The 72,089-nt window shown below is 42.5% G+C and overlaps 1 protein-coding gene across 7 annotated transcripts; it reads right to left on the reverse strand.

The window, feature by feature from the left end:
- Positions 1–21,230: 21,230 nt before the first annotated feature.
- On the reverse strand, positions 21,231–57,649 carry GCLC (glutamate-cysteine ligase catalytic subunit). Of its 7 annotated transcripts, XM_058801136.1 has the most exons (17): positions 57,424–57,612; positions 53,966–54,156; positions 43,294–43,406; positions 42,405–42,587; positions 39,711–39,851; positions 38,916–38,974; positions 38,688–38,824; positions 33,059–33,133; positions 32,084–32,200; positions 31,115–31,253; positions 30,464–30,576; positions 29,706–29,798; positions 28,884–28,988; positions 26,738–26,819; positions 26,538–26,641; positions 26,325–26,445; positions 21,231–22,618 (listed from the first exon to the last, which is right to left on the reverse strand). In XM_058801136.1, exons 3-17 carry the CDS (start codon positions 43,395–43,397, stop codon positions 22,413–22,415), a joined length of 1,779 nt encoding a protein of 592 aa, XP_058657119.1. In that variant the 5' UTR covers positions 43,398–43,406; positions 53,966–54,156; positions 57,424–57,612; the 3' UTR covers positions 21,231–22,412. The 7 variants fall into 7 exon arrangements, with proteins under 7 accessions (XP_058657119.1, XP_058657117.1, XP_058657116.1 ...); XM_058801134.1 differs by lacking the exon at positions 53,966–54,156 and having other exon boundaries at positions 39,711–39,824; positions 57,424–57,649; XM_058801133.1 differs by lacking the exon at positions 53,966–54,156 and having other exon boundaries at positions 57,424–57,649.
- Positions 57,650–72,089: the final 14,440 nt, after the last annotated feature.

The following is a 72,089-nucleotide window of genomic DNA, read 5'->3' on the forward strand; positions in this document are numbered from 1 at the left end:
CTCACCTTTCACTTGAATGAAGCTTTTTGCACAGACTTAACACACATGGATCGTCTTTATAAACAGCTCTTCTTGTCTTTTTATTGTACACCAGTAAAGCATTAGAGGCTCAATGGAGTGTACTTTTTTACATAATTCCTTTATGCCACCTACCAGCCAGGGAGTTGTTATTTTATTACAGTAGTTTCTCATTAACTATGTGCATTTTCTGTGTAGGGGGCTGCATAAAACATCCTCTGAAACTTGGAAGAATAATCAGTTCACTCCTTTATTCTGTGTGAGGTGTCCATGCTCCTTGTTTCTTACCTCTTGCAGATAGTGGGTGTGAGCCCTGCAAAGTATGGACAAGACATTCTAGCTTTCAACTGCTGCCAAATTCAATGAACTGTCAGCTTTGATGTATCCTGGTTTTTTCAACCTACTTTTATGAGGGAAAAAAAGCATCACTGAGTCTATTTGCTTTTTTGCTATAGCCGCTCCTCATATCATTTTGACAAGGTAGTTGCCTTGTTATATCCCTTGTATGGATCATTGATCGTGTCACTTTTTATAATCATTGCAGTTTTGTTCCAGCCCTGCAGTGAGAGCACTGTCAGCAGAGAAAAGGTAGTGCAGAGCTCAGACTACTGCCCTGTTCTCACAAATGCAGTAGCAGGAGATTCATCATCAGAGGCTCTTATCAGAAACCCCCATTCTTCACATAGTTTTGGAGCTCTTGGCAGACTTTCTGCTTCAACCCACATTGTAAAGACTTGTCTAATAATGCCAACAGCGTGAAGCCCATTAAAATCAGAATGGCAGAATAACTGAGTCCAGCTTTGCCTTTTAATAGTGGAGAGTTGTCTTTTTTAAAGGAAGGCAGATAAGTGTGTTTCAGCTCATAAAGCTGGCAGATTTCTGACACAGAAGCAGTGCTGTATGTTTGCCCCATGAGTGCCTGGATGCCAGGGTGGGTTGAGGCAGCAGATCTCTTCCTCAACTGTGTTTGTATTGTGCCTGCTTTAGAGAGGTCCTGCCCCATCCACAAGGAGCTCCATGGGATGTGACCTGTGGGCAAGACTACTTACCACCCCTCCTGCTTCCAACACATAGCTTTGTTATACTTGGATCCTGTGTTTTATTTCAAGGTGCTTGCTGTTCCCTTGCCCTTTCCTCAACCCCAGCCTCTGCCAGACTGACTTTAAAAGCTGCAGTCATCTGATTTGTTCTGGAACATTGCTCTGACAAAGAGGCTTAGCGTTCCCAGCGCTGCAGCTTTAAAGGATGACTGTCCCCAGGGGTGGCAGGATGGGCCACACAGGCACTGAGGGGCTTTGAACTCCACTCTGTGTATTGGCACCATAGACTAGTGCCTCTGTTTAATACAGTTATCAGTGTTTCTTACTGCACCATTGTACTCTACAGTATGTAGAATTGATTTGACATGAATCAGCAGGGGAAGCTTGCAAATCCCAAATGAATGATGTGCAATGTTGGCTTTATAAAATACTCTTCCCTCGTTGGTGCTTGCAGCACAATTGCCCACATGTAGAACTGTGTCAGCAACCTGCCTGGGTAGGATGCAGTTAACTAACATAGCTAAGGTGTGATGGGTTTCTTTTTTTAAAAAGATCATGGCAAAGAGGGAAAGATCTGGTTTACATTTTTACAGAAGCAGGATCCATCTTCTTAAACTCAAATTACCATTGATTCTAACAGTAGAAAGAATGAGCCTCATATTGATTTTAGACAACAACTAAAGATTGGATTTTGTGTGGAAAACTGTTCTTCGATTATGACTAATTACATCACTTTGGGTAAAAGCTATTTTAAACCCCCATAGTTATCATATTTCCTTTTAAATGCTGTTTTATCTGAAAAAAAAAAAAATCCCCATGTCTTGTGAAGGGGAAAAACCCCAAATTCTGTACTCAGTTCAGTTTTATCTACCAGACAACATTCTGCATTCTGTAAAAACTGTAACCGGAGGAGTGCACTTGCAGATTCTAGGGGGGAGGGCTGGGAGCAGGGTGACCCGGTTCTGTGGGGAGCAGCGCTCCCATGGCGGGGAGCAGAGTGCCCTGGCTCTGTGGGGAGCAGGGTGCCCATGGCAGGGAGCAGGGTGCCCCCGGTTCTGTGGGGAGCAGAGCTCTCATGGCTGGGAGCAGAGTGCCCATGGTGAGGAGCAGGGTGCCCCAGCTCTGTGGGAAGCAGCGCTCCCATGGCAGGGAGCAGGGTGTCCCCGGATCTGTGGGCAGCAGTGCTCCCATGGCTGGGAGCAGATGCGCATGGCGGGGAGCAGGGTGCCCATGGCTGGGAGCAGGGTGCCCATGGTGGGGAGAAGGGTGCCCCCGGTTCTGTGGGGAGCAGTGCTCCCATGGCTGGGAGCAGGGTGCCCCGGCTCTGTGAGGAGCAGGGTGCCTATGGCGGGGAGCAGGGTGCCCTGGCTCTGTGGGGAGCAGCGCTCCCATGGCGGGGGGCAGAGTCCCCCCCGGCTCTGTGGGGAGCAGCGCTCCCATGGCGGGGGGCAGAGTCCCCCCCGGCTCTGTGGGGAGCAGCGCTCCCATGGCGGGGGGCAGAGTCCCCCCCGGCTCTGTGGGGAGCAGCGCCCCCATGGCGGGGGGCAGAGTCCCCCCCGGCTCTGTGGCTTCCCGTGCTGAGGGGAGCAAGCGCTCCCATGGCGGCACCCCAGGGCAGCCGCGGTGACTCAGGTGCCGGCAGTGGCCCAGCCCTTGCCGGGAAGCTCGTGTTTTATTTTCCACAGTCAGTGCTGCCTCAGGATGTGCTGCTGCGGGCCACTCCCTGAGGTACTTCAAGGCGTGGGGGTTTTTTGTTGCTGGCAAGGCCAAGGAGCTTTGGCTGAAGGCATGAACAGGTTGTGCTGGGCTTGATTCATGCTCGCTCCTCTTCTGGGAGTGCCTGGGGAGGTGCCCGAGGGGCAGCTTGAGGTGCTGATAACATCCCAGAAGATATGTAGGGACTAATTATTTATGCCATGCCCTCTTCACATTGCTTTAGCCTTAGCTGAAGTGCAAATGTGCCCTGCCCTGGCCAGGGGCAAGGGGCCTAGGCTGCAGCAAAGTATCTCTGGTGTGCATGAGACGGGAAAGGAGCACAGGGCTCCCAGAACCGACAGGAGGGGTGAAGTCCTGAGCATGGCCTTGAAAAGGAAAATAAGGACTGTAGAGGAGGTGTCCTGTGTCTTAGGAGACTTCTTCAGCAGATCTGCTGGACCTTAAGGGAGAAAGTCAGTTGGCAGTATTTGGAGCCCTCTTTCTGGGCATGGTATTTGTACAGTAGCTTTGCTTGGTGAGACACCTACAAGTATCTTTTATGTTTAGATGGTTCAGATTTTTGTTAAAATTTGAATTTAATTATTTAAATTCTAGCAAGCAGTGAGAGATGTGGCTGTCATGCTGCCAACCACAGCATCTCAGCTTGTACCACTGTGGAGACTTGTGCTTACCTGGCAGGAAGGGTAGTGGCTGGGGCTGAATGGACATGAGCTGAACAGAAGTTTGGGACCCAAATTGCTTCCAGCCTCATTCAGTACCTTTATCTGTTGGTCTTGTCCATTTGCAGGTCAGTTTTGTGTTAGCAACATGAACCTCTGCTTGGCATTTTCTCCCCCCACTGACTGTCCACTGGCTGTTGAAATTATCTTCTCTTCCAGTCTGTCAGTCTGTGCTCTTCTAACCCTGAATATTGAGTGCCCCCTGACAGCCCAGCATGGGGATGTTTGGGCCTTGTTCACCAGAGGAACACAGACGTCTCTTTCTTCACACTATATTTGCATGGTCACGTTGTCATCTTAAATTCTGTGGTTAGGACCAAAGTTCCTCCATCAGACCATGTTTCATCCCTCAGATAAATTCAGATCAGAAAAACATTCACCCATTGCATATGCTATTTTTTTTCAATATTGGCATTGCTGGCATCTATCTTCAGGTACTTTCAGAATATCCTCCTTTTCTTCTAAAAATATATACTTCCTTCCTGTACCTCACTCCTTTTTACATGATATAGCATCACCAAAGTCACAAATATTTATGGGGTTGGTTATTCAGTTTAGTTAGCTGAGAAAAAGAATCAAAAGAGAAGGTCATAAAGTAAAACTGAAAGCTAGTAGAACACTGGTGAGAAAACAAAAGGAAGTTATCCTAAGGGCAGAGCTGAGGAGCACAGAGAAATCATATGAAGTCTGAAGAGATGGTAATGAGGAAATGCTGCCTGGAAAAAAGATGGCAATTTGAGCAGCGTAAATAAACTGTAGAACTATAAAGAATACATCCATTCATATAAAATCTGTTGTAACATTCTCTTTTTTGAAATACCAGTGGCAAAACCCAGAACCATATCTTATTTTAAAATGGCAAAGAAGCTGTAAACTTCACTTTCTTGGAAATATTTGCTAGCACCAGCAGTCCAGCCAGCCGAAGGTAAACCATCTCTCTGGCTTTGCCAAGTACCTGAACCTTCCCCCTGCTAAAGAAAGGCAGAATACCAGAAGGGAAGGATGCCAGGGGCTGCCAGCACTTGTGCTCAGCTCTCCAGCTGGTCATTGTGCAAAGGGCAAATGGCAGGAGAACTGCTCAGCACGGTGAGAAATGCAGCACCCTGTGCTCCCAGGCCAGCAGCAGCTCATCAGATAGCCCTCATCATTACTGATCCCTGGTGCCGTTTTCTGTCCAGTGCTAATCATCACCTTGGCTGTTTTCTGCCTTCTGCCTGTTGAAATTATCTTCAACAGTTTGAGCTAGGTTTGGAATCTCTCTGCATGTCCTAGGAGTGCTGGGAAGATGTGTCTGCACCATGTCCTTACTGCAGCTCCTGATTGAAGGCATGGAGGTGAGGCCCTCCTCTCTCTATCTCTGCCACTTTTTCATGTCTTAGAGCAAGGTGCTTAATAATTTTGCTGGGTTTCAGATCACACAACTGGAAATTACTTTCAAGGTCTAAAATATGGCCCTAGCCTTATTAACAGCTGTGTGCTTCCAGACAGGAGAGACCCTGCATATGAGTGCCATCTACTACTTAAGGACGTGTATGTCCAGGGAATTGAACAGAAGTGCCCTGTCAGCTTCCCAGGTGACAGCTGGCCTCCACTTCCTGTTTGCTGTCAGCCCACAGGATGATCATGTAAAACCTGTTGGCTGCAGGAATGAAAATAGCAAGTCTTCTTTCACAACTGCCCCAGGCTGAGAGAGGTAGAGCAGAACTCGTCAATGTTACAAGCAAGGCTGTGGCAGCAAGACAGGGGAGCTGTGGGCTGCCTACCTTGGCTGCACTTACTCCCAAAATCCTGGCACGTGGTGGCTCTGATCCCACTTTGCTCTTTCACCTCTCCCCAGAACCATAAGAAGAGTATCTTCATGCTTGAATTTTGCTTATTCTGCTGAGAAATTTGGAGCTGCTGTCATATATATACCAAATTACTGCACTTCAACTGACAAATATAAATCTTTAATCACGGTAATTTACCCTCAGCGTACCACTGAAGAAAACAGATCAAATTATTCTCCCAGCTCTGTTTGGGCAGTTGCACAATTCCCAGAAGCTTAAGTGAGGGGAGGATATGGCCCCTAATCTCCCAGGAGAGTCACAGTTGCTGCTCAGAGTACCTCCTCCCAAATCCTCTGAGCTCTTGGGCAGTTTTCCTTTCAAATTGCCTTGAAAGTATTAAAAAAAAAAAATAGACTAATCTGTTGAGTCAAGCTTGGCTGAATGTTTCATTGTTCCTTTGTTTCTCAACATGTGGAAGCTGAATTACTTCTGCTGCTATCCAGTTAGAGAGGAACAACTGCTTTATAAAAATAACACTTGGGAAATACAAGGGAAAACAATTGGAGTTTGAACATGCTTGGCCATAAGCCCAAAGAGAGTCATGTCTGACAATGAAGAAAAACTACACAATTTATTCTTTCTATATATAAAGCAAACTATGTTTTTAAATCCATAAGAACAGATGCCCTTTGTTTTCAATGCATGGTCAAAAGCAGTGCCATTGGTAGCAGGGGGAAACAGTTTTAATGCTTTGCTGGGGAAAATGGCATTGGCACTTCCCATCTTTGTCAGTGAACTATTCCCCAGCTGTGGCAAACAGCCAGCCATGGCTGGGGCACACTTGAACTCCTCCTGAAAGCCATGTTTTCCCCTTTTCCCTCCCAGCTGTAGAGTTCAGTGCCTGCTCTGAGGTCACTGAGTAAGCCTGTTAGACAAACTCAAGGTATTATTAACTTTGAAATATTCCTGAGCTGCTCTTGTGATTTTTTTGCAATACTACCACACATGCTAGTGCAATATTTATTTCCAGGCAGCAACTGAAGAAGCCAAGCATATGATGATAGGTACAGATGTATTTTTGTCATCCACAGAGGGCCTTACTGAAAGCACAAAGAATGAGCTCTAATGTCTGCACAATCCTGTTCTTGATTTCTTACTCTTTCTTCCAGGATCCACAAGAAATTTAGCTTGCAGCAAGAGGAGATTTTGGTTTTGCTATGAAAACAGGACAAAATAATACTTTTTACATAAAATCTTAAATTGTGTGGTAATCCTAGCTACCAGAAGATGAGAATAATTTGAGAAACCACTTAAAGCACTTTGCAACACTTTTGTGTCCTTTGGTAGTAGGAAGAGGCTTTAAAATGTGGATACACTGCAGGCTATTTTATCTTGCTAGAAAGATGTGTATAAGTACACGTGTCAGCAGAGCAATAAACACTTTCCTCTCTTGCAGTAATTTGAAATTTTATGCCATTTTTTACACCTCCTGCAAAAGAGACTATTAAGGACAAGACTTAAATGCAGCAGTCACCTGCTGCCTCTTCTAGATTTTGTAAAGGATGAACCTTTTATCAAAATCACCTTTTGTGTGATTTTTGTGTTGCTTTCCTTGTTCTTGTAATTGCACAGTTCAAATGCAATATTCAAAAGGGGTAAATGCTCCTCAGAAAAAGCTTTCTCTCTCTACCCATTGGATACTAATAACTGCTGTAGTGGACAGGACAGGACAACAGGCATGCTGTACTCTTGATCTGTCTTCCTCTTTTAAAAATGTTGAACAAAACTTTACCCAAAATATTAGCAAAGGACTCTAAGGGTATTGCCTTCATACATTTAAACAAACCCTGAGTGCAGATGTGGGCTATACAACATCACCAGTGAGTGGATAAGCAGACAAGAAAAATTAAAGATTATCTGTTCACCCATTCCAATTGCAAAACTCCCCTGCTGGATGGCTCTCTGCTGTCACTTACTGTCTGTGCAGTGCCAAGGGAACCTCAGTGCTGTAACTGAGGGAACCTCAGTGCTGTAACTCTGCATCCACAGCAACACAGGGGAGGGAACCCCATCTAGCAGCCTATCTCGTGTTGATTTTAAATGCTCTGGACATGCCCTTCTGCCAGACAGGGGTTTGCATGGCTCTGCATAGTCTTCATAAGTAACACATCTCTGCTCTGAGGTGCGATATCTCTTAAACAAATGCCATATGGGGATGAGGAGGGTGAAATATGAGGTCAGTAGCATTGGAAATATGGAATATTGGTCTTGCACTGGGAATCTGTGAAGAATGGCATGTGAATTTGTGCTTAGAAAATCAGGAAAGTTTCTCCAATAGTCTATGAAAAGGGCACCAAGCTAGAAGATGAAGGCAAGCATCAGCAGAGGTAAGGATATGAGGATATCATTCATCACAAAGTGGAGATATGAGGAGATGCACATGCTGTCAGCTAAAACCAAGTTCTTGATGTGACTTCCTGTGTCATCTGTTACCTGACACAGGTAATGACATCATAAAACATTTATGGATACAATCAGGCTTTGTGGTACAAATTTGAGGAAGCATAACACCCATTAAAACTCCTTTGGTGCTGTGTTTTTCCATGGATCCTGGGTATGTCCCAAAACGTGAGAGTGGATTTGGGAGTAGCAGGGAATCCTTCCTGGTGGTGTCTGCCTTCAGAACATCCTTCAGATGTAAGCACATGCTCCTTATGTCCTGCCCAAACTTCCTGATGCAGTATTTAGGGCCCAAAAAACTTCTTCTTGGAGAAGATCCCTTTCGGCTTTCAGTGTTCAACTCTCTTAGTCTGAGATATTCACAGCAGACCTATGATGCTCCATCACACACAGCAGCGTTCTGTCTGCTTAATCTTAAAAAGCAGCATCACACTCTGGACCAAACATTATACATTTTCTGATCTTTTCCTTTTCCTGTGTTTGTGTGTGTCTCTGCCACAACTCAATCATTGTCCATTGGACTACATTAGAAACCTGCCTGCAGCTGAATGGTTATTCATTTTGTACTAGTGAACACACCAACTTGGGTTATGTAGTTGTGTGTATCTTGTACAGATTACTGGATTGGAAATAAGTAATAGCTGAGGTCTTTTCCAGGCAAGTGGAAGAAGCCTTGTTTGATCAAAGTGATTTGGAATAGTCAGCATGGATTTATGAAAGGAAAATTCTACCTATCCAAACTCATGACCTTCTACGATGAGAAGAGTGGCTTGGTGGAGGAGTGAATGTTCTCTTTCTTGGCATTAGCCAAAAAACTGTTACCTGCAACATCCTCATAGACAAGCAGAGAAGTGTGTGCATGATAAGTGGACAGTGAGGTGGACTGATAACTGTGTGACTTGACAGGCTTAAAGGGTTGTGATCAGTGGCACAAAGTCCATCTGGAGGCCTGTCACTAGGAGTGTACCCAAAGGTGGATACTGAGACTGCTATTACTTAACATCGTCATTAATAACTTTGGTGATGGGAGATGGGACAAGCTCAGCAAATTTGTTGATGGTTCAAAATTGTGATGAGTAGCTGATTCCATTCAGAGGGACTTGGACAGCCTGGGGGAAGGGGCAGAGAGGAATCTCATTGAGCTCAGTAAGAACAATAGTCCTCCACCTGGGGAGGAATAGCTCCTTTCGAGGAGCCAACGAGCTGGAAAATAGCATGGGATAAAAAGGCCCTGAGTATCCTGGTGCACAAGCTGACCATAAGGCAGCAATTCTCCCTCATGGCAAAAAAGGCTAATAGTACCCTGGGCTGCATCAGGCAAAGTGTTGCCAGCATGTTGAGGGGAATGACACTGGCATGTCAGCCCTGGCATGCTATTCCAGTGCTGGGTTCTCCTGGACAAGAAAGGTATGACCTCAATGGATTGGGTCCCATGAAGTATCTGAGAGCTGGTTAAGGGACAGGAGCAACTGTCACATGAGGAAAGTCAGAGAAAGCTGGGAATATTTGGACTGGCGAAGAGAAAGCTCATGGGGAATCTTTTTATTGGATATAAGTACCTGATAGGACAATATGAAGAAAGCAGAGCCTCTTCTCAGATATCAACAGGATGAGAGGCAATGGGCACATACTCTGGCACAGGAAATTCTATCTGAAATAAGAAAACACTTTTTTTATTGTGAGGCTGGCCAAACACTGGCACAGGTTCCCCAGAGACGCTGTGGATTCTCCAGAAGAATCTCTGTGGAGATATTCAAAAGTCATGAGGACATGGTGTTGGGTGTAGTGTTCTAGCTGACCCTGCCTTAAAAAGGGTGGTAGGGAGTAGACTAAATGATCTCTAGAGCTCCCTTCCAACCTCAATTGTTATGTGCTTCTGTTCCCTAATTTCCAAATTGCTATGCACTTGAACTGCACTTTGCTTTATCAGGAAAGGATCCTGTCCACATTGCAGGTAACAGGCTCCCTCATTACAGATATTAGACCCCCTCCATGCATGAGAACCTCTCTTTCGTATTTCAGACACAAAGTGAGGATGTAGCTTTTAGATGTTTTAGAAAAAGTTGGATGCAAAGACAATGTATATAAAAAAACATTTGCTATATGAGACTCAAATGCTGCTTGATTTACACAAGGTTGAATTATAAATTTCTGAGGCTTTGCTATTGCCTGGAGCTATGGTGCTTGACCAGCCTCCTCATCTGTGAAGGGCTCCTTTGATCCTGTGTAGTACATGATATGTCATCAAGTAGTGCTGGATGTAACCCCAAAGGCATAACATTCCTCTAGTTCTGTAGAGAGTCAGGTGACAAAACAAAGAAAATATTTGGGTACATGAAATTTAAGATGTCATTGTGTGAAATTTATAGATATAACCTGGTTTTGCCAATCAAAGTTGATGGGAGGCACATAAGCTACATCTGTATTAGTAAATGAAGTAGGGGGCTGATTCACCTGCCAGCTTTACTGGTGTCCGTGTGCTGACTTTACCGTGGCTGGTATGGGCCTGTGTATTGGATTTGTGCTGAACACAGGTTTGATAATCCAGAGATGTTTTTGTTATTGCTGAGCAGGGCTTACACAGAGCCAAGGCCTTTCCTGCTGTTTGCACTGCCACACTGGCAAGGAGGCTGGAGGTGCATGGGAAGCTGGGAGGTGGCACAGGTGACCCAAACTGACCAAAGGGGTATTCCAGACCATATGGCATCATGCTCAGTATATAAACTGGGGGGAAGAAAAAGGATGGGGGGGCATTTGGAGTGATGGCATCTGTTTTCCAAAGTTACTGTCACATGCGATGGGGCCCTGCTTGCCTGAAGATGGCTGAGCATCTGCCATGGGTAGCAGTGAATTAATTCCTTGTTTTGTTTTGCTTGCATGTGTGGCTTTTGCTTTTTCCATTAAACTGTCTTTATCTCAACCCACAGATTTTCTAGCTTCTACTTTTCTGATTCTCTCCCTGATCCCACCGGTGAGGGAGTGAGTGAGCAGCTGTGTGGGGCTTGGCTGCTGGCTTGGGGTTAGACCACAACATCATAGAGCTAAATTCTACCTGCCTCTGAACAGTGTGGCTGCATCCTCCCTGGGTGACTCGTGGGCTGTGCCTGCAGAGTGCAGGGGAGCTTGAGCTAGCACCATGCAGGGAATAAACTAACCATATATTTTTGTACAAATATTTGACCAGACAGGTCGTTTATGCATTCCTTAGACTGTATCTGAGCCCCAAATATTTTCTGCCTGATGGGTAGGGCTGGGTATCCATTCCATGATTCCAACCAACAAGTAATGCCATCAAAGTGTCCAGTTAATATTAACAGGCTGTTAGAACAGTGTTGCCCAAGATGTGTCCTGTACCCATTATTCAGGTTATAAAACATTGGGAAAGTAGTCAGGGCATGAGCAAGAGGAACTAGAGGTAGATTAATATATTACTTAAGTAGTTAGGGAGATGATGTGAATCACTCCTGTTCACCTGGAACAGGAGCATGGAGCAGAACAGCTGAAAATGCTGCTGCATGGCAAAGTCAGTGGGGAACAGCAGGGCTTTCTTTACATTCTGCATAGTCAAGGTACCTGCTAGACAGGGCTGGCAGCCCTATGAGAGGCCTCAGTCATCTCAGGAGAGGCACCTGCCTGCTCTGTATGACTGCTGAGAGGGCTGGGCAGGCTCCACCCTGCTGTCAAGGAACACACCAACAGGGCTGCAGCTGGTCTGGCTGTCTCCTGTGCGATGCTCCTGTGTTTGGCGGGCCCACCCAGAGAGCTGGGGACTTTAATTCAGTTGCATGCTCAGCCACTAACTGAGCTCAGCCATCGCAAAGGAGGAGCCCCCAGGCATGGCAAGGCTCCCCCTGGAGTAGGGAATGTGCGTGCTGGTGACTGGGATTTTACCTGCTAGGGGCCCTCTTCTGAGCTCTTGTCTGCCCTACTCTTCTGATTCTCTTCTCTGCCCTACTCTACTAGTGACCGCTTGAATTCCATCCAGCTTCCAATGTCTGATAGGCTGAAGTCTGTCCTTTCTACTATGTCTGCTTCTCAATTAACATTGAATTTTGTAAGAACATAATTGAATCAGACCAGAAAGCCAATGTTCTCTCCCTGGTAGATGTGGATGCTTAGGGAAAGAGCACAAGGAGCAGCTGGTACAAAATGATCTTTCCCTGGCTTATTTACCCCATTCCAACATTCCATGAGTTTGGATTTCCTTGGCAATGGTAACCATAACACTGAATATTAAGCCAGATAATAACAGTAATAGGAATGACAATGATGATGCCATTATCAAAGTACTAGCCACATCTTTCCATTCATCTTGCTGATCACCTGGAAAACCCTTCCATATTTTCACCTCTTGCAGTGATCAGTTCCACAATTTACTTAAGTGATTCAATCATGTTTATCCCCCAGACACCTATTTTCAGGAGAAAATTTTCTAAATTATTTTGTCTGCATCATTATGATAGACCTTCTATTTTTCTGAAAATTCCCCTTTGGCCTTGGCCATCTCTTGCTCTGTTTATGTGTTTTGAGATTAGGCAGGGAGAACACTCACACCACACAATGTGTATTGCACAGAGGTTTACAAATATGCACTCTTTTGTTCTCTGTGGTAGCAAAGTCCAGTAAAAAGGCTGGAGAATTTCCATCCTTTCCTCTCTCTCCACCAGAGACTCTTTGAAAACTATGTTAAGGAATTGGTTTAGGTGTGGAGATTATGTGTATGCTAACCCTCAGAGGCAGCAGCATATCTCTGTTGGGTCTGACTGAGACAGTTCCCTTTCCCTCACTGTGCTGTGCTGGGCATTGGTAGCTGGAATGGCATTGATAACACAGCAGTGTTTTGGCTACTGCTGAGCAGCACTGTCCCTGTAACATTCCTTCCCTCCACCAAAGGACCTCAGGAGAAACCCGAGGCCATCCGTTAGGGATTTGGAGCTGGAGTTATGGAGGATCAGAGACTCGCTATACTCCAGCTGAAAGAGCAATGTTAGTGGCCTCTAGAGGGGTTTGAGCTGCTTCAGAAGTTGTTGGGACAGAAGCTTGTCACCTCTTGGCACCATGATTGCCGTTCTACACTGGATGTTTAATGGAAACATCCCCTCAACACCTCACACAACCAGTGCTACATGGAGTAAGTGGGTAGCATTGATTACACAACAAACCCCATTTCCCAGGAATCCTAGAAGAGCTTAGGACTGGCCAGAAGCCAGACATTTTGGTGCATTGCCTGAGAAAGTGACTCATGCCCAAGAAGCACCACCATATAACTTCCACTTTCTGAGAATGCCCTAACCACAAGGGTCTCATAATAGCTTTGAAGCTAAGCCCCTCTTGAAAAACAGAAAGTGCACTTGGTGAAATGCCTGTTGCTTTCATTCCAGACTGAGTCCCTCAGTCTGGAATGGGACATGAGCATCGCTGGTTTGGTCAGTGACTGGACCTACACAGGTCTCTCGGTGGTCCCCTCTCTTTGCAGAGGTGTGTGCTGAGATGCCTGGGAAACTTGGGAGGTCAAAAGTGGGAGGAGTCTGGAGGTCAGACCCTTGTAGAAGACAATAAATGAGCAAAGTTCTGATGCCTCAACCCATCTTGGAAAAAAATGTCACCATAAATGGACTTTTATCACTCCCAATCTACACAAAACATTGCTCTAAGTCTGCAGAAGCCTCAGTTCATGTTAGGATCAGTGGCACAAGCAATGTGCTACTTGCCAAAAGCTTCACCTGCTGTCCCATGGCTGACAGCCATCAGCAGAGTGAGCATTTGTTATGTTGGACCCAGCTGCTTTCCAGCCTCACCCTCTCTTCAGCACCAAGTCCTGACATTTTGACTGTTTTACCTCAGTGATGCTTCACTCTTTTTTGGTTTCTATCTGCCACACAGAAAGAAGCAGAAGGAGGACAGGACCCCCAGCTTTTCTTGGGGAAAAGTAATTGCTCGGCTTTCTTAGCCTAGCAAAGGGCTGCCAGCTGCGTGTCCAAAACTGGTTCCACGGGAGCCAGACACAGAGCAGTTCCTACCTGCCTTGCTGTGTGCCAAAGCTAACGAGGTAAGAATATTAAAGCATTCCTTGGCAATCACTTTATGGAAGGAGAGGCTCAAAATTAGAGAAGTTTTTTTAATATTTTTTTTTTAAAGATAAAATTCTAAAACACGAAAAGGTCTTCCATCCCAAATTACATGCCAGATTTATCTTGCCTGGACCATCAGGTTTCACAGACATTACTAAACTCCCCCTGCTATATAAATCTTAAATCTTCTCTGACTTTTTCCTGTTATGCCCACTCTTAGGTTGCCTCTTGACTACCACCTCACTTTATTAGGTGGGTTAACCCTTTGGTGGGGTCTTCTCAGCTTCACACCACCCCTGTATGTCCTGCTGGTGTCCATTTCAGCTGTCTATTCTCCTGTCTCTGAATAAATGCAGAATTTTCTTTGCCTGTCTCCTTGCAGACAATTTACAACTCACTCTGTACACCAGACCTGTCGTCTTGTGCCCACACTGAAATCTGAGCTGCCAGATAAACTGAACTTGGACAAACTGGAGCTCCTTAACACCTCCCTCTTTTCCCTCTTCCTTTTTTTTTCCCGTTAACCAGAGACAAAAAAAGCCAGACACAAGCTTGTAACTTGTGCACTCTGTCCTCAAGTCTAGGCTGCATAAGCCTTGCAGTCTTCCTTCACGGTGTTAAGTAATGAGGCATTTTAAGAGGACTCTCCTGTGGCTCATGCCCATGTCTGGGTTCCCAGGTTTTTTGTGTCTCTTCCACCACCTGGGTAGTGGAAGCAGGCACAGCCTCCCATTTTGCATCCCATGGGTGTGGGGCTGCTGACATGGAGCTGCAGAGGGGCAGGCAGGCAGGCTAAAATCAGGAGGCAGAACTTAGGAGCAAAAGAAGCAGTCAGTCAGACAAGAGACTCAACCAGGGAGATGTGCTATCTGGGGAAAGGAAGGGGCAGGAAGGGGATGGTCCTGAAGGAGAAGGTAGGGCTGGCAGAGAGGGAAGTAATGATGAAGCTAGCCTTTTCCCCTGGAAAACATCTTTTGCAGTTTCTCTTGACCAGGTTTGTTTCTTGGAGCAGGCAGAGCTCCTGGGAGCACTTGGACAGAGAAGCTGGGATATGCTGGGTACTTGTGATTCAGATTTTTTTTCCCTTTCCTATCTCCACAGAAAACATCAGGCAAGTTTCAAAACTGGGAACTTGGTGTTACATCAGTGCTTCCTGCACCATTGAAAGAGTTTTTGAAAGTAGCTGTTAGATCACCAGTTCCTGTTGTAGAGCCTGTCATAGCTGCTCATCTCCAACTGGAGGTGTGCCATGAAGACACAGCACTAGCGTTCAGTGATTTCTGAAGTGTCCATAACGCCCTCTTGGAGGCACATGCCACCTGCAGTGTCCCAGGACACAGCCCAGAGGTGTTTTTTCATGACAGGTATTGGAGAATCTCCAATCTGGCTCATTTTGAGCCTGTGGGCTCCACCAGTAAAAGTTGTTTACAATGAAGTAGCTAAGACAAACCAAGTTTATACATGCTCTGCGTTTGTTGATGATAAAAGATAGAAAATGCGTGGGCAAGGCTGTCACTATGTCATCTCTCTCAAACTCTAGGCACAGCCAAGGAAGAGTTGTAAAGACAATGCAGTTTGATGATAAAATTTATCATAATGCTTTACACATTAATTGCAATTAGAGCATCAGACTCACCACCTCACATGATCCAGTGGGCACTTCTAGACCTGCACTGTGCCTTTGGTTGCCATATGCCAGCTGTGGGGTGCTGTAGCGTGGCATTGTAACAGTAAGTGTGCTTGGCACCAAAGTTTTGACACACTACAAAACTCTGTTGGCTGCATCAGGACAAAAGGAGATAAACCCCTCCCTTTCAGGATGAAAGCAGAGCTGGAAACAGTTAACCATTTGGTGATGTCCTGACAACAGGTGTGCCTAACACATGATCCCCTCTGGCCAGTGTGGTCCTGGAGGAAGTGTTCCTCTTCCCAGAGAGCAGCTTGCTGTGGTATATCTTGAAAACTAACACAGAGCTTTGTACAAACATATGAGTACAGAAGGCACACAGTGAGAAACACAGCAGCCTGCTGGGATTTTCCCTGGATACTCTTGTTGTACAGTTGTAATCCTCTAAGTTTCCTTTCTGTTCTGTGGATTTTGATTTTCTGAGGCAGGATGAGAAATATTTTGTCTTAGCACTGTGCTGAGGTTCAGGGCAAGCAAGCATCACACTTTATCAATTACAAACAAGGCCAAACATGCCATGAGTCACAGCTGAAGGGACTTAAGTGGGATGCCTTCTCCCTTTCTAACTGTGCTGCCTCTTTGAGTCCCTGTGGCCTGAGTGGGAATGGCCAGATACTGATGACACCACATGTGCTGTGATGAGTGGGAAGTGGAAAGCCAGAATGAAATTCCAGGGATATGTCGGCACTCCCTTCTGGAGCTCTGCTTTTCATATTCATCTCTAAAAATGGCTGCATCCCTCCCCCACAAGAAGCTGTGGGATGTGTGCCAATTGGGCTGCACTGGAAGTAAAGAGAAAAAGACAAAAATCTGAAATATGTTGTTTTATGCCATTCTCTAAAGAGTCCCGGGCAGATTTTTTTTTAAAGACTGAGTGAAGTTTGTTGTCTAGAAATGATTATTTTAAGAGTGAGAGCATTTAAAAAGGGCATTCACCTCTTCACCTCACACGGTTGCTCAGGATGTGTCATGTCCGGAAGCACTGGAATGTTACATGTCTTAATTTGGACCATGGCAGTTTTGCTGCCAGCAATTGTGTGGGTAAATGTTGGAAAGGGACACGTTGGTCTGGATTGCTCTTTAAACACACACAGAGGTCTGCCCTGCTTATAGGGCATCTAGAAAGCAGAGCTGCCTGGAGGGCTCCCAGCTGGGCTGTCCCCAGGCAGCCCCACCACTGGCTTCATCTGTCATTTGCCCCTTCCCAGAGGGAAGGCAGCAGGGATGGAGAGGAATAACCACTGCTCTGCTGTGCGACCCCACTGGGCAGAGTGCATGGGTGAACCCATGAGTAGCATCTGGGGCACAAATCCACAGAGGATTTGGACCTGGAATTCTGCTGTGGCTCTGGCTCCTTTTCCCCTTTATTTGGCTGAGAACAGCTGTTTTCCTCCCAGCTCACTGCAGTGACTCTTACCTTAGGAGGACACCTAGGGCTGGCTCTGGCCTTAGCAATGAGCTCTGTTCAGCCTCATCCCCGTGCCTTGAGCACACCCCAGTGAGGACTCTGCCTGGTTCCTGCTCTCTGTGCCCAGGTGATTTCATTTTGCTGGCAATGGTCACGCTGCCAAAGCCCAGGGATCCCATCAGAGTTTACATTGCATTGCTCTGCTTCACCCTGCCAGGGTGAGAAGTTACAGGCAGAAGTGGTTTGTGCTCAGTGGTGCAGTTTGTGTCTGAGACAGAGTACAACAGCCCCATCTCCTGCTCTCCAGTCTGGGGGGTCTGGAGAGCTGGCTGCTAGCTTGGCCTGCCTCCACTAACATCCCATGCCATCCTCTGTCCTACTGCTCTTTAGAATCAGATGCCTGTAGCTGATGCCAGTGGGATGAATAACACACAGAAATGCTGCAGAGTGGGATGAAAGGTAGGAAATGTGGGTGATGCCAAGTCTTGTTTCCCCTCAGCAGAGGTTTTTTTTTTGCTGGAAGGCTTTCCTGTTTTTCATTAGGCAGCTGTGTGACGGTCTCTGGGCAAGGAGTCCCAGTCCCTTGTGGTGCCAAGAAAAACACTCCAAGTTCTTGGCCTCTGAATGCTCATGTGGTGAGTAAGCTGGCAAGGATTAGATGTCCAGCTCTGCCTGTGCATGCACAGATGGGAACAGACGGGAAGGAATATAGTCCAAGCTAGAAAATGGCTGAAGGGAAAGAAGAAACATAACTGAAGAATGCTGGGGAACTTGAGGTCGTCTTGGCACAGATGCTTCCCCAGCACAAATCAAAGAGTAGAGAGAAAAATGGAACCCCTCAGGATGGCAATAGGCTTCTTTCTTTCATTCTTTCCTCTTCCCTGTCCCCAGTCACCTCTTCTGAACATGATCTGCCAGAGCAACACATAGCAAGCAACTCCTCACTGCCACACAGACTGGCTGTAGTCAAGGCACTCCTTAAGATCTTTCATCAAAATCTGTACCATCACCCTGTACCATCAGATAAAAATCTGCTTACTTTTGATCTAATTGCATTTAATACGAGCTTGGACTTTTTCCAGAGTAGGAACAATTGTTGTTGCTTAAATATTTTATAAACTAGCATTTTTTTCTGGCCAGAACACAAACTCTTAGAAGTCAATGATGAGGAGCCATCATGTACCAACATTTTTTTTTTGGGCACAATGTGGCTCTGGGTATTATTTTAACTTTCCTTCACTGGGAAGTGAAGGAAAATTTACTTTTTACTTTCTCACTGTCAACATGACTTTAGTTTTCCCTTTGTGTCATGTCACAGGGATGTAACTTTGGGGTAAATTTGTGATACATAACTAAATTCAATGGCTAAATTAACATAGTTTTCGAAGACTGAGAGAAGAGTTTACAGCCATTTCTTGCTTAACATAAGCCATAGTATCTTGCCTAGTTGTTCAATTCTTAAGGCAGCATTTACAGTTACACTTTTCTTCAGGAAAGACATTGCTTTGTTCAGAGGGAGACACAATGCTGCTACACAAGCTGCAGAAGCCTGCATTTACTGCTCCCACTGCTGTAGAGTGAATCCTCATGCTTGAGAGGGAATGGGCAGAAAGTGTTGTAGCGTGCAAAGCCTTCCTGACTTTACCTGTCTAGGAGAACCTTACCAGGAGATTCCCATTTCTAAGGGAATCTTATTCCAGGGAACACTGTATTTGGTTTGCATGGCCCTATTTTGGTATTGGGTAGGCCATAGGGGTGGCTTGTGTGAGAAGCTGCTGGAAGCTTCCCCCATGTGCAACAGAGTCAATGACAGATGGCTCCAACATGGACCTGCTGCTGGCCCAGGCTGAGCCCATCAACAGTGGTGGTGCTTCTGGAATAATATTTTTAAGAAACAGGGAAAAAACTGTGTATCAGCACTCAGCTGGAAGAGGGGATGTTGGAACCCAGGACGTCCCTCTGGCTGTCCTGAGCAGCCAAGACCCCTGCCAGGGGGCTCAGAGACCCTGGCACAGAGCCCAAGATACCTGTGGTTTTGATTATGACCCGTGGAGCAAGTTACCAACCTTGGATGAAGATCTGCAAGCCACGACAGTTTAAGTTGAATGATAGTGAATTTATCACGGGGTAAAAAAGGAGATTTTGGGGTTTTTAGAATGGGGGTTCAAAGGGCAAGATAGAGGAATCCGGGTGTGTCCAGCCTTTCTCCTTCTTCTTCTTGGCCTCCATCTTCTGCTCTGATGTTGGCACTTTTAGATTGGTTTAGAGTAGAAGCTCACTGTCTAACATAGGTGATAGATATTGGAAAGTAATTGTATACGTAGTTTTTAGTATAAAGACATAACACCGCCCTGGGGGCAGGAAGAATGCCTCTGACTGTCTTGCTGAACAGACCTCAGCTGGACAGGAGAAAATATTTTATAGATAAGGAACAATAAACCTTGAGACTGAGAAATGCAGAGCTCGGACTCCTTCTCTGAGCGCCAGGCTGGGAAAAGAGACTTTCTAACTTTTCTCTGAGTTACTCTGACCAGAGAGAGATCCCGAGAAGGGGAGTGAGAATATGTGTGAGAAACAACTCTGCAGACACCAAGGTCAGAGAAGGAAAAGGGGAAGGTCGTTGGCTCTCCAGGTGACAGAGCAGAGATTCCCTGTAGCCCATGAAGGCCTGTGGTGATGCAGAGACCCACCTGCAGCTCCTAGAACCCCCAGCAAAATAGATGGATGCCCAAAGGAGGCTGTGATCCTGTGGGAAATCCACAATGGCACAGGCTCCTGGCAGGATCTGTGGCCCAGTGGAGGGAGGAACTCAGGCTGAAGCAGGCTTGCACCACTGTGAGAAAGGCAAGCTGCCTGCAGAGCTCTGTGCACACACAAAAGGACACATTTTAAGGATGCAGGCCATGATATAAGTATGGCAATAATAACCCAGAAACAAAGACACTTGAACATAAATAGTCTGATGCAAGAGAAAACTGGAATCAGATTTCATAGCATCCAGACCTCTGAAGATCACAATGGAAGCTCCTAGCTGAAAATGGAGTGTAGGCATGAAGGGTGCTACTGGGGCTGAACTGAGACCAACACAACGATCACTGAAAGTGCCATGACTGATGCATAGTCAGTCTTTGGGCAAGGAATCAATCACAATTCACCTCAAGTGCTGATACTTCTTCCCCTCCCTTTGCTCACATGACTGATGGAAAGGTCATTATTTCCACTATAGCATTTCATGACTGCAGAACCAAAAGTCCTGTATGCATAGCCCAAAGAAGCTTCTCATGCTCTCTGCAAAAGGCCAGCCAGGGCTTGAGGCTTGGAGTAGGGTTTGCTTCTCCATCTCAGAGTGGGCACAGATAGAACAGAGCCACCTCTAAGTTGTATTCAAAGACAGTGGCAAAGCTTGCCCCCTGTCCCTGCAGCAACTCTGGTTTGCGCTGACAGCCTTCAGCACACTAGAAAGAACAGGCTGGATCACATACATGAACTCTTCATCTAGTGAGTGTACAATACTTAGACATGCAAGCAAACCTTAACTTCTACAAGTTTAAGGTAACTCTGACTGCAAACATGCATGACTCAAAAAACAGAAGCAGCTCTGTGTTTGATCTCACCCATCCCTTCTGGAAACATGCACACAAGAAATCAGGAGGGAAATTTCCAGCCACAACTTTTTAGGCATCATGACAAAATGTTCTCTATCTTACAGGACACATAGTTGGCCAGAGGGATGCTTTAATGTCAACTGAAAGGGAATAAGGACATGTATTGAAGCAGTACCAGCAGAAAAGCATTCCAACTATTTTTAAGGGTTTTCCAAGCATAGTGGCTCATATTGTGTAATCAGACAGATGCTACAGTTTTAACAATAGCAAGGACTTCTTTGCTGTAGGAGTGTCAGACCATTTGTCTGAGTCCTGAGCAGCTCCACTGTGAACAAAGTAAGTCTGGTTTGTACCTGCCAGGTATGCAACTCCTCCTTTTTGAATCTAAAAATGTGGGTTCAAGTCATGCAAGTGATCAACAAATACTGCAAATTTTATTTTTATTTCCTTGTTACAGAAACTAAATTAGCATATGCCTACATCTTAATTAAAACAAATTCACCACTGCAGAGAAAAAGTATTCTTTTTATTCTCTAAAGCACACCTGTGAACACAGAATGAAGTGTAATTCAGTACATAAAAGCTTCTTGGTGTACCTCTCACTGCAGTTTCTCCATTAGTTCTTTTAAAAAAATCATTAGATCTTAGGGATTTTAATATGCTTCCACAAGCTTTGCATCTTCTACCCCTAATGCAATTCACTTTTAGAAATCAGTTAAGAAGCTAAATCAAAAAGGCCCCGTAACTTTGCTTTATTTACAGATACAATGGCTGAATTGAAATAGATTACAGTCACTCCCAGCACCAGCTTCCAATTCAAAGGATTAGTGCATTCCAAAATTTCTCTTTCAACTGTTTTCTAGAGGGGATTAAATTGTCCATAACTACAGCTATGTAGGTAATCCCAGCCACCTACATGAATTACCTTAGAGAAAATAAACGTGCTGACAAAAATATTTATAATTAACAAAATGACAAAATGAGAAAGTCAACCTTCAGGAAGAATGGACAGAAGTTTGGTTTTGTGCTGCACTCATTGCTGACTATGGGAGCAGCAGCAGCAGTGTGGGAGAAGAGCAGTTAAGCAGGCTGGAGTCCAGAGCAGGTGTCTCTGGTTCCTCTGTGAGGAGGGCTGTATGTCCAGCTCTCATTTCCTCCTCCCTTTCCACACATCTCCCGTTATTACTTTTTTGTGAAATCATCAGGCAGATTTTCTGAACTGAGACAGCATGCAGCTTATTTCAGAGGGGAAGAAAATAACTGCATCTGCAGGCAAGCTGACTTGCATTATTTGAATAAAGACAGATCTACTCCTCTGAGTTTTACAGTTTACAAATGGATGAAGGTCTTGTGGCAACTGAGAAACTACTGTAAGATTAACAGCTCGGATGCACGTATATTTGTCTGTTCTTACACACTTTCAAAACCCAATGGAAGGAAGAAGCATCTGCGATTCAGGTAGATCCAGAAGGATTTTTTTTCTTACACAATAAGGTAAATTACTTAGCACATTCCAGGTTAAAAAAATTACAGTAAACATTCAGTAACTGGAATGCATATAATATACAAGTACCATTACATTTACAAAGCTGTTCATGACAATTTTTCTTTCTATATTAAGCATAAAAAAGTTACAAGCTAATTCACAATAACCTTAGTTACAATGTTATTAAAATACATTGATGTTAATCATAAAAATATTTTACTATTTACATGTATATTGTATAAACCTTAACAATAAGAATATGCCTATTTTAGGATGCCTTAAATGAATATTTAGGCAGATTGGCCCATTTTATAGTGCAGTATCCCTGTTTTGGTCTTCACACCATGAAACTGTACCAGATTCACAGTATCTTTGCTAGTGCTTTGCTAAAAGGCTTAATCTTTTTATTATTTAAGAAGCATTAATTCATTCATTACAAAGAGTCAGTTTTATTTCCACTTTGTTTCTTATTAAATCCTACCCCCAGTAGTTCAGGACACTCTGCCTGGCCTTGAGCAATTTGGTTGCATTTCCACATAAGGCTGTAATTAATTTCATCAGTTATCACACTGTCTTGCTTGTAGTCTGGATGCTGCGCGATGAATTCCCTCATCCATCGAGCCACTGTCATTAACTCTCCTGTGGACAAGAGCAAATTAAATTTCACACTTTATACATCTAATTTAGCAGTAGAACGCCTAGAGTTCTGTGCACTATATACACAATTACTGAGTAGCCCATGCTTTCATGAGAAACACATTCCTATACTTTTTGGTTTTCAAATATGGCTAAATGGCAGGCACAATTAAGCTTGACTTTTCCCTGATGGTCTAAAAGACACTTATCTGGTGCAGTTTTCCAGCTTTCAGATATTCCAATGACACAATGCAGAGAGAAGCAGAACCTGAACTAGAACAGGTGCTACCAACAGACTGTACAGCAAAAGGTCTTAAACATTTAATTTAACAGAGAATCTGGCAGAGATGAACAACAGACATCTCTGCACTACTACATTTATATAGAATAAGTTTGTAGTTGATCCATCCAACTGACCTGCTAGTTTTGGTCAGTCAACCCTGGGTTATTATTCTTCCTCTGGCAACTACTCTAGCAAAAAACAGGTTGGTTCCCAATTATACCAACTTCTGGTTTGTACACAGTGCCTCTGCTTCACTCCACAGTTCTTGGGTTGGTCAGCAGGTACCTAAGGGTCCCCAGCACCTCTGTAAAAGGTCACTGAACGACACACACCACTTGCAGGAGACTGGCAGCCCCATGAAGCTTCAGCTGGGGGCTGGCTGGACACCGGCGTCCAGGCTGCTGAATCTTGCTCCTGAATGCAGCACATTCAACCAAACCTTAACTAATACAAGTTTAAGGTAATTCTGAATGTTTTAAGACATTAAGATGGGCTGATGGGATGCTCAAAGAGCCTAAAAAAACTTTCATGGCTAGCTACCAGAACATCAGCTTCACTGTGAGAGTGGGAAGAGTCAATGGCTTCCACTACAGAAGTCTTTGGTTTAAGAATATTATAATAAAGCAAGAGGAATCAAGTTAGCGAAAGCATGAAGGAACACACAAGTAAAAAGTAAAAAGAATCCAACACTAAAAATATCCTATCAGTGGTTTTGAACAGATGTACATGAAGACAAATCAGAAAAACTGCAGAAAGTACCGGAAAGAAAAGCAGAATGAAAAAGGTTACTAGAAATCAAAATGTGCTTCCAAAAACCAGAAGTAATGTTTTCAAGGAATGGGGCCAGAGTTTACACTTCTACATAAGAGGGCGGGAAAAAAATTACTCAAGAGGCTTTATTTATTGAAGGCACTAAAACTCAACATGCAAACTTTCTGACACCAAAGAGAAGCAGGGAGCCTGCAAGAAAGTCAGTGGAGGCAGGAGCTGCGTAGAGTGAAGCTCAGGAAGAGACAGCTTTGCAGTGCAAGCAGGAGTGCAGCTCAGGAACAGACAGGTTTGCAGTGCAGCTCAGGAAGAGACAGGTTTGCAGTGCAGCTCAGGAAGAGACAGGTTTGCAGTGCAAGGCAGAGTGCAGCTCAGGAACAGACAGGTTTGCAGTGCAGCTCAGAACAGACAGGTTTGCAGTGCAAGCCGTGCAGGCGCAGCGCCGCAGGAGCAGGGTCCAGCACAGCAACACGGACCCCTAGTGGCCAGGCAGCCCGGCACTCCCCATCCCGGCCCCGCCGTACCCTGCACACCCGCACTGGGAGCACAGCCTGCAGCCCTCAGGAGTGCCACACTGTGCCAGTACAGTATGGCACCACTGACTGCCAAAAGGTGTGAGACACTTCCCAGCAAGGAGGGGCAAAGGGGAGTTGTACGTTCAGGAGCAACAATATACTGGAGAGGTCCACACAATTATGAATGCTGATGACAAGTGAGAAGATAAACATGATCCTACAACACAGGAACTAGAAGGTGTATCATGGAATAACTGTGAAGAGCATTTAAATGAGAAAAACTAGAGAATTAATTTTTTCAAAAAGCATACCACAGAACTGTGTAATTTCTTGTTATATGACTTTAGGGGGAGCAAAAGTGTAACTGCTTCAAGAAAGGTAAGGCAAAGATCATGGAAAGCACATCTGTGAAGGCTCATCAAGCTCTGTGATTACTGCACTGCAGGCAGCCAGGAGAGCACACCAGGACAAGGACCACTCGATGCTGCTAACTCAGTACTGCTTGCATGAATAACTGGTGGTGGTCAGAGCTGCTGCCTGCCTAGCAATCTGTAGTCTCACTGAGTGGTGGCAGTCACACACCAGCTATACAGAGGCCAGGAGGGTAAGACCTGCTGTGCTGCAGGAGAGGAGGTGACTGAGGCTCAAATGAATTATGCCAAGGCAAGGTTACAGCCACAGCAGCTAAGGTGTCAGTGATCTTAATTCATGAGTGCTGTGTGCTTTCTCACCATTTGAGAAATCTGAAAAATGGCCACTCTTTGTGGATGTGACTCATACGAAACAGGCTGTGGATAAGGAACATTTGATTTAAGATCAAGAGTAAACTGGAATAATCCAAAGCTCACAGCTGAGAAATACTGCGGCACAGTAATACAATACCTAATGCTTTTTTATTCTGTGAATTCTAGTTCTTAAGAAGCTTCATTTAAAAGTAATTTCAGTTTGTAAGACCTGAACTATAAACCCTGTACTCTTATCTACCTCACACTCACAGCTTTTAGGAGCTGACTTTTGCAATGACTGCAACTCTGCACCAGGCAGCAAAGCTTTTCTTTGGTGGGGAACACCTGCAGCTGGTCACTTGGCCTTAGGGAAAAGGCCTGCTATAGTTATGGATTCCTTATTTTCTCAAGACCATTTTTCTGAAGGAAAAAACCCCAAACAACAGACAAGGGAATGTTTAAAAACATGTTACCGTTCTGAAGAACTGTTAATGTAGTGAATTACCAGATAAGACAAAATCCTGATTTCCACCTCAGCTTTGGAAAGGTCTTTACCTAGAAGCTTCTACAGCAATTTTCAGGAATTAAAGAGGAATGCAGCCCTTTAGTTTAAAACTTGGGGCAGGGGGGAGGCCTAAGAGAAAAACATTCTTGACTTAGGAGGCTAAAATTAACCATCTAGTTAAATTTTCATCAATGCAGTTATACAAGTGATTTACACAAAAAAAGTTAAAAAATTGACACAGACTGAGCTAAGCACACAGTTCTGAATTAAGTTTAGCCTGCATCTTTTACTTATTATACTGCTGCATTTTATGAAGATACATAAACAGTCATTATACACCTGTCTTGAAAAACATTGCAACATGAGAATGACTGTGGAAGAGCCTGCTCTGCTCCCCCTTGAAGGAATTCTGCTGCTAACAGAAGGACCTTCTTATCAGTGAGCTAAAGTCTAGGTCCCATGGTCTAGCAGACCTGAGTTTACACTTATGAATGCTTTGGAGTCACACCAGTAATATCAGGCAAGCTACAGACCCAGCCTCAAATACTCTTACAACACTCAAGTGACAGGGAAAGTGGACTAGTGTATGTTTAAACTACTACAAAGTGGACAGACAATACAGTGGCAAAACAGCAGTAAATGGTGTTGAAAACCAAAATCGAGGACTGGGTACGTACTGCCCTCTAAACCATAATTGTTACTCTATCAGTTACTCTGAATTTAAGTTCTAAAATGGATCACTAAACACTAAAGATCAAAAATAGACAGGACAAGATTTAAGCTAGAGAACACACTTGAGTCCTTTACTCTAATGATTTAACAGCTAACAAGACATCCACAGGTCCCATCAGTCTTATCCAATTAAAAGTAGAAAAATGCCAAGAAAGTCAATGTCCAAAAATATCAAACATACCAGAGGCTCTCTTTTTTATTAGCTTCAGGTAGTTTAGGATGCTGCATCTTGTATCCACATCCACTTCCATGTTTTCAAGATAGGAATTCAAAATTGGGATCAAACCTGGAAAGACTCCTTCCTGTGTAAGAGAACAGAATCAGCATAAAACACACTCAGTCTGGTTTCTGGGAGGGTAGAATAGGAAGTGTTCCAGGTAGAAGAGGCTATTACCTTCCCATTGATAATTGTGTCAATGCTCATTAAGGTGTACTCTTCTGCATCAGTGCTTGTCCCATTCTGTGCAGAGCCACATCCATCCAAAACAACATTTCCACCTTCACGTGACAAAGGGAAAGGAAAAAAATGGTAAAAAAGGCAAGACATGTGCTAAACATCCACAACAATGTTAGTCAGATTACTTGATGTGATACCTTTGCAGATATCTTTTCTGAAGTAAAACATTCCCTGTCGTACAGCATCTCTTTTCTGGGCCACCTTCATGTTTTCATCCACCTGGCAAAAAAAAAAATATTTCAGAGATCTGTGCTGTGATACTTTAGAAAAGTAGGATTCTACCAAAACGTCACATTTGTGTTTCATAAGTTGAAATATCTACTATATTTCTTACTACTTCATCACACAAGGTCAAGCTGTGAAGCTAAGTTTTATTTCATTCTTCAGTGTCCAGAACAAACCCACCAATAGATGACATTTTATGAAACTGGGTCTCCGGCAGAATAGGTAATGGTATTGTGTTAGAACATGTTATGCTAATTTCAGTTTGGATGAAAACATAGGAACAGTTACAATTAACAGGTTATATCCCTTCTGGCAGACTTCTTTGCATATTTAGATGCAATTTAAATAAGTATGGAAGAAGAAAATTTCAATTTCCCTAGCCATAATTTCCTGCTTTTATTAACAAAATCCCCACTGTCTTTAGAAGAATTATCACTGTATTAAACAAATGTTCAGAAACAGCATTCAAGTAAGTTTGTATGAGAATTGTATCTATTCCATTCCAAACATGTTAGGTATTTAAACTTAGGTTGCCAGCAAAAAAGTTCTAAATTTCAGGCTTCTCAAAAGTCCCCAAAACTACGTTTGCTCTGACATAAAAATTGCTCTGTCTTTCTGGATGGAAGATTTTGTCCAAGTTCTTTGGTAATTAACATCATACAACTTTTGGACATTAGCTTTACCATATTGTCTTCAGAAAAAGGGATATTTCTCTGAATTCTTTGTCTGATATTGAACTAAAGGCTATGCAAAAGCTTCACTTACTTCTTACCTTCCACACCTTTGTTTTCAATTCACTTTATATTATGAAACCTATTTACACAACAGGTTGTTTTGAAAGTTTGAAAGAACTCCAGTCCCAGCTGATGAGTGTTCAACCACATTCAATCAGACAGCCAAGATTAGTGTGAGATTAGCCCCATAACCCCCTATTATTTTATGTGAAAGAGGCAGGCTTACCAATGGTTGTGCAATTCTGTGTTGCATTACCTGCCAAATTGCTTGGCAAGCTTAAGCAATTTTAAGCCCCCCAGCCCTGCAATTCTGTTCAGGTTCTTTCAGCACCTGATCTCTTATTCACTCTTAACTGGTACTTATAATTTTTGTGCTTTTGAGACACTCAAATAACAATGTAATTATGCAATCTAACCGCTAAACTGCTGCATTATTCATGGAGTCTGAACTCCCTGACATCTCCTTTTAGAAGTTATACCAAATCATACCATGTATGAATGGTATGATTACTGTAAATTTATGACTTCAATATTTTTCTCCATTTTAATTAAAAAAACTCTATGAAAAGCCACAGGATACTGTGGCTATGCAGGATTTTCCAGTATAGTGTCAAAAGCCTTCTGCCCTACAAGATCTTTTTTAAAGCTACCTATAACATCACAGGAATATCCATCTAAAAAGACATTTTTTGGTCAAGTGCCTCAGAAAAAGGACATGCAAGGACAGTTTCACACAAAACAGTTCAGCAATTGTGAGGGCAAGATTAAAGAAAAAAGTAGATTTTGCATGGCTTGTCTGTCTAAAGGCAAGCCACAGTTGTGACCAGAATCAGCAGTGTTTGTTTCCACTCAAATACTGTGTAACACTAAGCATGCTGAACTCCCCCTTTCCCTCCCCACTACCTATAAACAAAACATAGAATAAGAGCATGAGACACAGGCAACATTAATGTTTAATAAGTCTAAAGTTTTTGAGTTCCACATATTTCTCCCCTGCATGTAAAATGGAGGAAACATACCCTTTCCCCCTTGTGACAATGCTATTTCTCAACATTGCTGCAGCAGTTCACTGCTAGGCATCACAGAAATTCCTACAGCGCTTGTCTATGTTTAATTCCATGAGACAGCAGTAAAATATTTGTTTAATATTGTAGAGTTTAAATTAATCCAAAGTACTGGTACAGATGAAAACTACTGGAAGACAAAAATGACTGTTCTGTAAGTGGACAAGTATTATTTCCTAGCTAGGGGATAAAAAAAATGATGAAAAATCAGACTTGATGCCTTACATTTAGCTCTAACAGATCTGATCTTTCACACCTACCTTGGACAAAGGAATGAGAAAATCCAATTTATATGACAGAATCACTCTGGTTAGCAATACCACAAACACAACATAAGCAGAGTTTTCAAAGTCTGTTAACTGGACCTAGACATGAAAGGAGCAGAGATTCAATTACTTTGGGGAGAACACACCCATGCAAGGCCAGTGAGGACAGTTTGACTCAGAAGCTCATGCTGGCACTCGTGCTCACACACGCTGCCCTCGCCAAGGGCTGACCCACACACAACCACCAGCACTGACTTCCAGTGCACAAAGCACACACAGGCTGCAACAAACTCAACCCTGCAATTCCATGCAAAGCACACTTGTGTTTCAAAAGACTAATAACCTGCACCTTCAGGCTCTCTAATTACAGAAGTATAGTAGCATTTAAATTTCCACTCTAAAAGGATTAAATTCAGAGAGCTTAGAAACAGACTACTATAGAATAAAAGGACTTTGTGAAAAAAACAAAACTGTGACAGTGGAATTGTTCAGTACCAGGAAATGTACTAGAGAAATACAGTCTCTAGAAGCTAAATGGGGCTTTGTTTGCTGCTGCTTTAATACAAGCCTAATTCCTTTCCCCATCACCCCAAATCCATTAGCATGCGTTGATGTACTGCAGCGGATTCTCCTGTCAGTTACATTCCCACAGTCCATGTCTGATTAAATACTGCTGTCCACTTCACTTGCATCCAGCAAATCAAAGGGGAGAAAACACAGCACAAGTAATAGGAGTTTGATACTGGATGGCAGAATGCCTGGTACTTTTCCACTTAAAAGGAAATGTGCTCTTGTACATACTGATGTCTTCCTTACCTCCATAGGTCTGAATTCCACTCTCCATCCAATATCTGAATTTGGAGGTGGTGGCTTAAACCTCATTGTCTGCCAGTTTGTAGACTGAATATTCTGCAAAGCACATGAAATAATCTGTCACAATCAAGATGCACACCATTCTATATATAATATAATTGAAGAAAAAAAGCAGATAACTAGAGTCCTAGTGTTTTCTGTGGAACAGTGCAGCAGATTAGAGAAGTGGTTCCAAAGTAAGTGCTGTAATTTCCTAAAGCCCACAGTACAACTACCCAACCTAGGAGCAAACATGTTGTACTTTCTCATGCTGTTTTGGTTGAGTATTATGCACAAGATACCAAGGGACTGGCATGCACCTGACTTTACTTTTTCATGAGGGGCTGACACATCCTGAACTAAAAAGGCCTAATATTACCACAGCTATTATCTCATGAAGCTGTAAAAGAGAGATTTCTACATAAATGAAATACAAACCAGGTTTCAGGAACCTTAAAAATTGACAGTTCCCCTTTACATTTATATACATAGCTATAATTTAGGATCTTCTTATTTTATTTAATTTAAAGTATAAGCCATCACCTTCTAAATAAAAGATAAAATGAATAAATGAATGTGCTTATAACTGCAAAGTCATATGCTAAAAAACTACCTGAAGTGAAAAAATTCTTAGCTAATACAGCCATCCTCCAATTCACTATTACGAAGATAGGCAATTATATAGATATATATTTATTAAATTCCTCTAAATTAGACATAACCTCAAAATGGTCGGATTCATTTGCATCATCTAGATGTATTTTCTCCTCAAACAAAGTCAATGGGTCTCGAATGAACAAGTGTGCAATATGCTGTGCCAAAAGGTGGTCAATACCTACAAAATGAAAATTCAAACAAACAATTCATACACATCAAAACAGGCTCTAGAAATATTTTTTTAACAATTTTTTAAACAAGAATGAAAGCATCTAACACTGAAGTGCTACCTCAGCCCACCACATCCTGTTAAAGTGATGACTTCAGGAAGGAAGGAAATGATTAAAAAGAGCAAAAACCCCCGAACCAAACAGGCTCTTGTTTGGAAATGGCAGCTGAGTATTGGTGTGGCTGCCATTCTTCCTGTTTTCTGATGCATTCTGTGCCATGTTTCCTAAAGCAGTTTGGCTTTCTCCATAAAAATAAACCATTAATTCCAGCTTGAGAAACTCAGTTTGATGCATTAGAGACAGTTTCTGTTACAAAAGAATCCTTTTTAAAAAACTCTCAAGACCACTCTGCACAGATACTTCCTGAGCAGGAAATCACTCTGAGGGCTGCACAATGTTTGTAACAAACAACAACAAAAACCACAAAATATCCCCACATACTGCAAACATAATTCTTAACCTGCTCATAATGAAGCAAACACTTACCTTCCTTTATTAGGTGCTCGTAGATATCTTTGTCTATTGTCAAATCAATGTCATTGTATTTCTCACCACATTCAGATAGATAACTGTCTATGGAATCATATCTGGATTTACTGATTCTATAATGGTTGTTCTTCAGTGGCTATATAATTTAAGAATACAATATTTTAACAGCTTGTTAACAATGTTACCTAAGTTTTGCTCACTAATGACACTTAAGTTGAGAATTACTATCCTATTTTAAAAACCCTACAACCTCAATTAAAATTATTAAAAGCATGGGTCTTAAATAGGCTCAATATAAAGTGATTCTGGAATTATGACTATTTTGTTTGCAGACATATATATCTGAGCAAAAAATCAGTAATCACACATTTACTAGAATTCTCTAGATGTAGAAATGTTTTCCTGATGTAATATGCCATTACCCCAAGCACCTGGAAAGCATTAAACACATATCAACAGTTTCACTATGTGCACACTGTTAGAGATGTTCTTAAAATAGGTAGTTCAAGAAAATTAAATTAAATATATCAAGTAAATTTAAAAAATTATTAATTTTATGTAATTTTGTAAGTGCATTGAATGGAAATTCCTGCTTAGAGAAATTCTACAAGTTCTTATACCTGGCTCTCTTGATTTAGTTCTAGTTTATACTACTCAGCAGCACCCACTATTTAATCTAATGCAACTTTTGCCTTTTGGGCTCAAGCATAAATTAGCAAGTTTCCTCACTTGGGGCCCTTTTCAGCTAGCTGTGGAAGACTGGGATTCCATACCTAATTAAAAGTATGTATTTGTTAACACAACTTGACCAACCAAGGCGAGTGTTTACACCATCTCTCCTGTATTTACCACAAACACCATCACACTTCCTCACTAGGGATTCTGATGAGCACAAGCAGACTGTGATAATGAAGATTTAACTGTTTTGCCCCAAAGCCCCAGATGCCTAGGAGGAGCACGGCGTACCTCCAGCCCCCGCTCCTCGCGCGTTCGGTCATCCACAGAGGCAGAGATCACGCCCCAGCGACAGTCAATGTCAGACACGTAGCCTCTGTAGAATGGAGACGCAGCACTCAGCGCCATCTAAAATGGAACAGCTGACATCAAAACAAAGGACAGGCCAAGGAACCAGAAGCAAAGTACAACCCCACTGGAAAGGGATCCAGAAGGAGCTGAAGTATATATATATTTCAGTTTGACATCCAGCCAAAGCCTGAATAACCAGAAATATCTCAACTGCTGCCTCCAAAAAACGCCTGGGTCAAGGGTTAGCATTCCTTAAAGTGGCTTCTTACACTCTCCAAATGTTTCACCTCTACAGATCAGCATTTCAGGAATGCAAAACTGACACTGGCAGAAGCACTTTTGAGACAAATCAGCAAGTATTCTGCTTGCTCACTTCCGAAGTTCACCTGGCAATTATTTTATTTTGTTTATTTTTGTTTGGTCAGGCACCTTAGTAACACAGCTGGAACATACCTCACTCAGGGTAGGATCTTCTCATCATTCAGACCAGACAAATACTTTATAAGCAAATACATGCTTATAAAAGGGACAAATTTAAATTACTTAAGCTGAAATCCTCTGTAGCACCAGAGGGTTTTCAACACCAGTTGGAAAATTAAAAATTGTTTTAAGACCAAGCTTGCCTTGCTTTCATGAAATCTGCCCAAATCTATTTCTAAAACTATTTAACAAGAGTCTCACGCATGTGGGAGTGAGAGATGAGGGGAAGAAATAGACACAACGGCCAAGAAGGAACAGATATTATCTCTTTTGTGGTGTCATTTGCACATTAAATAGTTAACACGACCCATGTGGCAACCTAGTCTTCTCCCTGAGTACCCAATTTGTGAGCTTGCAATTTGGGTATTATTTTTTAAATATATAGTGATTTCTGCTATTAAGGAAGAGTTCATCTGACAGATGTCCATTACTCACCACAATGGGACAAATTGTAGCTAGCTGATCATAGAGATACCTTGCTTCAGAAATGCTGCAAGCCTGAAATGTTACCTGTTGGAAGATGTACAATTGCTGTCAAATTTCTATCATCATACAACAAGCACAGTCTTCCTAGATTTAAAATCAACTATATAATAAAATTATTAATATACTAAAAATTTTAGGGTTTTTTGTTTGGTTTTGTGTGGGTTTTCCCCTAAGTCTTGGACACATTTCTGCCCTACCTATCAGTAGCACTTATATTACAAGCTTCTTTCCATGTCATTTCCATATTCATTCAGACCATAATGCTTCTATGGTGAGGCTGAATATACAAACACTTGCCAGAATCAAAGAAAACTGAGTTAACATCTAGAATACACATGGGTGAGTAATGCACCTTCAGGAAGTAAGCCAGGAACCTACTTAGAACAACAGTCAGACTCTATTGTAGATTTAACATTTGTTTTATGTGATGCTAATCCTGTTTTAAAGAACATTTCAAGATGCCTTTGATCCTGAAAAACTGTGGAGAAAAAAAGAGTATCTGTGTGTCTACTGTAACTTTAATTTAAAAAAAATTCCAGCTTTTTCTGTATTAGAGGCTAGAACCCAGCAAAAAAATAGAAAAGAAATATTATTTGCAGAAGGCATTAATGCTTTGGGAGTCCTACCACAGGTAGGAATAGGTAACTCCTTTGTAATATTTTGGTGAAATTTACTCAGAGCACATCAAACAAAAGACACATTTCTAGTAGCAGACCTTACTCTCTAGACTTTGTAAACCAACACTTTATGAATTTAAAAAATCCACAGAGTGACCAGTCTCAAAACTCCCTTTGTCTTAGCAGTTTATGTATTCACAGATCAGAAGAAAACAGATGGGAATGTACACCTGTACTATCATAACATTATACAAGAGGCTTCAGCTCTAAACCAACAGCTCTGCTTGCTGTCCTGAAGAATTCCAGTTGTACACAGGCTTTCCTCTTCCAAGTATAGTAATTAGAATGACACACAAAACACAAATTTTCTTCTCAGCTTGCCACTAAACCAAACTGCACCTCAAGTAAGACTAAAAAATAACCCAACCAACAAATCCCTCCAAAACCCCCAAGTTCACTGGATGGATTTTTTGGGGGGTGTTGATGATGGTGCTATAGGGAAAATATGGCATTTGTTTGTGTTTGTCTTTTAAAATCTTCATCCAATATTCATTAAAATATCCCAAATTAGAAAACAGCTGTGCTGTGGAGAAAATATTCCTTCTGCGTCTATCCTCCAAGTGGCTTGTTTTGTTTTTTCAGAAAAAAACCCCCAAGCAAACAAACAAAAACCCAGGTGGTTAAAAGACAAGATTAAGTATTATCTTGCAGAAAAGCAGCTAAGTATGATTTCTCATCATTAATTTTGGACATTCAGCACTAGGGAGCCAGCCTTGGAGTGGGGGTGGGTGCACAGGACACCTACACTCGTTCCCCAGACAATGATATTTGCCTCCCTTTTCCTTTTATGTTTATTCCAAACCACATTAAATCTGAGATTCAACACGGTTTCTAGGCAAACGTCCCACTAGGGAGGAAAAGGGCATGGCTGTCTTCTCCAGAAGGGCTTATGCTCTGCCAGTGCAGGCCATCCCACCCCAAGCTCATCAGGACATTATTTTTAACTCTGGAAATGCATCAAACCAAGTTGTAGCTTGGTGTGCAGTACAAAAAAAATAGAACAAAAACCAAACCAACAAGACCACCCCCCAAACAGGAAAGGAAGTATATATACTACAAACTACCTTGCAAAAATAGGTGGGCAATACAGGTTTTCTTCTAGTCAGTTATCAGGAATTATCAGTTGATAGAGAAGCAGCTGCCAGCCTTTTCATTCTCCCTTTGATGATAGCAGGACTACCGAATTTGAATTTGGCCACTTATTACCAGAATGTAATAATAAAATGAAGCAGTATGCAATAGTAAAATAGTGCTCCTTTAATAATGTTTTAAAAATTCATACAATGACTGAATAAGGATTTCTTTTCTTAGTCTTAAATAAGAGAGATAGTATGAAACAAGCAAACTAACACCTTGTAAAACCACACAGTATTATGTACCCTTTACTATCTCATCAAACTCACCCTAATTTGCCCTAGTGGCAAGAAACCATATGTAGCACATGTCAAGAACTTTTATTTGTACAGCTTTGGTAGTTTCTCAAAGGGAGTGATTTTTATGAGGTTTTCTGTCTTTCCTATGAAACAAGAAGAGCTTAGATGATTTCCTTTAATCCTATAGAGAGTTAACACCAGCCTCTTCCTAGCTCTGCTCCAAGACTGTGTTGGCAACAGGCACATTTTATCAAGAGTCAAACACACCATGATTACCTAAGGTGGTAGTGCCCAGCATCAGAGAAACATTTAAAGCAAATAGAAAAGGAAAAGGATTAAAGCACTCTTAATATTCAGCACCTGGATTTAAAGGGAAGATACTGTAAGACAGGAATATCTTGGGCATATTACTAAAAAACATAGAAAGTGGGCATGTTCAAATGAGAGAAAACAGAATCAAGAACATCTTCCAGTACACAGTCAGAGAACATGGATTTGGTAGACTTGTGGTACAAGCAGTAAGAAGACAACTCCTTAGCAAATAGCTAAAAATATTTAAGAATGAGAAACTTTATATAGCATGATGTTTGTAAATGAAATAAAATTATACAAAAGCAGAAAGCTACTTATTTTTAAAAATATTCTTACAACCTCTTGCCACTTCCTGCTTTTGCTGTTCTAAGGGTGCAGAAGAAGGAAAATACACAAATGAGTAACTGAAAAACCTCTCCCATTTGTACAAGACAGCTCAGTTTCCATCGTCACAGTGTCCTTTGGTCATGCCTAAAAGATGAGCAGAGTAGAGGATGACCTTTCACACTCAAAGTGCTGGAGTTTCAGGAGCAGGTGCTTGATCAAATGAGGCTGGACCAGTTCAAGAAACTCTCTCAGCAAGTCATCCAGTTATGTTTGAATATTAACAGAAAAAAACCCCATAGAGCAAGTGAATAAACCTGGTGTATTGGACTGGCCCTGGCTGGATGCCAGATACCCACTAAAGCCATTTAATCACTCCTCTCTTCTGCTGGACAGGGAAGGCTTAAGGATCAAGGTAATGCCAGGGAGAGAACTCAGAATCAATTAGATTGGCAAAGATCCCTGAGATCACCGAGTCCAGCCTATGACTGAACACCACCTGGCCAACTAGACCATGGCATGGAGTGCACATCCAGTATTTCCTTAAACACCTCCAGCTACAATGACTCCATCACCTCCCTGGGCAGCCCATTCCAATATCTAATCAGCCCTTCTGTGAAGAATTTCTTCCTGATGTCCAATCTGAACCTCGTTAAGTGCAGCCTGAAGCCATTTCCTCTTGTTCTGGCGCTGGTTGCCTGAGAGAAGAGGCTGATCCCAACCTTGCTACAGCCTCCTTTCAGGCACTTGTAGACAGTGGTAAGGTCTCCCCTGAGCCTCCTCCTCTCCAGGCTAAACACCCCCAGCTCCCTCAGCTGCTCCTCACAGCCCTCGTGCTCCAGACCCTGCCCCAGCTCCCCTGCCCTTCCCTGGACTCACTCCAGCCCCTCAGTGTCTCTCTCACAGTGAGGGGCCCAGAGCTGGACCCAGCACTGGAGGTGAGGCCCCAGCAGTGCTGAGTGCAGGGGGACAATCCCTGCCCTGCTCCTGCTGGCCACACTATTGCTGACACAGGCCAGGATGCCACTGCCCTTCCTGGCCACCTGGGCACACACTGGCTCATGTTCAGCTGGATGTCAACCAGCACCCCCAGGTCCTCTTCCATCAGGCAGTTTTCCAGCCACTCTGTCCCCAGCTTGCAGCTCTGCATGGACTTGTGGTGGCCAAAGTGCAGGACCCAGCACTTCCTCTTACTGAACCACCTACAACTGGCCTTGTCCCATCGATCCAGCCTGTACAGGTCCCTCTGCAGAGTCTTCCTACCCTCCAGCAGATCAACACTGACACAATTTGGTGAGGTGGAGCTCATTGACCAGTTACTGTCACGGGAAAAACAGCTTAACTTGGGGAAATTAACTGAATTCAGAACAAGTCAAATCAGAGTAGAGCAATCAGAAATATAAACTAAATCTTAAAATTCACTTCACTCCCATATTCTCTACTTCTTCCCCTCCCAGCAGCGCAGAGAACAAGGAATGAGGGCTGTGGTCAGTTTGCCACACATTGTCTCTCCTGCTCCTTTCCCCTCACACTCTTGTGTGGGGTCCTTTCCCTGGGACAGTCCTCCAATGAACATGTTCACTGCTCCAACATGAGTCTTTGTCCTGGCATCAGCTGGGATAATTACTTTTGTTCCTAGTGGCTGGGTACAGTATGGAAATAATGCTGATAACACTCTGATGTTTTAGTTCTTGCTGAGTAGGGCTTATTCTAACTTAAGGACTTCTCAGTTTCCCATGCTCTGCCAGTGAGCAGCTGCACAAGAAGCCAAGGAGCACAGCTGGGACCTGAACTGGCCAAAGGGATAGCCCATCCCATACCATATGGCATCATGCTCAATACATAAACTGGGGAGTTGGCTGAGAGGGGCCAATTGCTGCTTGGGGACAGGCTGAGCATTTGTCTGCAGGCTGTGAGCAACTGTTCTGCTGAGCATCACTTTCTTCTCAAGTTTTATTCCCTCTCCTCTTCTCTTCATTACCACTGTCAGTATTTTTTATTTTATTTCAATTATTATGCTGGTTTTATCTCGACCACAAGTCTTGTCCTGATTTGCCCCTCATCCCACCAGGGCCAAGGGGGTATATGTGTGTATGGAGGGAGCAATGGCATGGTACTTATTTGCTGTCTGGGGTTAAAGCACAGCAGCCTCTCTCATGGGCTACACTTAATTAACTGCTCCAGCATGAGTCCCTTCCACAGGGTCCAGTCTTTCAGGAACTGAGTGCTCCAGCACAGGTACTCCATGGGGTGACAGGTCCTGCCTCCTTCGTGCATCCATCTGTTTTGGTGTGGGGTCCTCCAGGGGCTGCAGGTGGATCTCTGCTCCAACACCAACCTCCTGCCTTACCATGATCTTCTCTGCAGGCTCCAGGGGAATCTCAGCTCTGTCACCTTGAACACCTCCTCCCCCTGCTTCTTCACGGACCTTGGTGCCTGCAGAGCTGTTCCTCTTACATACTCTCATTCCTATCTTCACCTGCAGTGTCATTGCACAGTGTTGTCCCCTCCTTCTTGCTGTATGTACCTCAGAGGTGCTACCACTGTCACTGGTGGGCACAGCCTTGGCCAATGGTGGGTCTGTCTTGGACCAGCTGGCATTGGCTCTGTTGGACATGCAAGAAGCTTCCTTCTCATGGGAGAAGCATCTTCTCAGAGCAGCCACCCCTGCAGCCCCTCTGCTAGCAAAATCTGGCAACAAAACCCCAATATATTTGGATTTTAAGACTAGAATACTAGATATACCACTTGCTCTTTTATCTCCCTTTTTGCCACACTGATGTACAATGCATCAGTTGAAGAAAGTGAAAGTAGACATAAGACAAATCTTAAAAAGGGAAGTGTTGAGAGAAGACAATGTGTAGTAACATCTTGAAAGCAGATGCACTTTACCTGGAGGCAGCAGTTTCCCATTCCAAAACCCATGGCATCCATATATATGTAGTCTGGCTTAGCTGCCTTTGCTGCTTCTCCATCATCATAAGGAAATGTTTCAACGAAAGGTGATGGTGTGTTCTTATCTTTAAATACTGTGTGGAAAACACAGGCACTCAGTAACTCAGAGCATGAGACTAAACAATCACTTTGAAAAAGAACAAAGATCAGACTGAATTTACTCACTTGGTACATTTATCACAACCTTCTCTCCTCTTCGGTGTCGAATGTTTCTGGTCAGTGTACTACAACAAAAGAAAAAGTTTTTTGAATGATATGAAATTTTCTCTTTATGCAAATATTTTTGCACCTACTTTCTAAACAATTTTTAGGGTTTCGGAATGTCAAATTTCTATTTGTTTTGAGCACTCTCCTTCAGGATGCTTCTTCTCCTAGTTTTAAGATAGACTGTACAAGATACAACACTGAATTTTTCTTCAGTAAAGTCAGTCTTATTTTGATGGACTTCACAGTACTATTCTAACAAACAGTAAAAGGCTACAGACCTGAAGAATACAAGGCCAAGTTAAAAGGTATGGTCAGTTTTAAAACACAATGATTTTCATTGGCTGAAGTCTCACTTTACAGTGAGAAGTACATTTCAGAGTAACTAGGGCAAGCTACTGGGTTCAGAGATGTCAGTGTGACATACCTTAGGGAGAGCTGGATTAACCATGATGGAAGCATTTAGGCACAGGACTTCGAACTGGAAACACTTTTGCAGGAGCAAAATCAACACTTTTTGCCCCGTAACAGTGTGAACTATTATACAAAGTTCCTTTAACTTAACAGTTAATTTTCTTAAGACACTTTGAAAAGAAAATTCATGTCATCACAACCACTTCTGTCCAAGTCCTTCTGATATCTGCAGCAACTAGCCACAGTGCGCTCTATTCCAGTAATGTAAAGAATTTGCAGATGTCTGTGATATTTAGGTAGAGACAAAATATTTGATTTTTTAAATTTTCCAAATATTCTTACCTAAATCTAGGATGTTTATTGATGGCTTCATCTGGAAAAAAGAGCGATTTTGAAGCTCCTCCTTCTACTGGTGTTGGTATACAATCCGGCAGTGTAAACCCAGGACAGCCTAACCTATGTAACACAACAATGAGATCCAAGCTGTAATGGAAACAGACTGTGATTTTAGAACGGTCAGATGATCAGAGATTAGGATTCTAGTGGAGAGCCAGCCAACAACCACCTTCCACAGTAGTTAACACAGCCTTTTTTTTTAAAAGAAACCCCACTAGTCTATCATTAGACAGCAAACAAGGACATGTCCAGTGGCTGAAGCAGGAAACTTCAGTACTATGTGGGGTACACATATATTTTAGTGTGTTAGTGCTTGTTATTAATATTGACATGCAGCTGCATTCTGTGCTTCAAAGTTTATCTTGAGAATACAGGCTGACTGCCAAAGAAAGTTATCCAGCCCTACTCTTAACCATCTACCCCTTTTAAAAGATATGCTTAACCAACTCTGTAAGAATTAGAGGTAGCTTCAAGTGGTACACATGTCCTAAGCCTTATAACACTTCTAGAATGCTGAAAACCCCTAGGAGACGAAAGTCATAAGCAAAGAAAAATTGAAGCTATTAAGGGTAAAATGCTGATAGATATGCAAGCTAATCAGAATACACCCCTCCCCTTTGGGAAACTCCATTTTAAGTTTCAGAGTCGCCTGAAACAAGAATAAGCTCTCAGTACAGCTGGGACAAAGGAACATTTGACAAGGCTGAGGTAAAGTAGCAGATTAGTTTCTCCATGTTGAACAGCAAAAAGGGCAAAGATCATGTTGAAAGGCTCTAGTATTTGGATAGTTAAAAAAAGATAGCTGATAAAATTACAAACTACTCAAAATATCAGGAAACACACTTCTGAGAATATTATTTATGTTCAATATTGTTTCTTCTTCCTGGTTTCAGTAAGTTGTCCTACAACTTGCAAAGCCAGCTTCATCACCTACCTAAGTGCTACACTGTAAACTGCTCCCTCCAGTCCCCAAGAAAGAAAACAACTTTCTGGCCCAGCAGAAGCGGCTCACAAATTTAGGAACTAGGGACACTTATTTAGTATCTAAGCTATAATTTTTTAATATTTAAGCATTTTCAAATAGTTCACTTTTAACTGAATTATTTTGATTTGAATAAGCTTACTTCTTTACCTTTCTTCTGTCAGCACTCTAATAATTTTTTTTGTCTTTTCAATTGCACAGATTTTAATATACATGTGTACATGCACAGATGCACACAGGCATACATACATGCTATTGTAGAGACAATGTGTCAAAAATCTTCAACCCTATGAAACCTCAGAAATACGTGTTAGCAAGACTCCAGTCAAACCAACAAGGACTTGAATGGGAAGACAGCAAAAGGCAGAAATAATAAACTAAATTAGGCTAGCCTAGGGAGAGCAATCTCTGAGGGATGAAAGTATGTTTGGAATGACCCATAAGTCATAAACAAACTACATTTCATTACTTACTGGCTTTCACTGAAGTTCAAAGTACTGCTCCTACAGTGATGTAGAAAGTATTCATCTGTATCTACAAAGGGATTAACAACTCCTCTCCTTGTATTCCCTGCATGACTGGGTCCAAAACATTTCTATGAAAAACTTATTAAATTACATAATGTACCTGTAAGGTTGCAGGGGAACCTGCAACTACTGATAACTACTTAAACACTGGACTTTAAATAAACTCTTATTACACCTAGTGTAACTCTAATAAAGGGAAAGTAAATTTTGTCAAAGAGTATTCTTAAAACAGCATTTGTGGGGCATTATGCAGATATTTTGGCACCATTGCTGCAAAGGCATATTTTGTATTGTTCCTCCTCTCAGCAAGAATTTTGGGCTATTGCATTCTGTATTACACATGAAACTAGTCAGTAAGGCCAGCTGCTTCTCTCCTACTGCAGAGCAACTTTTATACCATTATAAGCCTGACTATCTTCATTCACTTCACTGAGCAGGCTAGTTAGAACGAATGTAATAAATCTCTGCCTCAAATTGTATTTCAAAGGAATGTCACAAAATACAGTTTCTCCTAGATAATGAAGTTCATTCTAAATTTAATTTCTTCAAGAACTCCTTTACAACAATAAAAAGGATGAAATCTATCCTCTGTAAGGGTATTATTAACCCAGGAGAGATGTTCTCCTTTCTAGATTCAGTAAGTAGAGTATTGTGTAATAGAAGTACTAAGTCCAGGTGCCCTAAACTACCAGAAGCTTCCATGTACTTTAGTGAAAAAGTAGTATTAAAAAAAGATCATGTTGGCCATGTTTTGCAAAACTGCTACTCATAAAGAACACAGTTTGCAAAATAGGTAAAGAGAAACCTTTTCTATATAATTTTCTGTATCAACTCAAGGTGGTAGACTACTCTTTACTTACGAGTTAACACTTTATGTTACAAATATTCAGCATTCTCTCCGAATACAAAATCACCACAGGTTAGAAGCAACCTAAAAATTTAAAAGATGCTTATTTCCTTGTCTCATTGCAATAAAAATTTTAGCAAACATGACTGGAACATAAAAGCCAAAGTACTTTAATCAAATAATATTTTCCCCTATTTATTGAACAGTTTAGTTATATGCAGGAAGGAGGAAAAGTGTATAAGGAGAACAGGAAACATGGCATTACACTTCAACAACCATGTCACCTTGGAAATGATGTCACCGTGCAAACAGCCTCATTTTCTTTGAGTACAGAAGCAGCCTCCTGCCGTCTTTTCCTCATGTTGTCTTGCACAGTGTTGAATTCAGACATGGTTCCCCCATATGGCTGTCCAGGTGTTCCTTCAATCATGTAACTTCCATATTCTGGTCTCCAGAGTGTTGGGTGACTGTAATGAAAGAAGAACCACTGATGAATTATTTGTGAGAATTTCAGAAATTAATACCACTTGCAAGAAAAGTCTAATATTTGTCAGAGGAACACAATGTACCTTCCAATGCACCTCACCATCAGGAAGTGGTGAAAAGAAAGCAAAGTGCACTTTGGCACTAACAGTGCTGCTGTGTAGTACAATAAGCAGGATTTGCCCAGGCCAAATTGCAGTCACCCTTAGCATCTGTCTCAAGCTTTGTTTCTTGGGGTTTTAACCAGACCCAGAAAATACAGATCACTGCTGCTTTCCACAGGAGAGAACAGGGGAAAACTTCCCTGCCATTCTTACATCTACACTTCTAGCCAAGAGATACAGGAGCAAGTACACATGCACTTTATGGGACATGGATTACTGCATGCACACAGACAAAAAATCAGAGCAAGACAAAACAAGCACCCAAACTGCAACTTCTGTGGGCTCACCATTACATCTTCCTTTATTTCAAAGCATAGAAATTTCAAAGCAGAAAGTGCATGGACTGCCTGCAAGTGTGCTCAAAAACTTTCACTTCCTGACCCCTAGATTTATCTGAAAATATCAGTATCTGTGGTTTACAGTTTTACCAACAGCAGACTTGAATGTGAAGCCAGGTTAACAAAATTTTGCACAGCATCGTAACAAGAGGATTAAAAAAAACAAGAAACTGGAAACAGCTACTCACTTGGGGTTTACCTTCTCCCCCTTGTCTTGCAGTGTTTGAAGAACTTCTTCACCACAGAGCAACAAACGCACTTTCTTATTTTCATGGTCAAATTTTACCAACATATATTCCACCTTGTAAATAATAAAAACAAAATAAACAATTATAAGTAAGGTTTTTTTCAGGCACAAACAAATTGGCATGCAATTTTAAGCATCAAGTGAAATAAAAAGATATGTCACACTGAACTTTACAAAGATTCAAAAACTTTACTAACTACAAATGCAGTAAGCAGTACTGGCAAAGTTGGCTGCAGGCTTATTTCATCTTTAATAAAGACTTGAAATTCCTTGAAATTTATTTCTCTCCATTTTTAACTAGAGACACTTCACTAAAAACATTCTAAATTTGTACTGGCCTCCACATTATTTCTAGACAGAATTAAATTCTAGAATTATTCAGAATTATTTCAGAATATTCATAATTATTTCTAGAAGTAATTAAAACTCCACACAAGCTATATGCAACCCACAAACATTTCACTGTCATCCCATCACTTACAGTCTCTGCTGCTGACAAAAAAAAAACCCAAACAAGCAAAAAACCCCAAAGTTATTCTACAAGACATCCATTTACACCCATCACTTTTTGGAGCTATAAAGACTAGCACAGAAAGCCCACAGCTGTTGGTGACAGCATCAGTCCTGTCATTGTGACACTCCAGCTCTTGGCACAGCACAGTGGTTTTCACCCCTGCTTGATTCAGCTTTGCTGCCACATTTTCTCCTCCTCCTGCCCAGCAGTGCACGTTGCCCCCAGAGCTCTCCCTGTCCCTGCTCCAAGCTGCAGCCCACAGGAGATGCAATAAGCCACTTGTGACAGCACTGCTGCATCCCAGCACTAGAGACTATGTTCCTCTAATAGACATCATCTGAAAGCAGCCAAACCTGGAACACCCCCATCTCAAACTTCCTCATCTCCTTGCTGTCAAAGCTCCCATAAAGACTTTTAGAATGCTACCCAGCTCAGCAACCCAACAGCTGCTTGGACCTTGTAGCCCTTCAATACCCATGGATACACTCTATTTGCTAGCACCTCTAGGTCAGAGGATCCTTGGCAATGTTTTGGAAGTGTAAAAGACAAAACAGCCCCCAGCTGTGATGCGTTGCCTACCATGTAAAAACAGAAGTTAACATATGGAAATGCATTACCAGGTTACTGGTAATGCTTTCAGGACTTTCAAACCCCAGCTGGACCAGTGGTGACAGGCAGTGCCTTTTGTTGGAGGCTCTCAAACCACTGCCTCCAAGACCTACAAAAATCATCTAATTCTAACATCAACTTAGAGTTAAAAATTCAGATTGCAATTTCACAGCTAGAACTATCAGAAGTGCACTGTGCTCGTCAGTTTCATTTTCCAACGCTGTCTAGAGCCACATCCCTCTGTATTTAACAAAGGTGACTGCTCCAGTCCCAGGAGCTCAGACTCACGTAAGATGCTCATGTTAAAGTTGCAGCATACCAACTCATGGCAATTTCTATTTTGTACAGAAGTCTGATGAAATAGGAGAGCAGCTTGCCAAAAGACAGGAAACTTGTGCCATGTTTTACAGCACACTGTAAGGAGATTTGTGGTCTTCCTGTTCTTTGGCTGCCTCAGTGTCCGTGGAAGAGTTATTGCTTACTACTGTGACAAAAATATAATCCTTGTTTGGGATTTGTGATTAAATCACAAGCAGTATTATCCAAGAGTGTTTGTAATTCTACAGAATCTGATCAGAGGCAAAATCTGGAGGGACTCATCCATCAATTATACACATTTGCTATATGTTTCCTAAGATCAAACTTTAATCTCCTAGAGAAAAAAAATAATGATTTCTGGTTTCTGTGCAGATTGCACTTTCTTGCATGGTATATTTTATCAATTGTGTGTATTATGCCACAATAATCTACTTGAGATAACTACAGTTTATTATAGTCAACCAGAACAGAGTTGAGCACTGATTTAATTATTGCCCAACATCAGTCTCTCCAGTGTCACTTGACCTTGAATATTGGAAAGAAATATGGACTTCCAGTTTCCTACCACATTCAGCATCATCTCCTGCTTTGTAAAACTATCATTCTCACTAGGAGCTGGCCTGATCTAGAGGGGAATGCAAGTCCACAGGTCTGAGTCATTCAGATGGACACCGAATGAGCACCAAGCTCACCACATCCCTGGCCTCCCCCACATTGCTTGTGGGAGTGGGTAGCAGAAGGGAGAGCACAGGAACTGCAGCTGCTGTTGAGACACCCAAAGTTGAACATTTGTCCACCTTTACACGAGTATGCTACAGTTATTAGCCTCCTGTTCTAGAAATCCCTCTCCAAATGTAGCTGTAATGAGCTGATGGGGAGAACACTGCATTTTTCAATAAACCAAATTGCAAGTTTAAAAAAAAACCAACCCAGAAGTGTAAAGAAACAAGTAAGTCAAGAAGGCAAACCCCCCAAAAATCAAAGTGTTTCATATTTCAAGTACAGGAGTGCGTATACTGCATTTATGCATCTAGCTTTAGAAACGACTATTACCTTTGCCTCCAGAAACGCTGACTAAATCTTCAAAGCTGTCTTAACACACAGATGATCTGCCCTTAATTTTAATAAGAGAAGAAAAAACTTCAGATGGCTGCCAACAGTTCCAAGTAACCCACAGAGTATCTTGACAACAGAGGGACTGACTGAATGGGCATCCTTAAAGAATATAATTTAGGCTCATCAAAAGATTTAGCCTACAGCTACAAAGAAAGAAACAAATTCAGAGTTCACACATTCTTACATTCAACTTCAGGTCATCATTCACAGACTCTCACATGTTTTTTATCCACAACAAAGTTCAGAGAAATGCAGCCAAGCTGAGAGAATCAGCATGCCTGGCAGAGATTTCAGTCCAAAGGCCAAATATGAGGGGCTTCACCCAACATCCATAATTCATCATTTTGCTGAGCTCTTTAGAGTTCACTTTTCTCTATAATTTTAACTAGGCTCCTTAGCAAGAATCAAAATACACATCAGATCAAACTACTGATGCAGATGGCTGACCAGCAGCCTTGCTTAGAGCCAGTGAGGACAATGCACCCTGTCACGGCCACTCTGGACCCAAGTTTCCAGTTAGTGCTCTCATCGTGCAGCAAACCCTACACACCTCTGGCTTCTGGCTGGCACATGCTGCAGGGCAGCTGAGGACAAGATGTGGAATCCCAGCTCCTCCCTGCAGGCAGACAGACAATGCTCTGCACAACCTCAGTGGATGAATCTCTCTGACCACCCCTGCTCTGCCAGGCTCACGGAAGTTCTGTGGTACCTTACCAGGCAAAGGAACAACAGTATGGCCAGCAAGATTGCAAAGCAAAAGCTGAAAAGTCCAGCCCTCACCCTGTTCCGACACCCAGCCCTCGCCCTGTTTAAGAGCAAGCTTAAACCAAATTATTGTTCACGGTTAAATGCATTAAAAAAGCAAGTACGATCCTAGTTAAAGCAAATACTTGAGAGTATCAGAACTACTTATGAGCCAACACAAGGAAAAACTGTTCTTTAGAGATTTCCTCCCTCTTAACTACTTGCAATGTAACTGCATCTACAGAGTACTTCCATGCCAGCTCTGCTCCCCTCCATTGCTGGATCTTCTCAAGAAACACTATGCTCCATTAGCTTGCTAGCACCCAGAATACTGCTACTTCACTCACTATGACCTTTTCTCACGATTGGCTACCAAGAAAATTTCAGGCTTTTGAAAATTCTTTGATATCCCCTCTGTAAATACAAGTGAGACCTTGAGGCCTTTCAACTGCGGAGAACCACAACCACTCTCCATTCATTAAGTCAAACAATTGTGCTGGACTTGTCTGGAGGCAAAATGAAAGATGACAGCTCTCTGGAAATGGGTAAGCATGTCTGAAATTGTTTGAATGCCTGAGTTGTTTGACCATAATTACACATATTATTTCTGCATAAGCAATGTTTCTTGAAAGTGAAGGTGTACAAAAAACAACACATTCAGGGGTAATTCTAAGGCACAAGGAGGATCGACGTCGTCACCTACGCCAGTGTTGTCCTAAATGTGGGTTTGTTGCTCTGTGTGCACAGCCAATGTTCACACCAAGATGAGGTACGTCTATTTAATCACAGGATCTTCAACATCAGAAGAGACCTTAAGGATCAGCAAGTCCAACTGTCAACCCAACACTGCCACTGTAGGCCCTAAATCACTAAACCATGCCACCAAGCAAGACCTAGATGTCTCTTTAATATCTCCAGGGATGGTGACTTTATCCCCTCCCTGCATTACCTATCCCAATGCCTGGTCACCCTAATGGTGAAATTTTTTTTCTGATGTCTAATCTGAAACACCTATGTTTCAACTTAAGGCTGAATATTTCTTTGTTCTAACTTGTGCAAAGCAAGGAGCTAGGTGATAATCAACAAAAGCTTGCTAGTTCTCCTATCATCAAAGCTTTATATCATTTATACATTTTAGCAAAGAAATCACAGTTCACTGACAACAAGTTACACACTTATTAATTCTAATTCTGTTGGTAAAATTATTTTCTTGCTTCTCATGCTAATTAGTCTGCATGCTCAGTACTTCTCTTGAGTTGGTAGGTTTCTTAAGTCAGCGGACCAGAGGTGAGAATCTCTTCCTGTTGGAATTACCTTCCACCCAGTTTGAACTGATCTCCACACAGTTGGTGAGTTGGCTTTGTTAGTTTATTACTTATCTTGGGAGTTTTGCCAAATGTCCTTGTGGCCTGTAAATTCTGCGTCCTTTGTGCCCACTATCAGTAGCACAACCTTCTCCCCAAGCTTTGCTAACCTCTCTCCCTAGACCTAAGACCACTGAAGCGTGTCAAGCCCTAAATTTTAATGCAGCAATTCTACCGACAAGTAATCTATCTCTGTAAGGCAGGGACAGCAACATATCATTGTCCAAACACTTGCCTTGGCAGTGGTCTGCTTCCCAATATAAAAACCCACCCCTGCACACTCAATTTAACACCATCATGCTAACTACACAGGGAACAAAACCTGTCTAAATAGATGGGAGCAAAGTCTCTGCTGTAGTGTTAAATGTTAAAATCAAAAGCTTTTAACTTTCAAACTATGTGCCATGAGGAACTTCTGCCTATGAAAACACTAGTAAGCACGGAGTCTGGACCTTAGTAAGCTCAGAAGCAAGGTGCCAAGATTATATAATAGAAGAAAATAGTTTAGAAGAATGATTTGAAGAGAAGCTTTTTTTAAACAAGAAAAGCAATGAAAAAAGCATTGCTTCATGCTTTCTGTGTGTAAAAAACTACATGCATTAGCCTTGTACCACATTCCTGACCATCCATCTCAGATGTGGACTTCCCATCCCTGAAGTGACCAAGGCCAGTTTGGGTGGAGCTTTGAGCAACCTGGTATAATGGAAGATGTCCTTGCCCAGGGCATAGAGTCTGATAAAATTATTCCCAACCAATGATCACCGTTGTAAGGTCCCTTACAAGGCAAACCACTCTGTGATTCTACATAAACCTGATCATAGGTGACTCACGGACCACTCTGTTTCTCAAGGACAATCTCAGTAACAGCTTCTTTCTCCCTCCACCGGCAGCTACCGCCACACATAACTGGAACAATTGTTAGCAGTCCTCTCATGTGAACCTTCTTTCAGGCCTGGAGCTTTAAGGGAAATTGAAAATTCTTCCTGAACATCCAATGAGGTCTCATGGGTATTGTTTACTGTTAACAAAAGCCACTACCAACATTTAAGTATTTTGGTGCAGTTTGCCTCATATATGCCTATTTCCTTATATATGCAGTAGAAAATACCCTTTTCACTAGTTATTGAACTCACTTATGGAAAAAAAAAAAGTAGTTCTTCCATATCTTTATTCATCAGTTAATGCATCATTAAAATACCATTATCATGAAATGACAGTCTAAAGAAGAACAAAGTTTTAATGATCTGACTGTTCATTAAAGAACCTATGGCACAAGTTTTCAGTGTTAGATGTAAAAAGCAGATTATTTTCTGTAGGTACAAATACTTCTGATGGATGTAGAACATAATATCCAAGGTGGGTTTTTTTGATGCACTCATCTTCTCACCACTGATGTGATAAAGCATGGAGCCACAGAAATAAACAGCTGGTAATGTACCCTTAATGAAAGCTTTTCTATGTTACAATAAGTCTAATGCCCTCAGGAGCAAATTTCAGAGGAAAACAAGTCTGGAAGTGCCACAGAGGCTCATTACCCTGCTCCTAGCCATCAAGCCCCCACACTGAACAGTGGCATGAGGCAACCATTTCCACACTCATGAGATTACCATGGATGTTCTCTGCCACAGAAATAATTTCAAAAATCTGCAACAAGAGAACCAAGATTAAAATGTAATTCCCAAAATGCTTAATTTTCATCAAGCAGATTGGAAGTGACAATTCATTTTAAAAAGCACCAGCTTTTTTTTTTTTTTTTTTTGCCAGCTCTAAACAAAACCAATTCACAGAAAGCATGTCCCAGAAACAAAACACAACTCATGTTTTACATTACATTGACAATAATGAAAAAGTTAAGAACCGCTATCCCACATTATGCACTGTCATAGACAAAACAAAGAGGATGCAGAGGCTCTCAATCTCAGTCAACACACCCAGCCACAGTTAAGCACTCTTGCCTCTTCCCTTCCATGTGACAGCATCAGGGCTGCAGATTGTTTTGTGCATGACACAACGTGACTAGAGGACCTTCTGCACACACCACAAACCAGGAAGCTGGGTTATTGAGAATTAAAACTGAGAAGTTATAATCTTTTGCATGATTTTAAAGAAATAAGATGTGCATTTCAGAAAGAAGTGTCATCTTTGACTTCTGTACTATGTAACACCTCAGGCTAATATTATTAAAAAGACTAGGATCATGTTAACTTTAGATTTCTGCAGCAAAGACAACATTATTTATTCACCAGTGAAACAAAATGCTGCAAGTTTATAATTCACCTTTGGCATACAAAAGAAAAATAAGAAACCTGAACAACCGAACACGCAACATCAACAATAAAATCTTTCTTGTACTAATCCTTCTGACTCACCCTTTCTCATACTGTTAACTAAAATAATGCATCTGCACAGCAAGAAGAGGTCCTGAGGGAAAATAGGAATTAAAATAAAAAAGGTCCCATGATAAAACCACAGCAATCCACTTGATATACACAGAAGGAAACACACTGTGAACAAAATATTTTTTTTATCAGAAATATACAAACAGTAGGTAATTTAAACTTCTCTTATTAATATCTGAGATTGGGAAGGAGGAAATCAATGTTTACTATGGGGGCAGGTCAATATTTATGACCAACTGCAGATTGCTTTGGGAAAAGCACTACCAAAAAAAAAAAAAAACTCCTAAAAAAAAAGCCCTAAAAATCCCCAACCAACCAACCAACCAACCAAGACTCCAAACCTTCCAAACTGGTTTCCATTGATTACAAATTTAAATTTGCAAAGAGCATGTCAGTATAAACTGCAATGAGTCTTGCTCTGTCACATACACAGTGCATCTGGGAGTACAGCTCTCAGGTAGGTCACGGGTGCTGTACTACAACCTTACATCATACACACACATCACCCAACCACTGGAAAAGCTCAGCAGGAGATGAAGCAAAATTATCAGCCATCATGGGGTTAGCACACTGTGCATGTTTTGAGAGCTAGAGGGTTTAGTTTAGGTTGTCCCTGATGCCAGGATTAAAACCAAGCAGAAAAAACTGCCATTTTCATGGCAGTCAGTTGAAGTATCCAGGGAAGGAATAAACATGAAGACTCTTCAAGGGCACCTATCTTGCTCAAGTCAAAATTTAAAGAGTTACATTTCTGTGCATTGGTGTCAACTCCTTTTAGAGGTTGCATGCACACACACTCATAGCTGTCAAGCAGCACAAGCTGATGCACTAACATCAATACCTTCAGACCCAGCCTCAGAAAACTCAACTATTTGAAACAGCAGGTATCCATACAAGAGATGTATGAAGGAAGCACTAAGTCTATCTGTAAATAAATAATTCCAGTGTCCCTTTATTTAGCCAAATAAAGTTCTGAGAGAAAGGGTAAATAAGCAGACATGTGACAAATAACGAAAACATTCATGAGTGCTGCTTCCCCCAAGCTGCCAGTGGGTGAGCACATCAATTAAGACAGCTCCACTGAGATGCATCTGCACATGTCACATTTGGCAGAGGCCATCAGGAGGAAACTCTACATTAAAAATCAAAAATGTATTCTGTTTGGAGAATTTCACTGGGGCAGGGGGAGACTAAAAGCATTTGTTTTAAAATGACAAGAATGCAAAAAAAGACTTCAGGCTGTCATTACCTTTAATATAGGCACAAGATTACCAAGAAAAGCTTTTAAAAATGCAATTTCTTCACACTGGTATACTGCAGCAGTTTGTACAAAGTGAGAATGTGAGATCATCACAGTACTGATGATGAACCTGTATAATGACTTGGATGAATATTTTTAAAAGACCATATATTACTGACATTCTGGAAAATGCAACAACTATTTTTTGTGATTCCATTTTATTTATAACATATAAAACAAAAAGTTAGTTAGAAAGTTTCAGATAAACATTAAAGAAACCTCACAACTCGCTATACAATTATCTAAGTGGTTTGGATAGATGGACAAACATCTTGCATCATGTAAAGTTTAAAGAAAGCGTAATGAACTGTCTATTCTTGTTGTTCATGTAAGTCAAGGTCTATCTCAGCTTCAAAGCTATCACGTGGCACCTTGTTCCACAAGGCATCTAGGCTTTGTAAAATAAGTAATTATGTTAAAAGTATATCTGCTCTTCTGGCCCATTAGGGTAGCCAAGTTTCTTGTAAAATGAGAAAAGAACACTACCTTTCTGTACACCATGACGCTCTCTCATCATATTCATCAGTTCTGGTCCTTTCTTATTTATTTTTGAACATTTTTAGGCATGTATATCTGTCTCTCACCAAACCTCACTGGTTGTCTTTTGAGCAAAGAGATGATGAAAACTTCCTCTGTGTACATTAGGGATAGTACCTGTATTTATTTTATGCAGCTGGTGAACTAGATTCACCGTTGCTAAAAAATGCCCTAGATTTTGTTCCTGGTTTTAAAAGGGTGACAGACAAACTGGAGCCTCAAACCACACACATCTGAACCCAAATTCATTTCCTTAATATGCAGCAATAATTTTACCAGTCTGAAGTTCTGCAGACTGTAATGTAACATCTCCAACCATACCATTTACAGGCTGCTACTGCCTTGGAAACACCCAAAACCATAACAGGCTAGAAACTGTAACAAGACACTAATGCCACAGCTTGTACCCTGGAAAGAATCACTCAAGAGGAAATACAGCTCTTTTCACAGCCTAGCTTTTCATTAAGAAAAAGGAGAAAGCTTTCAAGAGAGTCATGCATCTTCTAATCAGAAGCAACACCTTTGGGACATTCTGGTAAGAAACCTCTGGCCTCTCCTAGCTCCTGAGAAGGGCTGCTTTGCTTCTTGCATGAGAAAGTGCTGATTAGCACATGTTCATTTTAGTTCTCATTTAACATATTTACAAGGTATAATTCAAAAACTAAAAGATAAGGAGAGGAATTAATTGAGTGTACAGAAGAAAGATCAAAAGAAGCTTAAAGAGGACTGAGAAAAGGTAAAAGGAAGGAAAGAAAACAAAGAACCAAAACCAAAGTAGAATTAATTCAGAAAGACTTCAACTTGCAAGCAGTGGAGTGGTACATTTGTCATGCTGCCTCATTCACAGCATTATCAAATCTTTATTTAAAGGCCTCAAATTTTCACTTCAAGTTGCTGTTAAGAAAACAACTTTTAAAAAGCTGAAGATGCTTACTATGTGCTAGGTCCCTACACCGGTGGGAACAAGACTCATACACAACAAAAGTGTCATTATGTCCAATTTCACTAAACAAGTGAAGTTTGCAAGTCAGATTCCTACTTCATTCACATGTACTTTAAAATAAAACTGTCACGTTTTGCCCATGCTTGCTTTCTAAATCTCTTCCTTCTGAGATCTCCTTCTGGCACACCTTTCTCAGAATTTTCTTATGCTTAAACAGCTCCTCGTCAGTCTTTACAGACTGTGGCAGACAAGTATCACATGCACATGCGAGTACACATGGATATGTAGTTTGGTGTGGAATGCTGTGACTCTACACTTGTGTGCACACTCAGCACAAAGCAGCAGCAGCGAGCCCTGCCAAGGGCCAGCCATTCCACTCGCCTGATCCGAGTGTCCGCATTAAGCTCCAAAGGGAAATTTAAGCAACATCCGTCAGTTAGAGGAATGCAATCAGCAGACAAGAGGTACTGAACAGCACAAGAGACTAATAATACACTGGCACAGAAGGGAGCTTTTTGGGATAAAAGCTGGGAAGCAGCAGAATAGGCTAGCATCTGCCAAGCTGCACAAACTTATTGTTTCAGGTAGTATCTGCTAACTGTACTGGAGCTCTGAAACAGTACTGAAAAGGTTTTTGATTCTGCTGCACAAAAATAAAAAATATAAACAATGATCACAACTCTGCAACCCGGAGGTCAAGCACACATTATTGGATGGAAGAGGAAGATGAGAACACAAGGAGATTGTTGTTAGCATGACAGGGTCTCACCAGCAGATGTAATTGTTGCCCAGACTTTGCAAGCACGAAGGCGATGATAGTAAGGCGGAGTTTGATGAGGGATAATGAGACAGTTCGCTGTTTTGTATTTTCACAATCAGGAGAAGTCAAGCATAAACAGGGAGGTCAACTGTCAGCTTTAAATGAGGTAGAAGGATGATTAAGAGGCAGAAGACCTTTACCTGCAAATGCAAATTTAAGGAGACCTTTAGAAAGCTTTTCTTAGAGCAAGTCTTACTCCGTTACATATTTGGTAGGCGTTTGTTTTTTACCATTGCAAAGGCTTCATGGTTGTGGAAAATGGAGTAAAAAAGAACTTACCCCAAAACAGACAACAGCTCTTAGTTCTATTAACACAACAAGCAATAAAAGAGCTGACTTTTTCAAAGGTAGCAGAACCAGTGTTTTGACCTTTACAGCTCTTTATTCAGGCGAGGATGGGAGCACCAGGGAATGCTACCCTGCAATGTAAGCTGCGATGCTGTCTCGCTCCCTTCAAAACAGATGCCATCATCATGCTCTGCTAGCACTTAGCCTTAACACTCCTGTCTTACACCCAAGAAACAGTACATGATAATTCCCTGGGCACCCCAGTGAATGGTGTCCTTAGGAGGTTACAAGCACCCCAAGGAACTCCCACAGCTCTGTAATGAGTCTTACAACACACACCAAGAAGTGGGAGTCCTAATGAGAACAAAACCAAAGCAAAGGCTGGTATCTACACTTGTGACCAAACACAGTACGTCCTTTTCACAATGGCATCGTTCCACTCTAGATGGAGAAAAACCTTTCAGGTATTGACACATACACCCTGAAAGCACTCAGTATGTGATACATAAGTTGAATCTTTTCTCATAAACATTCCTTAAAAAAATTTACAAGATACAGTTTTCACTAAACACGGTCACAGAAACACAAAAGTAATTTTGTTTATTCTGATTTTATCTCTACCACTACATGAGGGCTGTCTTCTTTATTCTTGATTTCTATCTTCAAGAAGTTTTTAAAACAATTAAACACCCTTAGGCTACAACTTTAAACATGAAGGTCAAAGTGCAAACAAGACTTTTTATTAAAACAGTCCAATTAGTCAGTTGATTCATCTAAGCTGCATATAAATGTGGCGCCACTTTCTAACAACTAGGTACCTGAGGGGAAAAATGGAAAACAAATGCACTGCCCTCTGCACTAGCCTATCTACAGCACAGCCCAAGTAAGCGACAGACTGAGGTACAGTTTTGTGTTTGCACAAGAGCACACTGGCTACAAGTACCTGGTCCATTCACACACTCCTAAATGCTATGTTACATAAAAATATATAACCACATAACACAGCAGAACAAAGCTGCCACACCTGAGTTTATTAGCATTTGCTAAAATGAAGAGGTAGACAGTGAACCAGGTTACCTGACCTTCTCAGAATGTCCAGAGACATTTCTAATACAGCTCTCAGCTCCTTACCAAAATAATGTCTGCAATGATACTGCTCTTAAAATGCTGCCTCTTGCCACACTGGGGCATGGTAGAAGAGAACTGTGAATCTCCTTTGACATTATGCTCCACTGTTTATTGACCATAAACACTTTGTTCAGTAGGGTCCCCAGGCCAAAGGAAGAACGAGGTTCCCACAGTCCAGCCTCACCGTGCATCTGAGATTACCAAGTGATCAGCTGTGGGTGCTGCAGGGGCTGGTTGCACTCGATCATTTCCTCCACACACTCCTGGTACTTTCCTCACATTAAGCAGAGCTTGTTGGGCCTAACTGTGAAAGAGCTGAAGCTCTGCTGAGAAAACCAACCACCCTCAAAAACTGAATGGAAGAAGAGTTTTCTCCGGGGTAAACGTTTTGAACTCAGCTGGCCAGTAATAACACAAGGCAGGCAGCAAAAATAGGAGCCTGGAATACAGGGAAGGAAGCTGAACCAGCTTGCTAGTAGATCAGCCTTAACTATCTTGTGAAGTCTCACCCTGAGAAAGCAAGGACAACTAAAATCTAACACCCATTGAAAAACGAGCACCGTCTCTTAAAGATTAATGAGAAAACCCTTGAGCTAAGTCTCAGAGCAACAGGAAGACTGTCGATATTCCTGGACTCAAGACTGTGAGGCTCTTTTGTCAGCATAACTTTAGCCATACAAGACATGCGGGAACACAAACGTCAGACAAGGATAGATAAAAGTATATTTAAACTTTCTGAGTCCACACCACTCTAGGTGCAAAACTCTGTGGTTCAGACTACACATACTTTCATTAAACAGATTTTAGAAGCCAAGCCCCTGCTCACTCATGGAAGCAGCTTCTGGGCGCTGATGCTTGCCCTGTTGTTACCTGAAGTATAAAAGGGGTTCATTTAAAGAAGAACTGACTTTAAGACAGAAGTTGTCTCAGAGTGCACACATTGAGAAGAGTGAACAGCATTCTCCTCTGGCAAAGAGCATCTACGAACAGCTGCTATTATCTGAATGAAGTGTTCTCACAAATGCCTTTGCTGTTCAAAAAGTAAACATGAGACAGACGTCAATGGCCAAGTCCCCACATTGCTTGTATCCTACTCTGCTCTTCCAACTTCCCAGCAGCTGCATCTAGAACACTTTCAAGTGACCAATGCTGGACTTCACCAACACCACGGACAAGGACAGCTTCTAGTACAGCACACGTGAAGTTGCTCCCTGTCTCCTGGGGGACTGATGAACAGAGGAGGCAGCCTCTGCCCCTTGCAGAGTGCCGTCAGACTGTGTCACAGACGAGTGCAAGACCTGTGACTTAAGTTACGGTCCTCGGGCACAAAGCACCTGTAACAAAGTTCAAGTCATGACCCGAGCGATCATCCTAAACCTTGGTCAGAAGGCAGGCGGACTCGTACCAAACGCCCAGGAAACTTCGGGATAAAGCAGGGCTTGGCAGGTCCCTTTCTCGCCGGGATACAGGAGGAACGCGGTGACAGTGCTGCCACTGCAGAGCGGCCCGCCCACCCCCGCTCCTGCTTCCCTCACCTTCCTCCCAAAACCTGAGTCTCAGTCCGAGCAGGCAGTGCCTTGGACTCGAGGCATAGACATGCTTTACTCAGACTCATCGAGAGAGCATAAACAAACTCCGGAGCAGGAGCGAGCGCTGCCGAGCATCGCCGTCCCGGGAATACGCCTCCCGAGGGGCTGCCCGGGCAACCGAGCGGTGCCAGGCGGAAACGCTCAAAGTTGTTCTGGCGTTTCAGACCCGCGGTACCAGCGGGGCAGCCGTGCTGCGCAACGAACTGCGGCGGGCGGTGCGTGCGCGCGAGGTAAACAAAGCCCCACCGGGCGGCCGCAACGTCCCCTCCCGCCCGGCCACCGCGGCCGGGCCCGCTCCGGGCAGCACGGCCCGACCCGCGCCGCACCGGAACGGCACCTGCGCCCGCCACAGGGGGCGGCGGAGGCCGCGGCGGAGGCCGCGCTCGCAGGGCTCTCACCCACCTCGTCGCCCCACTTGAGCACGTCCTTGTGGCGGTCGCGCAGGGCGCGGTAGATGTGGAGGAACTGGAGGATGCCGTGCCGCCGCACGTGCTCCGCGTACCGCCGCGTCTCCTCCCAGCTCAGCGGCGAGCCCTGCGACAGCAGCCCCATGCCGGCTAGCAGGGAGGGAAGGAGAGAGGCCGAGGACGCGAGCGGAGCGGAGCGGGTGCGCCGTGCGCTCGGTGCCGCGGGTGCGCTCGGAGCCGCGGCGGCGGGACCGAGCCCGGCGCCGCACGTGACGGCGGCCGCGCGTCAGGGCCGTGACTCAGCACTTTCCGCCGGCAGGCGCCGCCCCCGCCGTGCCGGGCGCGGGGCTGAGCGCGGCCTGGCGGCCCCGGGCGCTCTCGGCGCGGAGCCGCCGGGCAACGAACGGGAGCGAGTCCGGGGAGGCAGGCCCAGTCACCGGCAGCGACCGTGAGCGCCGCTGCTCCGAACGCCCGGCCCTCGCCCCGGATACAGGGGCGGAGGCGCCGCTCGCCCGCACCAGGCGACATGGCGGCGGGAGGGTGTCCCCCGGCAGGACGGGGCGCGTCTGGCCGGGCTGGTGCTCCGGGGGGAAAGGGACCCTTGTGGGCCTGAGAGTGCCAGAATAATGGTTCTGACTGAAAGGCCCCAAAGTGCGGACAGTGTGCGAACGCTTCTGTGTATTTTACAGATCACAGCACGGGGAAAACTCGGAGTGGTGCTCGGAGTGGGTGGAGTGCAGTCCAGAGACGGCGTCCCTCATCCCCCGAGGATTCTGCTCTGCATCTCTCCGGCTGCGGAACCCTCGTGATGTGGTGCCGAGCAGTAAGCCCAGCCCGTGAAGATGCTGAAAATGAGTTTGTAACCCTGGGGTTGTTCTGGAGGGAATCGCAACAGCATTGTGTCAGGAAAGAGGATGCGGGGGCGTGTCAAAACGTGTATTTTACAGTCCATAAAAAGTCGAAGGAAGGCTTATTAGTGTTAAATTGTTACTAAATGAACAGACCAAAGGCTGAACGTTAACACGAAGGGAAAGTTTCACACTGCTGAGAAGCAGAAATTCATTACTCCTGGACCCTCATTGTTACATTTACAAAGCTCATCATCGGCCGCAGGGCTGGTACGTGATAATCCAATGCTTTGAGAATTAGTAAGGTATTTAAGTTGTGATATAGCCCACTGATGGATGAACTGTATTATTAGCTATTTCATTGACTGACTGACTATACTTACAAGAACTGTTTGCCTTATTCCAGAATATGAGGTGCCTAAAGGATAGAATAAGCTCCCAAGATAATAGAATAACAAAACTGAAACACATTAGTGGAAGATACCAACTACTAAAGTAAAATGACTCAAAAGTGTTTTAATGGCATAAGTTTCTACACAAAAGACAGCATTGACAGAACAAGGAGTAATAGTTAAAATAACAAACAATTTATAATGACCTTTTTTTAGGAGCTCATGATTTTTTTAAAAAAAACCTCATGGTTTTGACAGAAATTTTACAGGCTGGCCTGATTGAAAGCAGTGCTGTTGCTGGTACCATAGTAGATTTGGAGATGGCTGTTTGACTTAGTTTGGTGGACAAGAAAACAATCTTTTCTTCTAGATAAAAAATCCCATAACCTTTTTTGTTTTTGAAACATCAAGAGGCCAAAAGTCTCACACTTGGCAATGGTAGAGTCTGATGAGGCATATCCCTCATGTGAAAGCCAAATTGTACTTTATTTCAGAACTAAGGGGACAAAGCCATGCATGTTTGAGGGCAATTGCACCGAAATATCAAGATACCATATTTATGCCATCATGCTGCCATCCAGCCTCAGCTTTTCCACAGCTTTGAGTTACAGCTGAAGCACCTCAGGAGTCCTGGCAGTGAAAATGAGCACCTGATAGCCAACAGCTGTGTCAGCCCCCTCTAGCTCTTGGGGCAGTGAGCCTGGGTCTGGAGCAAACCTTGTTGTATCAAATCAAAGTTAATGTTGTCATCTTACAAATCTGAGCCAAGGTGTCTATATTGTTTAGGGTCCATGCTCTCAGTTCACTTGGCTGACTGCAAGAGCCCTGTGTTACTGAGAAACTTTTCTGGAAGAATTGGGTATTTGGTATAATCCCAGCTGCTTTGAGTGTGCTGGTGTATAATGCACTGTAAATGTTTCCAGCAACATCAAAAAATTTGAAATTAAGATCAATTTTATTATATTGCAGGCTGCTATTGCACAGTCTGTTCTCTTCAGCTGATCACTAATGCTACTCTTTGACCTGCAATTCAAGAGCACATTTTCAATGTCCTTTCTCAGTATTTAAACTCAGCTCATTTTTATGTTCCTTTAGTGTCAATATCTGCTCTATTTCCAGTCTTGTGTGCTTAGTCTCATCAACTATTGAGCTAATACATTGTTTGTAACAGAAAATCAAGGTATTTTCCTTTTGCACCAGTAAAACTGATAAAGATGTAAACTCTTTCCTCACACTGCAATCTCTAGCATAACAGCATGACAAAGTCAGCTCTGTTTATGAAGTGTTCACCACCTTCAGCTGAAACCTTTTCCCTCCAGTTCTATTGTATGTGTTCTGGCAGTGTGGGGTGATCCCTAGTGGAGGACTAAGCCATTCTAAAGTTGACAGCATCACATGCAGAAATGTTCATTTGCACATCACCTAAAATACGACTTCAAGACAAACCACCATTGTATAATATCTGCCCACATGCTTAATGTTGTATAATTATTTCCAGTACACTGAGTATCATGTATAATTACTTCAAATACACTTAAGAGGAAAAAAAGCTTCTCTGAACATACAGGCAGTACTTTGGATGATGTTACTGGTTTACTCTGTACCCATATCCCCAGCCCCAAAGCTAACTACCTTTTCTGAATGGTTCAAAGGAAATAGTTGAGGGGAAAGGCTGGTGTACCTGTAATTTGGTAGGTTGATTGGAGGAGAATATGTGACTTGCAACTTGCACAGCAAGGAGCTGTTTGACACGTTCCTGTCATTCTCCACAGAGGATAAGTCACTTTTTGTTTTGTATAGCTGCAAAGCTATTCAAATCAGCTGCCACTAAATCTAAATAGAGTAGCTTGGCTCTTTGAGAATATACCCACTGGGAGAGATGAAAGATATGTAGACTCACAGGTGAGGCCACTCCTACAGAATCCTTTCTTTTGCTGGCTGTCATTAAAAGTAATAAGTAACGAGGAGACGTCTTGTGATGAGGCTGTTATTAGAAGGAAGAAAGAAAGATTTGTTTTACTTCGTGAATCATCTGCAAAAAAATTTTACAGCAGCTTTGTTCAAGGTAATTTTTGAGCTGGCATTGCTGTATTTGGGTTATTCTCTGAGTAAAATGAAAAGACTTCAAATGAAACAGTCATCTTCCAAAGTTTTTAAATGGTGTGTTTGGTAGAAATTTTATTTTTTTTTTTACCAAATATTTTTATGCTTCCAGGTCTATAATTTATGATAGGCACTTGTGTCCAGTATAATTGACTCAGGTGAGCAGCAGATGCAGTATCTGCTTCCTTTTGAGTGAGGAGGCCTCCAGACATTTCCTGAGGCACTGGAAAGGCCTGTGCTCAGTCAATTATTTCTTGATGCAGAAAGTCTTGCTGACTAACAACTTGGATTAAATGATCTCTCTGGGGAGTGAAGGAAGTCAGGACACTGAAAATATTCAAGTGAAGGATCTTCTGATGTGTCTTCCAGTTAAAGTCTTGCTGCTTTGCATTGAGGAATATGACTAATGGAGACTTATTCTGGTCTAACTAATAATACTTTTTCCTCTCCAAGCCAACTTCTCAATTAGTGTATGAGAGACACGGGTGTGGCTTGTCAGTACTGCTTTAAAATTTCTTTTTCTTGCTGTTGCCTGATGTAGAAATGACTGTAGTAGCATGAGTCTAAGTGGTGTATTTCTAGGAATTATTTTGCGAATTTTTATTTATAACCGTTGGTTTTGAGGGTTGGAGTTTTTTTCTTCAGTAAGGATGAATTGTGCATTTCATTCTATAAAGTTTCATGCATTTATGTAAAAAGTTAATATAACCATGTTGTTTCACCACTTTGGTCTTTATTAGCATGTTCCTTTTGCAAGGAACTTGAACTTCTCATTTCTGAGTAGCCCACATATTTTTTGCTGTGTCTGTGGACAGGACACAATTATGGTGCCTTGTCTGACTTGGGCATACCTAATCGTGCCATGAATGCTGCTGGCAGTAATAGCAGTTGTAGTGTGTAAATTACCCTGCACATTGCTGAGCTGCTCCCTCTCAGAGTGCTCTGGCATGGTGACTGATGCCCATTGCATCCTGTTCACCTTTTTGTCCTGCCACCACCAGTTCCCTTGGAAGTGCACTCTCCTACCAATTCAGCTGTCACTGTGTCCAAACCTGTCCTAAAGAGGCTCTTTGATGACATGCACAACATAGAAAGAATTTCAAAGAAAGCAAGAACTTCCAAATAGCTTTCCAGTTTATTTTCTTTCCAGCATCTTTTAAGATGAAGACCCTTTATTATAGGATTATCTTTATAGTCTTTTTCATAGGCTGACCTGTGGGTTTTTTTTTTTCTTAGTAGATACCTGTGTAAAATAAAAGAAGGCCAGGTGCTTGATAGCAAAGCTGATGGCTTCCTCCTCATCCTCTCTGCATGTTGAGTTGTTGTCTTTAATGCATCACTTCATTCACTGTGAGTATCACAAGCAGTGAAATTCTTCTTTAGACATCAGAAAAACAGTGGCTGAATGCAAAGTCCTTCCAAAGACTCTGTTGATAATTAAGCTTTACAAAAGCCTGAATTGTGAGTGTTCATCTTAACAAAGCAACTGAGAGCTCCTTGGTTACTTGAATTCCCACCACAGGCAGGAGTGTAGGTGTGTGCACTTTTTTTGCACACATGTATCCTCTTGAAGGACAACACGCCTAAAAGTCCTCATCAACATCTCCTGAAAAGAATGCACAAACCCACAAATATTAGTTAAATGTGGATTGGAGCATTCAAAGGTTAGTAAGTTAGTTGAAAAGCAGAATAAATAAATAATATTTTTCTCTTTAGCAACTGTCTCATCTTTCCTGCCACAATCAAACTGTAGCATATTTTTTATGTAAAGTTTAGCAGCTAAGAATAAAGTCCTGATCCTTAGCAAAAAAAATAGTAGAATTCCTAAGTAAGATGCATTAGTAGCAGTTTTTATATCTTTTTAAATATCAGTTTTCAGTCTCCAGTTTTTTTACAGGCTGGGAAATAAAAGCAGAGCCAGTGAGCTGCACTGCCAGGTAAGAGTTGGAACCCAAACCATGCTTCCCATTACCAAATTCCCCAAGGTTCCATTGTTCTAGCATTTGAGGGTTATAGAAAATAACTGCCTGGTTTCTCTCTATGCCTGTAAATGATTATAGGCCTCACATTTCTAACTAACATTTCTCCTAACATTTCTAACATTTCTCCTAATTCTGCCAGTAACAGCAGTACAGCCTCCATGCGGTTACCCAGTTGTTCACATCTGTAACTTCTTTAATCTTTGTCCAAATTCCAATTTCTGCCAAAGAATGCATCAGGCAGCAAGATAAGACTCAGGGAAATGTAACCCTTGCCCCAAATAACCTGTCATGAACTGTAATGTTTTATCACAAGAACTGTACTTTGCACAGTTGTGTAAAAGAGCAATCATCTGCTTGCCAAACCTGCAGCTCTCCCACGCTCTGTGGTGCTGACACCAGGATTCCCAGGTTTTGCCTGTGGGATTCCTGCTGCCTGCTGGTTCTTTCCAAAGCCATGGCTCTTGGGTAGCAGCGTCAAGGCAGCACTGTTGGGTTTGTGCCCTGCACAGATCCATGCTTGGGACAAAGAGGCAGAGGAGGCTGCAAGGTTCCCTCAGTGCAGGCTGTGGGGGCATACAGCAGCAGAGCAAGAAGGAAGAACAGCAGATACAGCCAAAAAATTCTGTGCTTAAAATAATTCAGTCTAATGCTGGTTATAACCTCCCTTTTAGTGTATGCACATGTGCAGGTTTTAGTCATGTGGATCACCCCCTGAGAAACCTTTGTTCTTCTCAAATTTCTCATGACTCCAGTGTGCTTTAATCTTCTTTTTCATCAGAGCTGTGTAATTCTGTGGCACTCCACCAAGGAAAAGGCTTTAACTATGTCATGAAAGAGTTGTTCAAAATCCCAACTAGAAACCTGTGTATTACTACATGTAACAGAAGATTGAATTTATTAATAAGCCTAAACATGTTCCAGGCATCTTGAGTGAAAAATGCTGTTAGCTAGCTCAGCAAATATTAGTGGGGCTGAACTGCCAATTTGCAAATAGACTGGCTATATCAAGAAAGATAACATTGGCCTTCCATTTAATAGTTCAGGTATTTGAATAATTTTACATTCCATTTTTATCTTTCTTTGGCAGCTTGTATTTCTGGAGAGAGCTTCAGGTACTGAGAAATGGGTGGAATATAAGCTGAATAGGTGTGCATTTTCCCAGTGAGAAACTGAGTTATGTGAGGGAACAGCTCCTGGCTGCTGTCTCCCTGCTGCTTCCACATGGTGCATAAACAGCACTGTTGGAAGTAACTATAGATCATGGGCTGCAGGGTCTTTGGTGGTCTCACCACACTTGTTTCTCAGCCTTTGTTGCTGAAAGATTCAGTCCTAAATTACCCAGGAGGTTGTTGAGAGATAAGAGATAGATTCTCAGAGACAAAGATGCTACAACTAAACAGGCATGTGCAGCTCTCAAGGGATAGCTAAGTGCTTTGGAAACACCTCAGTAGATACTACTGGACATTTTAGGCCTCTAAACATACTTAAAAGGTAGCTTTCTCTTGGAGTGCTTTTTGTTCACCTTATCACATTATTGCTCAATCCTTTGAGCCAGGCTATATAATTACTGTCAGGCTGCAGATGGCTATTAGGAGAAGCCTGCAGGACACATAACAAAGAATTAAAGTGTCTGCAGCAAAGCTTCACAGGTAAAGTTACACGTTTGGACTTGAGATTTTCTGACAGCTCATTTCCACTTAAAGAGGTTCTGTGCCCTTCTCCCTGTCCTCCTTTTGCCTTGGCCTACGTCCCCTTACATGCACTGGCTTGTGTTTTCTGACCCTGCACCAAGCCAATTCTAATTACTGGAATTGAGAAGAATATTAAACTGGAAAAAAGGTGAATCATTTGTGATAGCATATGGAGTTGACTCAAAGCATGAATGTACTGATGAGCACAGAGATAATGCAAAGGATGTGACTGGATCTGGATCTAGGGAAGGGAAGTGGAGAAAAATTAAGCAAGAGCTTTACAGCAATGGAAATGTGGTTAATGTTCTTTGTGGTGAAGTGCCATTACTCCTGAATAACAGATGGCCAAATTCTGTTAATGCACAGTCCAGCATCATCCTGCATATATATGTTATCCTTGTCCTTATGGTTTTGCCTTTCACAGCGTGGATCTCAGTGGATAAAGCTGGGACTGCAATGTGGCAGATCAATGAGACACCAGCAACAAGGTTTTGCTCTGAGAGAGGGTGGTCAATAGTAGTGGCACATTTTAAGCTTGTCCCTCAGCTCTCTCCAGGTGATAATGTCTCTTGCCAGCTCCATGGGCTGAAGGTAGGCTTTCTTTCTCCTTTTTTTTCCCCCCTCATTTTTTATGATAGGGGGTTTTTCCCCCCTATCATAAATTCTAGAAACAGATCAGCTTTCCATCTTCCTCTCAAAAATCTGTAGAAAAGCAAGACAGTAAAGAAGTAAATGGCAATGAAACATACTGGCCATGAAAGATTTGGCATAATTCAGTTGGAGGAAAAGGAGGAAAGTTCATGGTTGGCAGCAATTAGTAATCTCTCCAGCATTTCAAACTTTTTTCCAGATTAACTGAAGACATTTTCTGGTTTTGTTGAAGTGAAAGACAATATTTCCATTGGCAACAGTTGGGGCAGTTTTAATCCTTTAAGTTTTGAACCATCCTGTTTTTCAATCTAAAATAATAAAGTACAATATTCTTTTCAAACTGGGTCAGTTATCTGATGTGTGGATTCATCATTCATTTTGACACTTATCTGATTATATCCTCATTCTTCTACTGAGGTTAGTTTAAAAGAAAAGGCACCTCCCAAGCTGTCCTCCCTTGAAATGTCACCTGAGGCTTTCTTGTTCATTTTTTAAGCTCTGTGGGAAGTACAGCTTCAGCCCTATTATAAACAAAACACAGCAAGAACCTGTCTTCCTCACGCAACATGTCTTGGGGTGAGCGTAGCAATGAGTCACTGTTGCCTCTGGCACCCTGCTTTGGCTGGGCAGGTGCAGTGGCAGGAACGTGGGAGCATCAGTGGTGTGGGCAATTGGTGCACAAGGGCAGTTCATGCCACGACACAGGCAGCCATGTGTGCTGGGGAGCAAGGCAGTTGCCTGGACATAAACTTCAGAGGGTGGCCAGGACATCCACGCAGAGCTGAAGACACAAAACAGGACTTAGTGGACCTCTGTGCTTTCTGCCGTGTGGCTGGAGGCTGGGTGCAGTATGCCAGGCACTCAGGAGGGCATCTACATGTGAAAACCTGCATCTTTCTTGAAAGAAACACACCCTAGAGCTGGTATGTTAAGAAGTCATGGGTGAAAGAGCTAACCCACACAGAGAACATACTTGCTGGTTTTCCCTAATGTATTCTCCTCTGAAACCTTTAAATGGATTATGGTTTCCACTTCTTTTTTAAAAAATGGAAAATTTGTGCTGGTTTTTTCCTTTGGTATATCATATTGGACATCTTGGCAGCCTGAAGGTCAAGGTTCCCCTGTTGCAGTTGCCACTGCCTTACAGGCAGCTCTCAGCCCAGTGCTTCTGGTTGCGCAAATGTATCCCTCATGTTTTGTCTCCTGGAAAAATGGAGGAATGGTCCACCTTCAAGTGGACAGATTAATCAAAACTGAAGGAAAATTATGCCCTTCAGGTGGACAGATTTCCTTTGAAGAAAGGAAGTCTTCTTTGTCTGTGCATGCAAGCATTGGATACAGTGGTCTGTCCTGGCATAGATCAGAGGGAATTTCAAGCTTTCAACTTTATATTTCCCTATGATACCTTCAGGTAGTATTTGTAGTCTGTACTGTGCAAACACATTCGACAGTCAGTCAGTCAGCCTGAGGACATTGGTATAACTGTGCCCAGTGAGAGTAAAACATGTATTTTCTGGGGTTGAGCTGAAATATGCTGCTCGCTGAAATGTCAGCTTTTAGAGTTGAGTGGAGAACTTTCAATGAGGGTAAGAATACTGCCACAGTACATGCAGCTGGACATGGCTATCTCACACAGCCTGAGGACACAAGACATGAAAACTAGGTTTTCACAGCTTGCTTAGTCTGCATTTTTTAGTTAACCATCTTGGATTACTGAGTCATAGAACTCAGCTGCAGTTGACTTGAACTTTGAGAATAATTACAAAAAATATTACATTTTTCATTTCCCATTCAGAGCTGTACTGGGAATCAGTTCAGTAAACAAAAGAGGGTGTAGAAGATCAGTGCTAATAAAAATCCTGCCTAGAATCTTATTAAGAAATCTCATCTGTTCCCCTGTACTGAATGAAGTACGGATCTCTTGAAAGAAGTACGATGCAGTTGTCGATTTTAAAAGTGTATCATCATATGTTCACAACAGGATGCCACATTAAAGGCAAGCTTAATTCTGGCATTTCATGATATTAAAGATACTGACTTGGCAATAACAATTTTCTTTCAGTGCAGGGCCATTTTTCCTTGGGTGGTGTGTGTGAATAACCTCATAGTTTCACAAAATTGGGAAGGTGAACATGCAGGCCTCCTATGAATACACCACCCCTCCCATGCCCAGTTTGCTTTCTGATCAGCAAAGGCATTTGTGAGGGGTGTTTCAAAGAAAAGGCTTGGCTGTTGTGTATGGGGGCCTCTGGCCATGGTTCTACACATGGTTGAATACACTATTCATGTTGTCATTTATGTCATTTAACTCAGCAAGTTAGGATGCTTTTGATTCATATCATGTCCTCTGTCCTTTGAACTGCACTCAGAGCCAGGCTGCCCCTCCCAGGGAGTCTGTGCCAAAAGGATGCTAAGACATCTGTGTTCTCATTGCCTTTGACACATTATATGCTGTTAAATGAAACTTGCGTATTCCCAACTCCAGAAGAAGCCAAAATGAACTGGGCACAAAACTGTCTCGTATTTGCTTTTCATAATTTGTGATAAGTGTGTGTCTTGTGCTGATCCATTGGCTCTGTGTGCTGATCCCTGCCTTGGAGCCTTCACAAGAGCATAAGGCTGGCCCAGCCGAGCAGCTGCAGCCTTACTGTGTGGGGATGGCACATCTCTCAGTGTCTGCCTGGTTCACAAACCTCCACAGACTGGAGGAGCAAGGCCCCCTCAGCACTTCCAGCCCATATTTGTTGTGCCCTTGGAATTTGAGGACTTTCTCATATCGTGCAACCCTCGCCTTTCCAAGTGGGAAATTCTTCATCAAATTCAAAGTTACCAAAGAGCTTCCCAAGGGACCAGTTGTAGTCCTGTCAGCTTAGGAAACATCATGTTTCCCACCTGGTCACGTTCTCAACAGTGATTGAACTCCTCCATAAAGAAGGTGTATTTTATGTCTTTTTTTGTTCTCAGTAATGATAACTATTTTTGTCAACATTTTCTAATGATGGGCACTCTTAGTGATGCCAAGAGTGAAAATTTTCAGCTTATGGAAGTCTTGCAAAGTCAAATGAAGAACTTCAGGGGAGAACCACTGGACACTTTTCCCTGTAAACACTGATGCCAGATTTGTATAATTATTCATTTCTGTCCTGATTTCATCATTCCTTAAGAAATAGAACATGATTTTGCCCACTGTAAAATAAAGACAATAGCTGCTATTCAGTTGCATATTGTACTTGTGAAGGAAGCAAGTTCCTGCTTCTCAGATTTCTGCATTTGTTAAGCTGTCCCACTTGCACACTGACTTCTTCAAGACCTACAGAGCCACTCAGTAGCAGAATCCAAAACAGAATTAAATCTGAGAGAGGAATCAGAAGATAGAAACTGTCCTAGTTGATGGAAAAATATTTGATTGACTGCACTAAGGACATAGTTTATTTTAAATATTCTCATCCTTTTGAAATACTAAGAGATCTAAAAGTAGATACTGCAACTTTGAAATGGAGCATTGCTGTTTGTGGGGATGGCGCCAAAAGTAAATGTAATTGCCAAAAATAAGCAAAAATATTTAGTTGCTTTTCAGCAAGCACTGACCAAATAAAGGAGCTCCGCTGGATCAAGCTGTAAGTTAATTAGTGACCCATCACTAGGGTCTTTGCTTCTGAAAGTTTGACACCACTTTTATAACAAACCCATAAGATGCTGTATTTTAGAAAATACCACTTTCCCTGCTCCCTCTGTCAACCTGAACAATTCCATATGAACTAAAAAACTGTTTAGCTGTTGTCAGGCTCCCCTAAATTCTCTGCTCTCTGCTTAAATTTTAGGCTGCTTGGAGTTTAAACAATTAAAATTTGTGGATGTGTTTTTGTATTGTTGTTTGGCCATGCTATGGTTATATATAATCAATATGGGGTGCTTTCCATGGTAAGTTACATCAATACGTGGCAGCAGTGCTGTGAAAATTCAGGTTTCCAATTCCTTGGTAGTCAGGAATTTCTGACCCAATAGGATGCTATTTGAAATAATCTAAAAGGATCAAATATTCTGTAGGAAAATAAATTAACAAATCCTTTTCATCAGCTCATATTGGTTTTCTGTTGATGTATCACCAAATGAAGCCAGAAAGATAAGGAATTCTTTTTTTCAGAGAAAATTAATCCATTTCTTATCTTTGGAAAAATTTGGCTGGTCTCTATCCTTGAGTGATGTTATGTTATTTCTCTGAGCAAATAAAAAGACCAATGACTCAGCATCTGTAACTTATAATTCAATCTCAGGTGAAAAGTTTGAACAGCATGCCAATATTTCATCCCAGTGTTAATGTATTATCTTCAGGAGAGACCAAGGGGAGCCTTCTGGAATGCAAAGATGAATACATTTAGCCATAATTATTTTTAAGTCCTCTGCTTGTTTTCCAGGTGGCACCTGTTATTCCTAAATGACTTTAATTCCTCATTTGGATTGACAGATGAAATTTACCATCAACTCTGCCACTTCCCTACCAAAACTGGCAGGAAATATACTGATACAGAAAAAAGGACAATTACAGCAAGAAGTATTTTCTCTTCTATCTGGCGACTTGGTTTATTTTAATCTTCTGGACTATTAATGATTTCCAAAACCCTCAAGTGGAAAATGCAGATGTAAACAGAATTATGGGACTCCATAGATCACAGCTTGCACAGTTTCCGGAGAAAAAGTAGTTTCAGGAATTTAACTCGGGTGACTTTTTTAAAATTGCACTTCAAAGTTGTGGGGAGAAGGGGGTGCACAAAGATAGGAGGCAGCCTCAGAGTATTTGTGGGGAGGCCACTGTGCAGCAGCAGTTTTCCATGAGTTCACCAGCACATGGCCAGGCTGATCAGGAGCCCTCTTGGAGCAAGAGCACCTTGTCTGGGTCTCTCTTGCCTGTGTCACTGAGCAGCATCACATGTGTCATGGTCTGATACAGCTCAAACCTACTAATTCTTTTTGCAGAGAGAAGAACAAGAGTTTGTCAAGTTGCTCAGTCACTACTAAATTGAAACATAATTAAAATAATAACACAAAAAGCTCTATACTGTTTCATGAGGGTTGCCATGTGCAATACAGGCAGCTGACTGCTTTATTTAGCCTTTCACAAATCTGGTGACTTGTCTGAAGTGAACCCTTTCAGAACCTTCTCCCTGGCACTTCCAGTTTGCATTCCAGTTCTAATAGCTGCTCTTTGAGGGCTCTATGACTTGGGTGGCCCAGCTGCAGAAGCAGCTATGCCCTCCACATTCTTGGAGAGAAGGCTGAAAAGGATTCCTGTGCTAGGGCTGAGAAGTTGGTTCAGGAATGGGAATTGTATTTTTAAGCTAACATTTGCCAGAATTGATACTAAAAGATGTAGTGTTGCCTCCCTCCTGTTCATTCCTACCCTCTTCCCTGAGTTTGCACAAGCTTGGTCTGAACAACAAAGGAATTAATCCAGCTGAAGTCAGCCAATGGGAACAAAACCACAGCTGTAATCTGGCTTGGGGTTCTGATGCGGTTTTCCATCCAGCCACGTGGACCTGTGCGCCCACAGGAGGCAGAGCTCAAGGGAAGGGAGAGAACTGTCTCTCAGGAGACCAGGGAGGAGGAGGCAGGGTGGTCTCTGGGAGCCTGTGCTTCCTCACAGGGTGAGGTTGTGTGCAATGGCTGAGCCTGGGGGTGGCTGTTAACCTGGCGACAGTGACACCGACCTCCAGCAGAGCTCTGTGAGCATTTGTGAATTTTTTCTGATCCTTACTGCCCTGTGCTGGGCTGGTGCACACATGAGCACCAAGCCCCATGCCACAGCATGCCACAAGCAGGATGGAAGTGCTGGAGCAGCATGAGCAGGAGCCCTCAGACAGCATATCCCAGGCAGCCACAAAAATCGCAGAGATGGGCATGTGGCAGACTGGGATGGCTATGCACAATGGTGTGTAGGACATGCTGGGAGGTGCCCCAAGCCCAGCTGTCCTAGAACTTCACCCACAAAGTTGCTCATGAGCATTTGTTGTACAACTGTGTGTTCAGGATGGCTTTTCACAATGAAGTTGCATAAAATTGACTTCTTTGGTTGTTGAGAAACCAAGTCAGAGTTGTGGAGCACCTCTGCATCTACACACGAGCCCATAGTAGGGATTTCGCACGCTAGCTCCAGGGTTGGAGAAAGAGGCATGTGGAAACTTGGGCTGTCCTAAAAATAGGGCATTGCAAGAAAAACTTTCAAGGTCCTTTACTAGTAAATTGTTGTTTTTTCTGTTTTGCAATACAGGACAACTAAATATTCTGATCTTGTTGAAACCAATATATCTCTTTCATCACTTTCTTTATCACTGACTATCATCACTAGAAAAATATACATTAATTCCTGGAAAAGCTTGCAAAAACCAAAAAGGTAAGTGAACTAATTTCACCTTTGTGGAAGAGGGCAACTTGTTGGTACTTGCTGTCAATGTTCATTGATTTTATCTGGTGGGAAGATGGTGGTGATACCAGCATTGAGGTGCCTTGCTCTAACAACTCACACATGTACAGGGGCTGTTGAACAGATGGAGAGAGCTCAAAAACGTGGTAGAAAATGTAGCATCTTCCTCTGTGAAAATATACACAAATATATTTTTGTTTTCTCACTCTTCCCAGTTTTTTTGATTTTTCAGCCTAGATGAAGGAAGACTCAGCAATCCCAGTGTCCATCCATCTATCCCACTCTAAAAGCTTTGAAACCAACCACCAGTCTTTAACATCATGAAGTGACACGGAGCTCAAAAGAATTACAGTAGGATTCATTTCACCTAAGTTTAGCCTTCTGTAGTACCAATGTCTTCATCTGAGATAATCCCTTTGGTTGCTCTTACAGTTAGTGGAGACCAGCTGGCATGTTTGACCATGATTCAAATGGCCTGATTTAGATGTCTATTTTGGGATAGGATGAATCATGGACTAAGAGTGCCTTTCTCTCTTTTCTGCTTCGTTAGGATGACCATCTGAGATGAAGAATAGT

The sequence above is a fragment of the Ammospiza caudacuta genome, chromosome 3, assembly GCF_027887145.1.
Source record: "Ammospiza caudacuta isolate bAmmCau1 chromosome 3, bAmmCau1.pri, whole genome shotgun sequence".
Classification (NCBI taxonomy): Eukaryota; Metazoa; Chordata; class Aves; order Passeriformes; family Passerellidae; genus Ammospiza; species Ammospiza caudacuta.

What these genes read in the sequence shown, in the direction of transcription:
- GCLC (XM_058801133.1), bottom strand. Translation starts at nt 57,573, where the DNA reads ATGGGGCTGCTGTCGCAGGGCTCGCCGCTGAGCTGGGAGGAGACGCGG. An exon ending in GGGGAGAAGGTAAACCCCAA is followed by an intron (nt 42,588 to 43,293) that starts GTGAGTAGCTGT and finishes CTTTCATTACAG; the next exon opens with TCACCCAACACTCTGGAGAC. An exon ending in TTCTCATTCCTTTGTCCAAG is followed by an intron (nt 26,820 to 28,883) that starts GTAGGTGTGAAA and finishes TTTTTTTGCCAG; the next exon opens with GTGGATGAAAACATGAAGGT.